The sequence below is a fragment of the Zea mays genome, chromosome 3 (genome assembly GCF_902167145.1).
Source record: "Zea mays cultivar B73 chromosome 3, Zm-B73-REFERENCE-NAM-5.0, whole genome shotgun sequence".
NCBI classification, from domain to species: domain Eukaryota; kingdom Viridiplantae; phylum Streptophyta; class Magnoliopsida; order Poales; family Poaceae; genus Zea; species Zea mays.
This window is the reverse complement of record NC_050098.1, coordinates 76,370,257-76,442,345: the sequence shown is the minus strand read 5'-3', so window position 1 is coordinate 76,442,345 and position 72,089 is coordinate 76,370,257.

Sequence of the window (72,089 nt, the reverse complement as noted above, 5' to 3'; positions counted from 1 at the left end):
ACTACAAATTTAATGATTCCAGTTCCTATGATCTTATTTTAATGTCTAGATTATTATTGTGTATTTTATTTACATGTTTGGTGTGATGTTAAGTTTTACTATACTATGTATGTATTGTATTGATGCGAGTAGACGAGCAAGCTATAGGAGATCCTGAGGTTTAGCTAGTAGAGATTGCTGAGCAGGAGCTCATTGAAGACAAGTTGTGTCCTTGATCACTTCCTTTTACCCATTCATTTTCTTATTATTCATAATGACCTACATAGGTTAATTTTGCTGGGACCCAATAGGTTACCCTAGATTTTGACTATCTTAAACCTTGTTTCACCACTGGTTTTACTACTAATTCTTTGGGTAGTACATGCTATTGCTTTTATGAGGTTTTGGGTATAGAGATATTCACTACTCATGATTACACTTTTTATTATCTGTTTATTATTTATTGTTCATGATAAGATCATTATGTTAATGGCAACATGAAGAACCACCCGGGAAAACTGTGCTACCACAAGGGTTTAATGGGACGCCCTTGGCTTATTAACTAGAAAAGCTAGTGGATGACAACCTTACCCGAAAGGGGCAAGGGCAATAGGGGAGTGGTCAGTGTAGGGAGGTCCTTGGGTTGATTTTGCTGCGATGGCGGTCAGGCGAGGGATTCCTGCACTGGAGCTTCCTATAAACTATAGCGGGTTTTCTGAAGCTAGTGGAACTTTGTAAAGGCCTCGTAGTGGTACCCTACCTCCCTTCCTTGGTAGAGGTGTATGAGGTCTGATCAACTCCGTGGCAAATGGGTAACACGACTTGTGGGTAAAGATGCGCAACCTCTGCAGAGTGTAAAACTGGTATACTAGCCATGCTCACGGTCATGAGAGGCTCGGACACTCACATGATTAATGTATGTGTTGGGGACTTGTTCTCAAATGCTATGAATTAAGAACAAGGCAACACAAAATGTTAAAGGTTAAGGCCCTTCGTCCTTTGAAGCATTATTTCCCTTAGGATCTAATGATCTTCAGACGAAGATCATGAAGGACATACCTTCATCATCGCAGTATACATTAATGAAAGAAGAAGCATGTAAAACATAAAAAACAATATGAATGATTATGTAACATTATTAACTCATCTTCTATTATATTATCATGAATTGAAAGTCGCCTAGAGGGGGGGTGAATAGGGCGAATCTGAAATTTACAAACTTAATCACAACTACAAGCCGGGTTAGCTTTAGAAATGTAAGCGAGTCCGAGAGAGGGCGTTGTGACACCCCAGTGTCACCTAGGGTTTCTCTCAAATGCCAAACCTAGAACCATTATTTTATGTGAACCAAAGTAAGCATGAGCACAAAAATAACTTAAGTAATAAAGAAGTCACCAAGTATATACTTAAAAGTGTCATGATCAAAACAATTGAGTCTTTGAAAAGGTAAGAATGTGCAACCCAAATTAAAAACCCTAAGTGAGCCCCATGAGCAAAATTCAAGAAAATAAGAGAAAGGGAATGAAAAGTTTAAAATGTTGACTTGAGCCAATTATATAAGTTAAAGTATATTTATTGAGCAACAAGAAAGGTTGAGAAAGCTTAGCCAAAATAACTCAAATAAATCCCCAAATCAGCCCTTGATCTATGAACCCTTAGAGAAATTCAGATTTCTGAATTTCAGACCTCTTCCCAAAGATCATCTGCGTTCTCTGCTTTTCGAAACTCAAAGCCAGGAGATCCAAATATCAAATTCGTGCCAAATTCCCTTGAACACATCCTGGAAAAGTTTGAACTCAAACCAAATTCATTTGGCATGGTTTTGGCGCAGCTTGACCTCGGGACCAGGCATTCTGACACTGGCACCTTGGTGATGCTACAACTCCCTGTCCCTAGCCTAAAACCGCGTGACGTCCATACACAAAAGACAAAGCTTGGTCAGGTGAACAAATCCTTCACAGCGATCTTGCCCAAATTCGCGAAGATTTGCTCCCAATCGGCGCTTGAACAGGGGCAGAGGCAACGGGAACACGTGTTCGACCGTGGCTGACACCCCCGGTTCACGCCCGTTCGCGCACCACGCCTCCCAGTGCACGCCCGCGCGCACTCGCCGGTCCACGACCGCCCGTGCACCGCGCCGCGCCTATAAAGCCTTCCCAGGCGCGCCCCACTTCGCCCCGCACTCACCCTCACCGGCCAGCCACTTTCCCTTAGCTCCGGCGAGCTCAATTCCGCCCGCCATTGCCGCTAGAGCTTCGGCCATCGTGGCCAGCCCACTCCAGCCATCCTCTAGGCAAGCCAGTGCTTCGGCTAGCTCCGCCAGTAGCCCGTGAAGCTTGCCAAGCCCTCGGACCCGACCGGACTTCACCGGAGGCCCGAGATCGACCTCACCGGACTTCGGTCTTCCGCCGCCGCGCGTGGACCGAGCTATCCAGTGAGTCTCCGCCCAATTCCTTGCGCTCATGTCTTCTCTGGCATCCCGTGGACCTCCCTGACCCTTCTAATTGAAATATCTCGCCGTGACCAGGCCGGTCTCCTCGCCGCCGACGAGCATCCCCGCCTGCGCGCGTGGACCGATCGACTCCGGCCATCTCCGACGGCGTCCCGCACACCGTTGTGATCCCCGAGACTTCCCCTTTGTCCTCGACCACTTCACCGGAGCCATCTCGCCGCCGGTAAGCCCCTCCGCCCTTTCTTCCGCCGCGGTTACTGTTTAAGGTAGAAGAAGGACCTCGGGTTAGGATTTGTAGAACCCGAGGGGTTTTCTGTAACGTCAGTGACTCATGTGAATAGTAGCTTAAGGACTGATCCGCGAAGAAAACTTAAAAACCCGCCAGGGACCCTAGTGCAAAGTGGATTTCCATTTAAACCAATTCTGTTACTCTTTTTAAATGACCAGAGAACTTAGAAAACCCATAACTTGATGAATTCTTCATAAAAAGTTGTCAAACCAATTTTGCTAGCTCCTGAATATTATGAACTATCATTTAAAAATAATAAACCCTATGCTTTCTGTTCTAAATTTTAGAGTTTGAATTTAAAAACAGAAACCCACCAAACCTTGTTTAATTAAGGAAAATTAGTTTTTCTTCTGTGCTGAACTTAAGAAAATTTGTAGATGTTCAAACCTTATTTAGACACTGTTTAAAAATAGTAGGAACCCCAGCATTAGAAATTATGATGTAGTTATTCATTTAAAGCTATTTTGTCCAAAACTTAGAGAAAATCAGAAGGGCATTAGAAATTAATGAACAGTGATTAAGATTATTTTTCCTAGTTTACTTATGTAACAGAGAACTTAGGAAAAATACAGAGACCATTAATTTGGACCAGTTTTTAATTAAAATGATTTAGTTAGCCTTATATAGACTGAAAATCAATTATTAGAGAGGCAAAACTATAACCAAAATGAATAATAAAAATCCAGTGGACTTACAACCACCACAGCCCCACTACAAAAATACAGAGCACCTCAGCCCAACTTTTTAAGTAAGGAAAATAAATACAAAGTGATAATAAGGCATTTTCCAAATAAATCATGAACAACCCCAAATAATATGATAATGGGCAACCAAAAATTAGCTAAGTCCATAATAAGATAAACCACCAGAGAAAAATGCCAACCCATGAAAAAGAAGCAAACTCATACCAATTGCTAAGGATTTAAGAGAAAGGCCACTTAATTCAAATAATGCATATCACCCATTCCCTTAAGCAAAAAGAGGCCAAACTTCAGAATGATTTCTCTTGCACAAAATAATAACTATGAAAAATAAGAACTCTGTTGTTTGATGTTTTTCAAATATAGTGGTAGTAGAAAGCACCCATTTGGCCAGAAACTTGAGAAAACCAAAGAAACATAATTAAAAGTTATTAATGATTAGAAATTTGTATCAAGTCATTTTATAACACCTAAAAGCCAGCAAAAATAAGTTTTGAAGAATTGCCCACTGTTAAATAGTAGTTGTAGTTCAAGCACCCCTTCTGCCCTAGAATTTAATAATTTTGTCCAGAGAAAACTATTCACTTTCTGATCCCCAAATTTTGAGACAGAGAAACATAGACCAGTAACAAGCCACTGTAATTTTTGTAGAGTTTTTAGAATTTTTTAAAAGCAACTTGTAGTTCAAACCTACTCCAAAACAATAAAGAGAATAAAAGAAAAGGGAAGAAGAAATAAACCCCACCTCAATAAATCTAACTTGAGTACTTATCAATTCTCACTAAGACTTAACAGGAACTCAGTGGAACCCCAAAATTTAATTTACTTACCTCAGCTAAGTTTAAACCAATTTACCAAGTGTACCACCCAAGGGTCTTACATAAGTAAAGTTAACCTTGTTTAACTCAAGAAAGATCATACACCTTTAAAGTTGTAATTTCTAAAAGCACATATCCTATCATGCATATATCTTACGCATTGCATTCATTAGATTGTAATCTTGCCGACGGAGAGTACGTGCTCATCCCCGAGCAAGGACCTGTCCAAGAGGAGGACCAGGAGCAGGCTTCAGAGGCTGCTATTGAGGATCTCCCCGCAGCCCCAGCAATTGAAGGCCAGCCCCGGTTTTATGCATAACCTGTTAATTATGCTATTTTACTACACTTAATGCTTGTAGGATTGCAATGTGCACTTAAGTGTAGGAGTTGCTTGAAACCTCTAGTTGCATGAACTTAGGATTCCTTTTGAGATGAACACTAGTATGCTAGGTCGAGTAGCTGCTTGCTAATCAGGATCTCGGTAGAAGTCGAGTGATTTTTCTAGCACTCGCGCGAGGTCAGGAATTGATTGTATTCATCTTGATAATGGGATATATGTTTGGGCTATGGACTTGGATCCAGGGAGGATGCCTTGTCCATGAGACGGTAAAAATGAATTAAGGATTAATGTGTGGATACCTGAGTCAAGCTTTTGAACGTACTAAGCACATGCCGGGAAAAATGGTAACCGGTAAACCTAGTACCTGATTGTTGCCGGGCGCGGACTTTATCCCTCATGCGACCTGAGACTGGGTCTCCCATGCTAGCTATGGTGGGTACAAGTGCGGTCACTGCACGGCGGCAGCCGGGGTCAGTGGAGCATTGTATGCCAAGGCGGTGAGGCCTGGACGCGAACGGGGAATCGATGGGGACGGTTGTCATGTGTGGGGTCGGAGTACCCTGACATGCCGTGTGTTTAGGTTTACCTTGCAAGGTTAAAACTCGATTCGAATCATCTGCTTCTCACAGCTAATGAGACTGCTTGATTCCTTGTACTGCATCGAGTAAGAAGTGAAATGTGGTTACATGAGATAACTTGTTGATTGAACTAAATGCTTGTTACCATGTCTGCTTAGAAGAAGCAAATCTAGCTAAGTTAATGATGGTAGAATTTGAAAAGCTAAAAAAAATGATTTTAGAAACAGTTAGTGCTTTTGGCAAACCAAACCCCTCAGCCAAACAGCTGCATAGTCTAGAGGTAGAGGAGTAGACTCCTCACACCGGTTAAGTCTAGCTGAGTATTAGTATACTCAGCCTTGCTTGTGGCACCATTTTTGCAGGTACCATTCAGGATATGGTTGATGGTGTGACTAGGCCTACCACCCTGCCACCGGGTTGGACGGTCGAGTGGGATGTTGCTCCGGCTGGAGAGGAGCATGAGGAGTAGTGGGCTAGGCCTTGCCCATTTCCTCGTTACCGACGACATCGATTATCCGCTGCACTTTATTTTGTGAACTTTATTTGCTACGCAAAAACCCCGATTTATGTAATAACTCCGTACTTAATTTGAGGTTTCCTGTTTTATTGTATTTCTTATGTGACTCACCTTCGAGTGAGATTGTGGAATTTGATCCTGGTTAAGTGGCTCTATCAGACTAGATCTGAAGGACTGACGGGTTATTCCGATTTAAGTGTGTTACGGCCCCTGAGGCGTGACTTAGGCACTTAAGCTGGAATAATTCGGGTGGTTCTGCCACAGCTGGTAACGGAGCAAATTCCACCACAGAGAAGGACAATAAACCATGAATACCAATTTTCAAAATCTAAAACTTGTCTAGAAACTACTACAGATCGTCAGGACTAGACCGCTAGACCTAGGACGAAAGGCCTTAGGCATAGAGGGAGAAATAGGTGGCTAATTAACTAGGCCCCGTGGGCCAGTACTTATATTTTAAGGATGCCCTAAAAAGCACCCTATTTCCTTTTGAGAGGCGACGTTTCTTCTAGCATGCATGCATTATAAAACATAAAGAGGAATTAAAATTTTGAGCTAACCCCCTTTCTTAAAATCATCCGGGCTCTCTTTTTCTTTTTCCTTCCACCATAATCTTTATCTTTTATTCCCTTCCGCAGATGAATTCACCCACCCCCGCCAGTGGAGGAGACTCCTGTTTCAGTTCTGACTTCCTTTCTCGCGATGGCTTTCCTTCCATCTTGTGGGAAGTGCTTAACTCCGCCGGTTACCCTACGCCCCCTTTGTACACGGTGCAGTTGTATGAGGAGCATCGGGTACCTCGTTGTCGGGTCTGGTTGACTTTGGAGGCTCATCCCCTTCAGCCGGGTTGGAGTTCTCTTGACTCTGAGACGATTGGACTCAGGACAGACGACACCGTTGAGGCAGCAGCCATGAAGACTCTGACGATTTTCTGTGGCTACCATCCCATGGAGATGGTGATGCACCCCTTGGGACTCTTCCCTGCTGAAAAGAAGGATGATCCCATGTGGTGTAACCGCGTGAGCCATGTGAAGGATGTGTGGGCAATGTATCCTGACTTGGTTGGGAGGGTCACTGTTCAGTGCATGAGTGCGTTGTACCGCCTTCAGGCCCTTCAGAGCGATGCTATGGCACTTCTTGCTAACACCGCTCAAACTGCCAAGCTCACTCTCGACAGTCGGGAAGATTTTGTGGTCGACCTATCCACAGAATTGGTGGAGAAGGATCTGCAGGTGGAAAGGCTGAGCCAGCGCATTGCCACCTTGGAGCAGCAGGTGGAGATCCGAGACAACACTATCGATGTCTTGGAGAACCAGCTTCACGATGTGCAGAGGGAAGCTCAACTTCACTACTCTGGAGGAAGTACCTGAAGGAGCTCCTATCATGACCGGTATCTTTTCAGTTTATAATCAACCTGCTTTAATTCTGTTTGATTCTGGTGCATCTCATAGTTTCATTAGCCAAAAGTTCAGTGCTAAATGCAAACTGCCATTCTCTCACTCAAAAGGGTCATTCATGATAGTCACACCTGGGGGTAAAATTGCAGCTAATCAATTAAACCAAAGTGTGCCTATTCAACTAGGAAGCCACATTGTCAAAACCACTCTTCTTGTGTTGGGATTGGAAAATGTGGACATTATTCTAGGAGCAAATTGGATGACCTTGCACCAAGTTGTGCTTGATGTAGCCAGCCGTACCGTGGAAGTTAATTCTCCATTCTGCGGGAATTTCACTTTAATTCTGCCTAGTCAGGGTTCTTCTCAGTCATGTGCCTTCTCTATGACGGAGTTACCCCTGAAGAAGATCCCAGTGGTCTGTGAGTATGCAGATGTCTTCCCTGATGAATTGCAAGGAATGCCACCGGACCGGGATATTGAATTCGCCGTCGAGTTGCAACCGGGAACGACCCCAATTTCCAAGAGGCCCTACCGAATGCCACCCGCTGAGTTGGCAGAGTTGAAGAAGCAGTTGCAAGAATTGCTGGATAAGGGTTTCATTCGCCCAAGCACTTCGCCTTGGGGATGTCCAGCACTGTTTGTGAAGAAGAAGGATGAAAGCTTGAAGTTGTGTATAGATTACCGCCCTCTTAATGCGGTAACTATCAAGAACAAGTATCCTTTGCCTCGTATTGATGTTCTCTTTGATCAGTTGGTCGGGGCCAAGGTGTTTTCCAAGATAGATCTTCGCTCTGGCTACCATCAGATCAAAATACGAGCAAGTGATATTCCAAAGACGGCATTCTCAACCAGATATGGGCTATATGAATTCTTGGTGATGTCATTCGGGCTAACAAATGCACCAGCATATTTCATGTATCTGATGAATTCAGTTTTCATGCCGGAATTGGACAAGTTCGTGGTGGTTTTCATCGATGATATTCTGGTGTACTCAAAGAACGAAGAAGAACATGCCGGGCATTTGCATGTAGTGCTTCAACGTCTGCGAGAGCACCACCTTTATGCCAAGTTATCCAAGTGTGATTTTTGGCTAAAGGAAATCAAATTCTTGGGTCACACTATCTCTTAGGCTGGAATAGCTGTTCATCCTGATAAGGTGCAAGAGGTGATGAACTGGAGGCCACCAACAACTGTTCGCCAGATTCGGAGTTTTCTGGGATTAGCTGGTTATTACCGAAGGTTTATTCCGGACTTCTCTCAAATTGCGAAGCCTATTACTGAGTTGCTGAAGAAAGAAGTCAAATTTGTGTGGAGTCAGAAGTGCGAAGATGCCTTCCATGCATTAAGGCAGCATCTGACCACAGCACCAGTATTGGCGCAACCCGACAGCAGCAAGCCTTTTGATGTGTATTGCGATGCCTCTGGCACCGGGCTAGGTTGTGTCTTGATGCAAGACAACCGAGTCATTGCTTATGCCTCAAGAGCACTCAGGCCTCATGAGCAAAACTACCCACTCATGACCTTGAGTTAGCAGCAGTGGTTCATGCATTGAAGATGTGGAGGCACTATCTAATGGGAACCCACTGCAACATCTTCACTGATCATAAGAGCCTTAAGTACATTTTTACTCAGGCTGATCTCAACATGAGGCAGAGAAGATGGCTAGAGCTGATCAAGGATTATGACCTGGAGGTACATTATCACCCAGGAAAAGCTAATGTGGTAGCAGATGCCTTGAGACGGAAGTTGCAATGCAATTGTATTCTAATGGATTCTCGCATTAACACCTTGTGTGATGAGTTGAGCAAGATGCAAATTGAAGTGATTCCTTCTGGTTCTTTGTCTCACATTTCTGTTGAGCCAGCTTTGCAAGACCAGATTATCATGGCCCAGCTCAGTGACAAGGGAGTGCAGGTTATCAAAAAGAATCTCCATCAGAAGGTTGAGAAGTATAATTGTTTCCGCCAGGATGAGAAGGGTGTGTTATGGTTCAAAAGCAGATTGGTGATTCCTAAGGACCAGGATCTCAAGAGGAAAATTTTGGATGAGGCTCATCTCTCCAAATTCTCTATGCACCCAGGAAGCACCAAGATGTACCATGATCTGAAGCCTTTGTACTGGTGGACCAGAATGAAGAGGGAGATAGCCCAATATGTATCAGAGTGTGACACCTGTCAGAGGATAAAGGCAAGCCACTTGAAGTCAGCTGGAGCATTGCAACCACTGTCCGTACCTTCGTGGAAGTGGGATGACATCAGCATGGATTTCATTGTGGGTCTGCCCAACACCTCTCGTCATCATGATTCAATTTGGGTTATTGTGGACCGATTGACGAAAGTGGCACATTTTCTTCCTGTGCACACCACTGATAAGGCTCAGAAATATGCAGAATTGTATATTGACCGGATCGTGTGTTTGCACGGCTTACCTCGGACCATTGTTTCTGACCGAGGAGCCCAATTTGTTGCCAGATTTTGGGAACAATTGCAAGAGTCTTTGGGAACCAAGCTAATCAGGAGTTCAGCTTACCACCCACAGACTGATGGTCAGACGGAAAGGGTAAACCAAATCCTGGAGGATATGCTGAGAGCTTGTGCGATCGATTGTGGCAAGAACTGGGATAAGCACCTCTCCTTGGTAGAGTTTGCTTATAACAATAGTTATCAATCCAGCCTAAAGATGGCACCTTTTGAAGCTCTCTATGGAAGAAGGTGCAGGACACCACTCAATTGGTCTCAACCTGGTGAAAGAGAAGTTTTTGGACCTGATTTAGTGACTGAAGCCGAAAGGAAGGTCAAGCTAATCAGGAAGAATCTAGAAGCTGCTGAGGCCAGGCAGAAGAGCTATCATGATAAAAGAAGGAAACCTCTCCAGTTCGAGGTGGGAAGTTTTGTATACCTCAAGGTATCACCCACCAAGGGAGTGCAGAGGTTTGGGATCAAAGGCAAGCTAGCCCCTCGTTACATTGGACCTTATGAGATCATAGAAGCATGTGGACCCGTGGCATACAAGCTGAAGTTACCTTCAAAGATGTCTGCCATTCACAGTGTATTCCATGTATCTCAGCTGAAGAAGTGTGTTCGATTGCCGACCGAGATCATAGCAGAACCAGAATTGGAGATAGAGCTAGATCTATCGTACCAAGAGTACCCCTCCAAGATTCTGGATTGCAAAGAAAGATCAACTCGGGCTAAATCGATCAAGATGTACAAGGTCGAGTGGAGTAATCACTCAGAGGAGGAAGCTACTTGGGAAACCGAGGAATTCTTAAGATCCAACTTCCCCGATTGCCTACCTAAGGAAGCTGGTACGTAATCACCCCCAACCCCTCCTCCAGCCTTTCGAACCTAATTTCCAAAAATATGATCTTAATTCAGAATGAAGTAACTATGAAGTAAAACATAAAAGGACTTCCTTCTGAAGTTGCAAAGAGAATGACATTCGAAGAGCAGTTTTACCCTAATAATAACAATAATCACCCATTTCCTATAAGTCTCACCCTTCGCTTCACCCTGGGAGAACTCTGGCCCGAATCTCGGGACGAGATTCCTTTAAGGGGGGAAGGCTGTGACACCCCAGTGTCACCTAGGGTTTCTCTCAAATGCCAAACCTAGAACCATTATTTTATGTGAACCAAAGTAAGCATGAGCATCAAAATAACTTAAGTAATAAAGAAGTCACCAAGTATATACTTAAAAGTGTCATGATCAAAACAATTGAGTCTTTGAAAAGGTAAGAATGTGCAACCCTAATTAAAAACCCTAAGTGAGCCCCATGAGCAAAATTTAAGAAAATAAGAGAAAGGGAATGAAAAGTTTAAAATGTTGACTTGAGCCAATTATATAAGTTAAAGTATATTTATTGAGCAACAAGAAAGGTTGAGAAAGCTTAGCCAAAATAACTCAAATAAATCCCAAATCAGCCCTTGATCTATGAACCCTTAGAGAAATTCAGATTTCTGAATTTCTCAATTTCAGACCTCTTCCCAAAGATCATCTGCGTTCTCTGCTTTTCGAAACTCAAAGCCAAGAGATCCAAATATCAAAGTCGTGCCAAATTCCCTTGAACACATCCTGGAAAAGTTTGAACTCAAACCAAATTCATTTGGCATGGTTTTGGCGCAGCTTGACCTCGGGACCAGGCATTCTGACACTGGCACCTTGGTGACGCTACAACTCCCTGTCCCTAGCCTAAAACCGCGCGACGTCCATACACAAAAGACAAAGCTTGGTCAGGTGAACAAATCCTTCACAGCGATCTTGCCCAAATTCGCGAAGATTTGCTCCCAATCGGCGCTTGAACAGGGGCAGAGGCAACGGGAACACGTGTTCGACCGTGGCTGACACCCCCGGTTCACGCCCGTTCGCGCACCGCGCCTCCCAGTGCACGCCCGCGCGCACTCGCCGGTCCACGACCGCCCGTGCACCGCGCCGCGCCTATAAAGCCTTCCCAGGCGCGCCCCGCACTCACCCTCACCGGCCAGCCACTTTCCCTTAGCTCCGGCGAGCTCAATTCCGCCCGCCATTGCCGCCAGAGCTTCGGCCATCGTGGCCATCCCACTCCAGCCATCCTCTGGGCAAGCCAGTGCTTCGGCTAGCTCCGTCAGTAGCCCGTGAAGCTTGCCAAGCCCTCGGACCCGACCAGACTTCACCGGAGGCCCGAGATCGACCTCACCGGACTTCGGTCTTCCGCCGCCACGCGTGGACCGAGCTATCCAGTGAGTCTCCGCCCAATTCCTTGCGCTCATGTCTTCTCTGGCATCCCGTGGACCTCCCTGACCCTTCTAATTGAACTATCTCGCCGTGACCAGGCCGGTCTCCTCGCCGCCGACGAGCATCCCCGCCTGCGCGCGTGGACCGACCGACTCCGGCCATCTCCGACGGCGTCCCGCACACCGTTGTGATCCCCGAGACTTCCCCTTCGTCCTCGACCACTTCACCGGAGCCATCTCGCCGTCGGTAAGCCCCTCCGCCCTTTCTTCCGTCGCGGTTACTGTTTAAGGTAGAAGAAGGACCTCGGGTTAGGATTTGTAGAACCCGAGGGGCTTTCTGTAACGTCAGTGACTCATGTGAATAGTAGCTTAAGGACTGATCCGCGAAGAAAACTTAAAAACCTGCCAGGGACCCCAGTGCAAAGTGGATTTCCATTTAAACCAATTCTGTTATTCTTTTTAAATGACCAGAGAACTTAGAAAACCCATAACTTGATGAATTCTTCATAAAAAGTTGTCAAACCAATTTTGCTAGCTCCTGAATATTATGAACTATCATTTAAAAATAATAAACCCTATGCTTTCTGTTCTAAATTTTAGAGTTTGAATTTAAAAACAGAAACCCACCAAACCTTGTTTAATTAAGGAAAATTAGTTTTTCTTCTGTGCTGAACTTAAGAAAATTTGTAGATGTTCAAACCTTATTTAGACACTGTTTAAAAATAGTAGGAACCCCAGCATTAGAAATTATGATGTAGTTATTCATTTAAAGCTATTTTGTCCAAAACTTAGAGAAAATCAGAAGGGCATTAGCAATTAATGAACAGTGATTAAGATTATTTTTCCTAGTTTACTTATGTAACAGAGAACTTAGGAAAAATACAGAGACCATTAATTTGGACCAGTTTTTAATTAAAATGATTTAGTTAGCCTTATATAGACTGAAAATCAATTATTAGAGAGGCAAAACTATAACCAAAATGAATAATAAAAATCCAGTGGACTTACAACCACCAGAGCCCCACTACAAAAATACAAAGCACCTCAGCCCAACTTTTTAAGTAAGGAAAATAAATACAAAGTGATAATAAGGCATTTTCCAAATAAATCATGAACAACCCCAAATAATATGATAATGGGCAACCAAAAATTAGCTAAGTCCATAATAAGATAAACCACCAGAGAAAAATGCCAACCCATGAAAAAGAAGCAAACTCATACCAATTGCTAAGGATTTAAGAGAAAGGCCACTTAATTCAAATAATGCATATCACCCCTTCCCTTAAGCAAAAAGAGGCCAAACTTCAGAATGATTGCTCTTGCACAAAATATAGTGGTAGTAGAAAGCACCCATTTGGCCAGAAACTTGAGAAAACCAAAGAAAAATAATTAAAAGGTATTAATGATTAGAAATTTGTATCAAGTCATGTTATAACACCTAAAAGCCAGCAAAAATAAGTTTTGAAGAATTGCCTACTGTTAAATAGTAGTTGTAGTTCAAGCACCCCTTCTGCCCTAGAATTTAATAATTTTGTCTAGAAGAATCTATTCACTTTCTGATCTCCAAATTTTGAGACAGAGAAACATACAGCAGTAACAAGCCACTGTAATTTTTGCAGAATTTTTAGAATTTTATAAAAGCAACTTGTAGTTCAAACCTACTCCAAAACAATAAAGAGAATAAAAGAAAAGGGAAGAAGAAATAAACCCCACCTCAATAAATCTAACTTGAGTACTTATCAATTCTCACTAAGACTTAACAGGAACTCAGTGGAACCCCAAAATTTAATTTACTTACCTCAGCTAAGTTTAAACCAATTTACCAAGTGTACCACCCAAGGGTCTTACATAAGTAAAGTTAACCTTGTTTAACTCAAGAAAGATCATACACCGTTAAAGTTGTAATTTCTAAAAGCACATATCCTATCATGCATATATCTTACGCATTGCATTCATTAGATTGTAATCTTGCCGACGGAGAGTACGTGGTCATCCCCGAGCAAGGACCTGTCCAAGAGGAGGACCAGGAGCAGGCTTCAGAGGCTGCTATTGAGGATCTCCCCGCAGCCCCAACAATTGAAGGCAAGCCCCGGTTTTATGCATAACCTGTTAATTATGCTATTTTACTACACTTAATGCTTGTAGGATTGCAATGTGCACTTAAGTGTAGGAGTTGCTTGAAACCTCTAGTTGCATGAACTTAGGATTCCTTTTGAGATGAACACTAGTATGCTAGGTCGAGTAGCTGCTTGCTAATCAGGATCTCGGTAGAAGTCGAGTGATTTTTCTAGCACTCGCGCGTGGTCAGGAATTGATTGTATTCATCTTGATAATGGGATATATGTTTGGTCTATGGACTTGGATCCAGGGAGGATGCCTTGTCCATGAGACGGGAAAAATGAATTAAGGATTAATGTGTGGATACCTGAGTCAAGCTTTTGAACGTACTAAGCACTTGCCGGGAAAAATGGTAACCGGTAAACCTAGTACCTGATTGAAGCCAGGCGCGGACTTTATCCCTGATGCGACCTGAGACTGGGTCTCCCATGCTAGCTATGCTGGGTACAAGTGCGGTCACTGCACAGCGGCAGCCGGGGTCAGTGGAGCATTGTATGCCAAGGCGGTGAGGCCTGGACGCGAACGGGGAATCGATGGGGACGGTTGTCATGTGTGGGGTCGGAGTACCCTGACATGCCGTGTGTTTAGGTTTACCTTGCAAGGTTAAAACTCGATTCGAATCGTCTGCTTCTCGCAGCTAAGGAGACTGCTTGATTCCTTGTACTGCATCAAGTAAGAAGTGAAATGTGGTTACATGAGATAACTTGTTGATTGAACTAAATGCTTGTTACCATGTCTGCTTAGAAGAAGCAAATCTAGCTAAGTTAATGATGGTAGAATTTGAAAAGCTAAAAAATGATTTTAGAAATAGCTAGTGCTTTTGGCAAACCAAACCCCTCAGCCAAACAGCTGCATAGTCTAGAGGTAGAGGAGTAGACTCCTCACACCGGTTAAGTCTAGCTGAGTATTAGTATACTCAGCCTTGCTTGTGGCACCATTTTTGCAGGTACCATTCAGGATATGGTTGATGGTGTGACTTGGCCTACCACCCTGCCACCGGGTTGGACGGTCGAGTGGGATGTTGCTCCGGCTGGAGAGGAGCATGAGGAGTAGTGGGCTAGGCCTTGCCCATTTCCTCATTACCGACGACATCAATTATCCGCTGCACTTTATTTTGTGAACTTTATTTGCTACGCAAAAACCCCGATTTATGTAATAACTCCGTACTTAATTTGAGGTTTCCTGTTTTATTGTATTTCTTCTGTGACTCACCTTCGAGTGAGATTGTGGAATTTGATCCTGGTTAAGTGGCTCTATCAGACTAGATCTGAAGGACTGACGGGTTATTCCGATTTAAGTGTGTTACGGCCCCTGAGGCGTGACTTAGGCACTTAAGCTGGAATAATTCGGGTGGTTATGCCACAGGCGTGAAAACAAATCACAAGCGAATGAAGAGTGAGACACAAGGATTTGTTTTACCGAGGTTCGGTTTTTGCAAACCTACTCCCCGTTGAGGTGGTCACAAAGACCGGGTCTCTTTCAACCCTTTCCCTCTCTCAAACGGTCCGTCGGACCGAGTGAGCTTCTCTTCTCAATCAATCGGAACACAAAGTTCCTGCAAGGACCACCACACAATTGGTGTCTCTTGCCTTGATTACAAATGAGATGATCACAATTAAGAATGAGAGAAAGAAGCAATCCAAGCGCAAGAGCTCAAATGAACACAACAAATCACTCTCTCTAATCACTAAAGCTTTGTGTGGAGTTGGGAGAGGATTTGATCTCTTTGGTGTGTCTTGTATTGAATGCTAGCTCTTGTAATGTAGTTGGAAGGTGGAAAGCTTGGATGACTTGAATGTGGGGTGGTTGGGGGTATTTATAACCCCAACCACCAAACTAGCCGTTTGGTGAAGGCTGCAGTCGACGGGCGCACCGGACAGTCCGGTGCGCCACCGGACACTGTCCGGTGCGCTAGCCACGTCACCTGGCCGTTGGGTTCCAACCGTTGGAGCTCTGTCTTGTGGGCCTGCCTGGCTGTCCGGTGGCGCACCGGACAAGTCCTGTAGACTGTCCGGTGTGCCACCCGCGCGTGCACTGCTCCTCTGCGCGCGCAGGCGTGCATTTAATGCGTTGCAGACGACCGTTGCGCGCGAAGTAGCCGTTGCTCCGCTGTCACAACGGACAGTCCGATGTGCTCCGGACACTGTTCGGTGACTCACCGGACAGTCCGGTGAATTATAGTGGAGCGGATTCCCGAAGCTGGCGAGTTCAGAGTCGCTCTCCCTTGGGGCACCGGACACTGTCCGGTGGTGCACCGGACAGTCCGGTGAATTATAGCGAAGCGCCTCTGAGAATTCCCGAAGGTGAGAAGTTCAGCTTGGAGCTCCCTGGTGCACTGGACACTGTCCGGTGGTGCACCGGACACTGTCCGGTGCGCCAGACCAGGGCACACTTCGGTTGTCCCTTGCTCTCTTTGTTTGAACCCTTTTCTTGGTCTTTTTATTGGCTTATTGTGAACATTTGGAACCTGTAGAACTTATAGACTAGCGCAAACTAGTTAGTCCAATTATTTGTGTTGGGCAATTCAACCACCAAAATCAATTAGGAAATAGGTGTAAGCCTAATTCCCTTTCATGAATAAATAGAAATAGTGCAAAATTACATTTGTACCTTTGGCTTGATAGAAGGAGATAGTACAAGCGTGATGCACGAGCGAGTACAAATCAGTGTGAACAGTACGAGGGTACTGTTCATCTATTTATAGGCACAGGGCGCAACCTGTGTGAAATTACATTTATACCCTTTACAATCGATTAGAATCATGACACAAACTATCATGGGTCAATCTGTCTTTTCATCTTTAAGTCAGTGCAACCCTTCGTCTTAGGCATGTCGTTATGCCGAAGTTCCTTATAAGGTAGCTCCTGCGTTATTTGCGTGCTGATCTTCCGAAGGTGTTTATTCTTACAGGACCTTCGGCTACGAAGCAGACCCCCGACAGTAGCCCCTTCATGGTGCTAGATCGTTTTTCGTAACGAGCTTGATCCGTGAAAATTTGTCGTAGGCTTCGGAATGCTGAAGGTCCGAAAAACACCTTCCCTAAGCTCGTTACCGAGAAACGATTAAAATAATCCAAGCGCGGGGTGATCTCGCCATGCAACGGGTATGCACGATCTGCCTATTCATCTTGCACGCACCGTGGTCCACCGTTCAGTGAGTGCGGGTGACTGTTGAGCAGGTACGGGCGACTTAACGATTCACCTGCACACCTGCAGCACTATATAAACAGATGGGTAGGTGTGAAGTTACCACAACATTCATTGCCATTGCACTGTTGTGCTGCTGAAAAATTTAACCATAGCCAAAGCTTTCCCATCGCATTCTTAAACAAAGCATCGTTTTGAACTAGCTTCGTCATAAGAGAGAGCTTCTTCACAACCACAAAAATCATCAACATTCTTAAGAAGTGCAAGGAATTCAACACCTGATGGCCAGAGTACGCTCAACAGCTAGGGTGACCCGGACGGAGAAGAGGCCGAAACTACAGAGACTGCTCCGATCTCTAAAGTGATAAAACAATCAGGAATGGTTGTGACAGAGGTAGCTACTGAGGAAGGTGCACCTGTTGCCAAAGCTGAATATGCTGACATTGAAGAAGATGTTGTTGATGAAGAACAGGAAGATTATAATACTCTCATGCCAGCCAAACCCAGTCACTTGGACTTTGGAAATTCTACCGTTTCTGAGGCTGATATGCCTATGATGGTGAAGCTAGGATACTTCGAAGAAGCTGAGAAGAAGCTGATTCATTTTGGTGGAGAAGAAACCACTCCGACACCGGAAAAAGATGAGGTGGTAGTTTTCAGGAGCTTCTTCAGAGCAGGATTGAGGTTTCCATTGAACGAAATGATTGGAGAAGTTTTGGAAAACTTCGAGATCTATCTTCATCAGCTGACTCCTAACGGTATCGTTAGGCTCAGCCTCTTCATCTGGGCTCTCTGAAGCTAGGGAATAGAGCCGAATGCCGAAGCCTTCTGCCGAGTGCACGAGCTCCATTATCAGACGAAGGCTAGAGAAGATGGTCTTCATGAAAACTTTGGTTGGTACAATTTCGCCTACCGCAAAGATATGAAGACTCTGGTGGTTAGCTATCGCACCAAGTGGCCAACTGGTTGGAAAAATGAGTGGTTTTATGTGAAGGCCGATGAGAAGAAGAGGGAGAAGCTCAAGACGCTAGTACTGAGCCCTCTGAGCTTAAGCTTCAGGCTTACTAGGACGCTGTGCCGTATGGAGCCGGGGTCACCATGCCAACAAGCTGTGGCAGAATTCCGGGGGGTAGCCGAGCAGATCGGGACCAGAGATCTAGTCCAAGAATATCTGGCCTATAGGGTGTTCCCGACGCTGAGTGAATGGAACATGCCGAAGCTAAAGGGGACAAAGGAGAAGAAAGAACTTGTGCGTCTACCTTATAAATTCAAATTTGAGAAACAGTTGAAAGGGCCATGTCAAGAATGGTTAGAAATGATAGAAACCATGTGCAATGAAATTTTGGGGAATTACACTAAAAAAGAAGATCAATTGATGACTGCAGCCTTCGGCACCCGACCGAAGCGAAGGTTGAATCGGGTGATGGATGCCCTGAACTTTGAATATCCTGATTATGAGCGATTGAACAAGGGTGCCGAAGGGCAAAAAAAGGATTGTTAGTGTTCTTAGCAGAAAAGCTGCCAGAATGGTAAAAGAAGATGAAGAAATTCTGAAGAGGAAAAAAATTGAGCCCTGAGCCGAAGGTAGCTGCTCCGAAGAAGAGGAAAGCTACGACTCCAAAGACAAAAACAACTAAAATAGAAGAAGAGACTCCTTCAACACCTTCAGCTGCCGATGTGAAATAAATTTTAAAGGTAATGACTGAATCCTTGCCTATCATGCTAAGTCCACTGGGGCCACATCTGATGAAGCTTTTACAGAAGAAGGAGGAGCTTTCGGCAGGCAAGAAGTCTGCTGGGCCAAAAAGGTGGAGGATCATTACTGTGATTGAAGCCATTGAAGAAACACCACCGCCGGCCTCGGCGTCAAAAACACCAGCTGCCGAAGACACTACAGCTACCGAAGCTACCCCCACCGAAGCTGCAACTGCCGAAGCTGCAACTGTCGAGGATACAAATCTGGAGGGCACATTTTGTGATATTGATAAAATGCTTTTGAATATGGCCGCGGAAGAAGCTGCTACAGCTGCCGAAGAGATCCTGGCCACAGTGCCAGGAAAAGAGAAGGAGATCGCCGAAGATACTTCGGAGGAAAAGGATTTCAATTTTCAAAACATAATTGGTCAAAAGCTGTCTAAGGCTGAGAAAGAAGAGCTGAGAGATTATGCAATATCATGCGGCTATCAACCAGGAGCATTGCTCTTCGCGCGGTATTGACGACGAAAGCTTAGGATGCCTCCGAGACCAAACTAGAGCGAAGGTTATCAGTACTCTCTCGAAGAGTATTGGTTTCTCGAAGCTTGAGGTTGACATCAGCCACTACCGACGACAGCATATCATTGGTAGTTTATTCTATTCTAATTTCAAGGTAAAAACTTTACTTCGACTTTTCATTTTTTTAACGACGAAGGTGTTTTCTGACGAAGGTTATTTTTGTGCAGAGCATGCTATTAAGTAAAGCCTTGAGAATGCAACAGGTCCTTGAAGATAAAAAAACATGAGGTTATAATTGAAGGCTTAGAGAGCAAAATAAAAGATCACGAAGCTGCTCTTGAGAAGAAGGATTTTGAACTTCAATCAATGGAAGGCTTAGTCATGGAAGCCCAAGCTAAAATTGCCAGATTGAATAGTGAACTCCTCGCAAAGACAGAAAGCTTCGAACAAGAAAAGCAGAAATTCGATGTGAAGTTTGAGGCTGAAGTTGAAAAAAGTTCGAATTTACAGAAATCATTGAAAGAGCTTCAAGATAAATGTCTAGACTTCGGCAACCGATGCGTGCAACGGCTGAAGCATGTCTTCAACTCAATTGGGGCCAGTTCTGAGAAGTTTGAACCTTTAGTTGAAGATCTGCCAGGGACCTTCGAACATATTGAGGGCGAAGTTGATGCTCTTGACGAAGTTATAGCTGGGCACGTCGATTTCTGTGCCCTGCTAGCTTCTCGGGGCACAACTGTTGCCTTCATGAAAACTGGTTGCACGCATGGGAAAATCGTCAATAGACCTAACTTCAGCTTATCACCAGCAGACTTAACTGATATCCCTAGCCTGGCCCGAAGCATAGGAAATAGATTTATAACACAAATCTGGACGAAGGGTGGGCGAAACTTAGCTGGTGATGAGCTTGAAGTCACCTCAAGCCGGTAATAAACTCATACCTGGTGCTTAGCTTTTTCTTGAAACTTGAGTTTACCTTATCACGTTTTGTTATGTACAGGACGACGAAGCCGAAGAGCAATCATTCGAAGCTTTTGGCGGATGGTGATGAAGTGACGAAGCTGAAGACACTACTATAAAAACCTTTTTAGAGAAATTCTTGAATTATCCTTGTAAAAAATATTATAATTTAGGAACCAGACACTACTCTGTAAATTTGTCCATACCTTGTAATATATTTTTACCTTTCTGTCCATGTATGAATTGCTTTGATGTGGACAAAACTTGTATTTTTTGAGTCGAAGGCGAAAAACACCTTCCCTTCTTTTTGTACACAACAAAGCATAAATCTGCTTCTTTTTTTCTCTTGCCGAAGCCTTGTCATTAGAGCCGAAGAAACTGTCTATACTTCTATGATATGTTGATGATCCTACGAATGTCTAAATGATTGTGTATGAATGCAATGAATGATGTAATGTATTGTGCAACTGAATGTCCAAATGCACGCTTATAAAGCCACATCAAAACTTTGCATTCCCTTAGGAATGACTGAAATCTCTTTGCCGTTTATTTTTCGGCTGCACCACTTATTTTTCGGTGTAAGTTCTGCATCCCCTTAGGAACATCTTTTGAACTTCTTCGCCTTCTATTTCGGCGGTATAAGTTCTGCATCCCCTTGCTCTTTCGACAAGTCCATTTGACTCTGGATGTCTGACTGACGCAAAATGAATCTTTGTGCCAATTTGATCACAGAATTCCTTGAAAGCTTCGGCACCAAACTGTGTTCCGTTGTCCACAGTTATAGCCTTTGGCACGCTGAAGCGACAAACAATGTTTTGCCAAAAAAATTTCTGGACTGTGACCGAATTATTATGGCCAAAGGCTTCGCTTCAATCCACTTGGAAAAATATTCTACAGCCACCACAACATATCTTAAATTGCCTTGTGCTGGTGGAAGTGGACCTAACAAATCCAGGCCCCATCTTTGCAATGGCCAGGTTGGCTGTATTAACTGGGTTAGCGACGAAGGTTGTTTCTGGTCTCTTGCACATTTTTGACAATTTTCGCACTTTTGAATCAGATCTGCTGCATCCGAAGCTGCCTTCGGCCAATAAAATCCTTGTCTGAAGACCTTCCCCAGCAAAGGTCTAGACCCAATGTGAGATCCACACAAACCTGCATGTATTTCCTTCATCAGCTCTATACCTTCGGTTCTGGATAAACACTTGAGAAGTGGAGAGCAGACTCCATGTTTATATAACTCCCCTTCTATTATCTCATATGGTCTTGTTCTTGCCTCCATTCTCTTATTATAAGCTTCGTCATCTGAAAGACAATTACCTTGGAGGAAAGATATAATTTCAGTCCTCCAATCTTCACTATGTATCGGAGAAATAGTAAGCAGTGCTCTCTCCATGAGTTCAACCGAAGGTGCCTTTATTGTTTCAAAAAATACTTCCGAAGGTAGAGGGAGCCCCTGGGCTGCCGATTTGGCTAGTAAATCTGTGTGCTCATTTTCACCTCTTGGGATATTCTTAACAGAAAAACCTTCAAAAGAAGCCTCCAACCTTCGAACTATATCCAGATATCTTTCAAGCTTCAGATCTCTTACCTTGCTACTTTTGTCCACATGGCCAGAAATAACTTGAGAATCAGTTTTCTGAATGACCCTTCTTATTCCCATTGCCCTTAACTTCCAAAATCCCAACAGAAGTCCTTCGTACTCAGAAATGTTATTTGTGCAACTAAAATTAAGCTTGGCTGCATAACATGTTTTGACTTTTGAAGGTGCCACTAGGACCGCAGCCGCTCCTGCATCGAAGGTTCCCCCAGAACCATCACAGAACACTGTCCAAGCTTTGGCATCTTTGTTTACTTCTTCTTTGTGAGCCCCTGGCGTCCAATCAGTGATGAAGTCTGCTAACGCGTGGGACTGGATTGAGGATCTATGCACATAATCAATGGTGAATTCAATAAGTTCTACAGCCCATTTCCCAATCCTTCCAGTAGCTTCTCTGTTTCTCATAATATCCTTTAGAGGCTGTGACGAAGGAACAATTATGTGATATGCTTGAAAATAATGCCGAAGCTTTCTAGAGGCCATTAACACAACATATAGCACCTTTTCCAATTCTGTGTAATTTTTCTTTGATGGACTCAAAACTTCGGAGACGAAGTACACATGAGCTTGCTTTTTGACTTGGCCATCTAGCTTCTCCTGTACAAGTGCCGCACTTACTGCAGAATGTGAAGCTATGACATATAAGAGCAATGGAGCCCTTGGCGAAGGTGGAGTTAACGTTGTTAAATCAATCAAATATTGCTTCAACTCTTCGAAGGCCTTTTGCTGAGCCGGACCCCATTGGAAGACTTTGGCTGACTTTAGTATTTCAAAGAAAGGCAGATTTCTTTCTGCTGATCTGGATATAAATCTGTTCAATGATGCTAATCTACCTGCCAGCCGTTGAGCTCCTTTCTTTGTGCTTGGCGGTTCCATACGAAGGATAGCTTCAATCTTGCTTGGGTTAGCTTCAATTCCCTTCGTTGATACTAGGCAGCCCAGGAACTTGCCCTTCTTTACCCCAAAAACACATTTTTCAGGATTTAACTTCAAACCAGCTTGTCTGAAATTGGCAAATGTCTCTTGCAAATCAGCAATGTGATTTTCTTGCTTCATGCCTTTAACTATGATAACATCAACATAAGTTAGCACATTCCTGCCTATTTGAGAATGAAGGACTCTAGCTGTCATTTTGCTGAAGCTTCCTCCAGGATTTTTAAGCCCCTCGGGCATCCGAAGATAGCAATATGTGCCACTGGGGGTTATGAAGCTAGTCTTCGGCTCATCTTCCTTTTTCATCCAGATTTGGTGGTAGCCTAAGTAACAATCTAGTATACTCATGAGCTCTGATGAAGCTGCTGCATCTACTAGAGAATCTATTCTTGGCATTGGGAACTCATCCTTTGGACAAGGCTTGTTAATATCTGTAAAATCAATGCACATTCTCCATTTACCATTGACCTTCTTCACCATAACAGTATTAGCTAGCCACTCTGGTTACTCGACCTCTCTGATAACGCCAGCGCTGAGAAGCCTCTTCACTTCGTTCCGAGCACCTTCAGCTTTGTCATCAGACATTTTCCGAAGCCTTTGCTTTCTTGGCCTGAAAGATGGATCCACATTGAGTGAATGCTCAATGACATCTCTGTAAACACCGCAAAGATCATTGGCTGACCAAGCAAAGACATCTTTATTGTTGAATAGAAATCTTAGCAAATTCTTTTCCTGCTCTTCAGATAACTGAGACCCCAGCAGTACCTTTTGCTCTGCTATATCTTCACATAAAAGCATAGGCTTCGGCTGATCCGCCGAAGCAGCCTTCTATCGTTTGTATCGATACTGCTCACAGGCTTTGGCTCCATCTATGTTATGGATTGCCTTTGAATCTGTCCAGTTTCCTTCAGCCTTCCTGGCAGCTTCTTGACTGCCATGAACAGCAATGGGCCCTTATTCCGAAGGTATCTTCATGCATAGATATGCTGGATGAAGTATCGCTTCGAAAGCATTAAGTGTTCCACGACCAATGATTGCATTATAGGGATACTCCATATCAACAATGTCAAAGACAACCTGTTCAGTCCTTGTGTTATGAACAAAGCCGAAGGTCACCGGCGTTGTGATTTTGCCGAGTGCTACAATCTGCCTTCCTCCAAAGCCACATAGAAGATGTGTAGCATCATGAATCTTATCTTCTGGCTCTTGCATCTGTCTGAAGGCCTTAGCAAATATGATATCCATTGTGCTGCCTATATCAACCAGAACATTGTGGACCAGAAATCCCTTAATGACACAAGATATGACCATAGCATCATTATGAGGGTAATCTTTGAGCTGAAGGTCCTCCTGGGAGAAGGTGATTGGGATGTGGGACCATTTTGACTTGATGAAGGGTCCCTGCAACCCAACATGCTGCACCCTTCTCTGTGCTTCCTTCTTCTGCTTCTTGTTAGCCGGCTCTGAACCTGAGCTGCCTGTTATCAGAAGCACCAGCTTTGTAGCCGAAGATGCTTCGGCTTGGTTGCTGAACGAAGCCATCAACTTAAGAGTGGAAGTGAGTTCACGGGAGGTGGGCGCTAATGTTGGGGACTTGTTCTCAAATGCTATGAATTAAGAACAAGGCAACACAAAATGTTAAAGGTTAAGGCCCTTCATCCTTCGAAGCATTATTTCTTTTAGGATATAATGATCTTCAGACGAAGGTCATGAAGGACATACCTTAATCATCGCAGTATACATTAATGAAAGAAGAAGCATGTAAAACATAAAAAACAATATGAATGATTATGTAACATTATTAACTCATCTTCTATTATATTATCATGAATAAACAGAAATAGTGCAAAATTACATTTGTACCTTCGGCTTGGCAGAAGGAGATAGTACAAGCGTGATGCACGAGCGAGTACAAATCAGTGTGAACAGTACGGGGGTACTGTTCAACTATTTATAGGCACAGGGCGCGGCCTGTGTGAAATTACATTTATACCCTTTACAATTGATTACAATCATGACACAAACTATCATGGGTCAATCTATCTTTTCATCTTTAAGTCAGTGCAACCCTTCGTCTTAGGCATGTCGTTCTGCCGAAGTTCTGTGTAAGGTAGCTTCTGCGTTATTTGAGTGTTGATCTTCCGAAGGTGTTTCTTCTTACAAGACCTTCGGCTACGAAGCAGACCCCCAACAGTATGGAACTTAAACTTAATTTGTCATTTCATTGCATTGGGATTATTTTGTTATTACTTTTACTTATTATTACTATGGTTTGGTATTTACTTACATTTAGTAACTGCTAATAAAATTTTGACCAATTTATAAAAGCAATGCTCAGCTTCAGCCTTTATTACATTGATTTACCTTACACTTCACACTACAGGAATTCTAAAGATTCCCGTCGGCCAAACTAACTCCCGTCGGCAAGGGACACCACACTCAGGTTAACCTTACATTGGGTTCTCTTTGCCGCCTTCACTACCTTGGTATAGTGAATGTGCCAAACGGTGATACCGAGGATGAGGTGCTCGTCAGTACCTGGGACGAGTACAAGTTTAAAAAGGAACGAAACCACACCGACAGACAGGGACTTGTGCGTAATGACTTTTGGGTATGAATTCTTTATTTTTTTTGTTATGTTTCTTAATATTGTAATTCTATGACTTATACCATTGTATTTGTATTCTTTATGTTGTAGCTTCGATATCGATTGCCTAACGGAGAGGATTACATGGGGCACACTGAACGTGTGTTCCAAAACAATGCAAAGAAGCTGGTGAAGGATGCCATATACTATGCGAGAATTCAGGCTACAAACCTGTATTTTCAAAAGCATCCGGAAGAAGCAGGCCCCTTGAATAAAAAGGAAGGGTCCTCAAAGATATATTTGACTGAGGATCAATATCGTGAGGTTAGTATTCAATTTGTTTTACCCTTTTTATTGATTGTTGTGATTGATATAATATGTAACATTGTGTGTGCGGGTGATGGTTCCATGGATGGCGCCCGTGCCTGATGCGTACTATGCTTGGTGTCGATATTGGGCTTCCGAAGGCTTCCAGAAAGCATCAGCGCATCACAGACAATGTCGAGGAACCAATCCTAACCACAAGTTTGGCGGTGACGACATGCTACGAAAAGCTAAAAGAATGGTAAGTTTGATCTAGCTATGTCGATTAGCAAATAGTATGATTCCTTATGAATGTTTTTTGTTTATACAGGAAGCTATGAGTGGCCAAAAGCCTAGTGACATTGAGGTCTACCAGGAGGGCCACAAAGGACTAGACCCTAACAACCCTGACCAGCTCTGCAGCCAGACAGCCACAGATCGGCTGGTGAGTTTTGGCACAAAAGTACAAACATTCAAAGTATAGAAATTCCTGCATTTGTAAGTGTTGGGACTATGCTTCGTCTCCGAAGGTCTTGTAGGAAGAAGCAGCTTCGGCTGAAGCTGTCCGCATGAGATGACCGAAGGATCCTCTTCATGAAGCTTCGGAATTACAAACCGACTTAAAAGTAGAATGACCTTTTAGTCCATAAATGTTTGGGTCGCTGTTGTAATCCCTTATAAAGGGGCATAATTGTAATTCCCCACAGGCTGTGTCCTGTGCCTATAAATAATGAACAATACTCCTTTACTGTTCATGGATTCCTGCATTTGCAATCGCATCATTCGGGAACCAATCTTTGCCAAGGCAGAGGTATAACTGTATTCAATGATTAAATATACTGAGTAGATATAATATGGTTCGTTCATGATTCATTTACCTTTGATACTCTATATTTTATGTTATCTTATACAATCTATTAAAATTCAATTACGAAGTTTTAACCTTCGTAATCGTATTGTCATCAACCTTCGTCCAAGGTCCATTAATCCCCAAGGGAATAATGCTTCGTTGGACGAAGGACATTAACATTTAACATTTTATGTTGCCTTGTTCTTAATTCATAGCATTTGAGAACAAGTCCCCAACATTGGCGCCCACCTCCGGTCAACTCACTTCCACTTTTTGAGCTGATGGCTTCGATTAACGATCAAGCTGGAGCTGTTTCGGCCCCGAAGCTGGTGTTCCCGATAACAGGTGGTTCGTGCTCAGAACCAGCCAACAAAAAGCAGAAGAAAGAGGCGCAGAGAAGGGTACAACATGTTGGAGTGCAGGGACCCTTCATCAAGTCAAGATGGTCACACATTCCAATCACCTTCTCCCAAGAGGATCTTCAGCTCAAGGATTTTCCTCATAACGATGCTATGGTTATTTCTTGCGTTATCAAAGGATTTCTGGTCCACAATGTTTTGGTTGATACAGGCAGTGCAGCTGATATTATATTTGCTAAGGCCTTCAGACAAATGCAAGAGCCAGAAGACAAGATTCATGATGCTACACACCCTCTCTGTGGCTTCGGAGGAAGACAGATTGTAGCACTGGGCAAGATCACCATGCCAGTGACCTTCGGCTTCATCAACAATACCAGAACCGAGCAAGTTGTGTTTGACATTGTTGACATGGAATACCCTTACAATGCAATTATTGGTCGTGGCACACTAAATGCTTTCGAAGCAATTCTTCATCCTGCTTACCTTTGCATGAAGATACCTTTGGATCAAGGACCCATTACTATTCATGGAAGCCAGGAAGCTGCCAGAAGGGCCGAGGGAAACTGGACTGACTCAAATGCAATCCATAACATAGATGGAGCTGAAGCTTGTGAACAGTACAAATTCAGAAGGGAGAAAGCAGCTTCAGCAGATCAGCCGAAGCCCATGCTCTTATGTGAGGACATAGCAGAGCAGAAGGTGCTGTTGGGCTCTCAATTATCCGAAGAACAGGAGAAAACCTTGATAAGGTTTTTGTTCAACAACAAAGATGTTTTTGCATGGTCAGCCAATGACCTTTGCGGAGTTAACAGGGATGTTATTGAACACTCGCTCAATGTTGACCCATCTTTCAGACCTAGAAAGTAGAGGCTTCGGAAAATGTCTGATGACAAGGCCGAAGGCGCTCGGAATGAAGTCAAAAGACTCCTCAGTGCAGGAGTTATCAGAGAAGTAAAGTACCCAGAATGGCTAGCTAACACTGTTATGGTAAAAAAGGCCAATGGCAAATGGCGAATGTGTATCGATTTTACGGATCTCAACAAGGCCTGTCCGAAGGACGAATTCCCATTGCCAAGGATAGACTCCTTAGTTGATGCAGCAGCTTCGTCAGAGCTTATGAGTCTTCTCGATTGTTATTCAGGCTATCATCAAATTTGGATGAAGAAGGAGGATGAGCCAAAGACCAGTTTCATAACCCCTAGTGGAACATATTGTTACCTTCGGATGCCTGAGGAGCTCAAGAACGCTGGAGGAAGTTTCAGCAGAATGACTGCGAAGGTTCTCCAGTCTCAGATAGGCAGAAATGTGCTAACTTATGTTGATGATATCATTATAAAAAGCACGAAACAGGAAAATCACATTGCTGATTTGCAGGAGACCTTCGCCAGTTTTAGACAAGCTGGTCTAAAGTTGAATCCAGAAAAATGTGTCTTCGGAGTAAAGAAGGGGAAATTTCTTGGATGCTTGGTTTCAACAAAGGGAATTGAAGCTAATCCATGTAAAATTGAAGCTATACTTCGAATGGAGCCACCAACTACAAAAAAGGGGGCCCAAAGATTGACAGGGAGGCTGGCATCTCTCAATAGATTCATATCCAGATCAGCAGAGAGAAATTTACCATTCTTCGAAGTGCTGAAATCAGCCGAAGTCTTTCAATGGGGACCAAGCCAACAAAAAGCCTTCGAGGAACTGAAGCAATATTTGATAGATTTAACAACATTAACTCCACCAACGCCAGGGGCTCTTTTGTTATTATATGTGGCAGCTTCGCATTCAGCGGTAAGTGCAGCACTTGTCCAGGAGAAGCTTGATGGCCAAGTCAAGAAGCAGGTCCCAGTGTATTTTGTATCTGAAGTTCTTAGTATATCAAAGAAAAACTATACAGAATTGGAGAAGGTGTTATATGCTGTTTTGATGGCATCCAGGAAGCTTCGGCATTACTTTCAAGCATACAATATTGTTGTTCCTTCTTCACAACCATTGAAGGATATTATGAGAAATAGAGAAGCTACTGGACGGATTGGAAAATGGGCTGTAGAGCTCAATGAATTTTGCATTGATTATGTGCATAGATCTTCGATCCAGTCTCAAGCGTTGGCAGATTTCATTGCTGACTGGACGCCAGGGGCTCAGGATGAAGAAACAAATAAAGATGCTGAAGTATGGACAGTGTTTTGCGATGGGTCTTGGGGAACCTTCGGAGCAGGAGCAGCCGCTGTGTTGGTCTCACCATCTAAAGTTAAAACTTGTTATGCAGCAAGACTCGATTTTAGTTGTACTAACAATATTACTGAGTACGAAGCCCTGCTTTTGGGCCTTCGGAAGTTAAAAGCAATGGGAATCAGAAGGGCCATTCTTAAAACTGATTCCCAGGTTGTTTCGGGTCATATCGACAAGAGTTGTAAGGCTAAAGATCCGAAGCTTGAAAAATATCTAGACACGGTCCGAAGGATTGAAGCTTCCTTCGAAGGATTTTCTGTCAAAAATATCCCTCGAGGACAAAATGAGCATGTTGATTTGCTTGCTAAGTCAGCAGCACAGGGGCTGCCCTTACCTTCGGATGTGTTCTTCGAAACAATAAAAGCACCTTCAGTGGAACTTCTTGAAAGAGGAGTCCTCAATATATCTCCTGTTTATAGTGAAGACTGGAGAACTGAGATTATCTCTTACCTTCAGGGTAATTTCCTTTGAGATGACGAAACTTACAACAGGAGGATAGAGGCAAGAGCTCGTCCATATGTCATGATAGAAGGGGAGTTGTACAAGCATGGAGTTTGTGATCCATTACTCAAGTGTTTATCTAGAGCCGAAGGCATAGTATTGATGAAAGAAATACATGCAGGCCTGTGTGGATCTCACATTGGATCTAGGCCGTTACTTGGAAAAGTTTTCCGTCAAGGGTTTTATTGGCCGAAGGCAGCTTCGGATGCAGCGGAATTAGTTCAAAAGTGCGAAGGTTGTCAGAAATGTGCAAGAGATCAAAAACAACATTCGTCCCTAACTCAGCTGATACAACCCATCTGGCCATTGCAAAGGTGGGGCCTTGACTTGTTAGGTCCGTTACCACCGGCCCAAGGAAACTTAAGATATGTTGTAGTGGCTATGGAATATTTTTCTAAATGGATTGAGGCAAAGCCTTTAGCCACAATAACTTCGGCCACCATTCAAAAGTTTTTCTGGCAGAATATTGTTTGTCATTTCGGAGTACCAAAGGCCATCACTGTAGATAATGGAACACAGTTCGACTCCGAAGCTTTCAGAGAATTCTGTGATCAAATTGGCACGAAGATCCATTTTGCATCAGTCAGGCATCCGGAGTCAAATGGACTCGTTGAAAGAGCCAATGGCATCATAATGACAGGAATAATGAAGTTAATCTTCAATCAACCTAGGGGAAAGTGGCCAGATCAATTAATCAAAGTGGTATGGAGCCACAACACAACAACATCAAGGTCAACAGGCTTTACTCCATTCAAATTATTGTTTGGTGACGAAGCAATAACCCCGGAAGAAGCTAAAACTGGATCAAGAAGAGTAGTAGCTTCGGCAGAATCAGATCCTGAAGCTGATCATTCTGTGGAAAAAGATGTTATAGAAGGGATCAGGCTTCAAGCTGTGGAGAACATCAATAAATATCAAGCCGAAACAATCAAATGGCGTGATAGAAAGGTTCGGCTAAAGAATATTGAGCCAGGACATTTGGTGCTTCGGAGAGTGGCTAACCTAGATACAGTGGGCAAGTTGCAGTTGAAATGGGAGGGACCTTTTTTGGTAGTATCTTCGTCAAGACCCGGTTCATACAGATTGAAGGATAGGGACGACAACGACATTCCTAGATCTTGGAATGCGGATGAGCTTCGGCGATATTATGTATAACTTGATGTAATTTTTTATATTTTATATTTTTTATTTTTTCTTTCATGGCACCCTTTTCCTTTCTGAAGGGGGAGAAAGGTTTTTAATGGGGCCATCACATGTAATTTCCTTTTTTTAGCTCTATAAGAGCAAAATCCCCCAAAGATGTAAATGTAAAAGCTGAGAACGCACCATCGAGTGCCGGAAAGAAACAGGGAAGAAGCTCCAAAGTCGTTCCTAAGGGAATGCAGAGCTTACAGCGAAAAATAAACGCTGATTCCGCCGAAAGTAAAAGGCGAAGAAGCTCCAAAGACGTTCCTAAGGGAATGCAGAGCTTACAGCGAAAAGTCAACGCTGATTCCGCTGAAGTAAAAGGCGAAGAAGCTCCTAAGGGAGGCTTACAGCGAAAAGTCAGCGCTGATATGTGATTGTTTCTAAGGAAATAACGGTTGTGATTATGGCTTTGGATATGTGTTTGGACATTCATTTGCACATCACATTACATCATAACATTTGCATTCATAAACATTCATCCAGGCATATGTAGGATAACCATCATCATAGCATAAGTGGTTGCTTCGGCAAAAAGGAAAAAACTGTCTTTTGTACTTCGTCGTGTACGAAAAGAAGAACTTCGGAAAAAAGGAAAAGTTGTTTTTTATGCTTCGCTGTGTACGAAAAGAAGGGAAGGTGTTTTTTCGCCTTCGGCTCAAAAAGATAATTTCGTCCACATCAAAGCGTCTCTCATACATTAATGGAAGGGTAAGAGCATATTACAAGGTATGAACAGAATTCATTAAGAACAGTTTAGTCATATTTACAAAAGTTATTTCAAAAGTTTCTTGAGTTTGTCTACAGTCTACTCCTACTGATCTTCATGAGGCCTCAGCTTCGGCGTCATACTCTTTAAGCATCGGTCTTGACTTCGTCATCCTACATGAATTAAGTTGTTGTGGGTCAAAACCAAGCTTGAAGGAAAAGGTAAGCACAAGGTATGATTTCTTACTGGTTCAAGATGACTCCGAGCTTCGTCTCCAGCCTTTTCTCGCCCGCCTTTTGTCCATATCATCTTTACAAATCTATTAGAAATGCTTCGGGCGAGGTCAGGAATATCATCTAAAATGGATGGTGATAGAGTGAAATTGGGCCTATTAACAATTTTTCCATGGTCGCAGCCAGCTTTCAGAAAAGCTGCAGCAGTGCCCCGAGAAGCTACCCAGGCACAGAAGTCACCGTGCCCGGCTATAACTTCGTCAAGTTCATCAATTTCACCCTCAATATGTTCGAAGGTCTTTGGTAAATCTTCAGTTGACGGGGTGAACTTCCCACTGCTGGCCCCAACTGAGTGGAAGATTTTTCTCAATCGTTGAATACATTTATTGCTAAACTCCAAACATTTGTCTTGAAGGCTTGCCAATAATTTTTTCAAATCTGAATTTTGTTGGACTTCGGCTTCAAGTTTCGTATTAAGTTCTTGCTTTTCTTTTTCAAACTGTTCAGATTGGCAGAGAAGCTTCGTATTCAATTCTGCTACTTTAGCTTCGGCTTCTACCAATAAGCTTTCAGTTGTCTGAAGCTCGAAGTTTTTCTTTTCAATAGTAGCTGATTGCTCTTTTATTTTGCTCTCTAAATTTTCAATTATAACCTCGTGTTTTTTGTCTTCTAGATCTTGCTGCATTTTCAAAGCCTTGCTCAACAGCATACTCTGCACGTAAACAACCTTCGTTAGACATGTCTTCATTATTAAAAACAATAAAAGTCAAGGGAAAAGTAGTTCACCTTGAAATTGGAATAAAATAAACTACCAACGATATGTTGTCGTCGGTAGCGGCTAATGTCCGTTTCCAGCTTCGGAAAACCGATACTCTTTGATAGAGTACCGATAACCTTAGCTCCAGTTTGATCCCGGATACAGTCTAATTTTTCATCGTCAATACCCCCGAAGAGGAGTGCTCCTGGTTTATATCCGCAAGATTTGGCATATTCTTTAAGCTCTTCTATTTCGGTTTTTGACAATTCTTGTCCAACTAAATTTTGAAACATGAAGGCTTCGTCCTCTGAAGCTTCGTCAGCAATTTCCTTTTCTTTCTCAGACACTGCGGCCATGGCCTCTTCGGCGGCAGTAGTGGTTTCTTCTGTGGCCATGTTTAGCAGCATTTTGTCGATGTGTTTGATTGTGCTTGCCAAATTCAAATCTTCAGTTGAGGTAGCTTCGGTAGCCGCGACCTCCGAAGGTGTGACTTCAATATTTGTTATTTCCTCAGCTGCTGGTATCTTCTGAGCTGAAGCTCTCGGTGGTGTCTTGTCAATGACTTCTGTCACTGCGATGATTCTTTGTCTCTTTGTTTTAGTTGTTTTCTTCGTTTTTTCGGGCTCCTTTTCCTTCTGAAAAAACTTTGTCAGTTGAGGCCCCAATGGACTTAGCTTCGCAGGCAGGGATTCAGTCATTACCTTCAAAATCTCTTCCACGTCAGTGGCAGAGCGTGATGCGGGAGTCTCCTCTTCGTCGGATACTTTTTGCTTCGGAGATGATACTTTCCTCTTCTTCGGAATATTCTTCTTTTTTGGTGGTTCTTTCTCATCTTCATTTAAAGCTTCGGCTACCCTTTTCCTTTTCCGGCCTTCGACACCTTTATTCAGATTTTCGTAGTCAGGGTATTCAAAACCCAGGGCGTCCAGCACTCGATTCAGTCTTCGTTTCGGACGGGTACCGAAGGCCGCAGTCATCAACTGATCCTCTTTCTTGGAGTAATTACCGAGTATTTCATTGCACATTATTTCAATTGTGTCCAGCCACTCTTGGCAAGGTGTTTTAAAATATTTCTTAAACTTGTAATAGTAAGGTAACCGCACAAGTTCCCCTTCTTTCTTCTCCCCCTCTAGCTTCGGCATTTCCCATTCTTTTAAGGTAGGAAAAACCCTGAAAGCCAAAAACTCTTGAACCAGGTCTCTTGTGCTGATATGCTCTGAAATAATTTTAAACTCAGCCAACGCTTTTTGGGTTGGACCTTCTGGTGTCATGTTGCAATGAGGTCGGGTTTCTCCGAAGATTAGTTCAAGCGGACTCTGCACAAGCTTCTCCTTGTCGTCATCAACCTTGACGTAGAACCATTCCGATTTCCAGCCTGCCGGCCACTTGCTTCGATAGCTGATGACAGGAAACTTTGTGGTTTTCCGATAGGCAAAATTATAGCAACCAAAGTTATCATGCAATCCATCTTTTCTAGCCTTCGTCTGATAATGCAGCTCATGAACTCGACAAAAGCTGTCGGCAAACGGCTCCACCGCCTGGCTTCGGAGGGCCAAGATATAGACGCTAAGCCTAACGATAGCATTAGGAGTCAGCTGATGAAAGTAGATCCCAAACCTCTTCAATACATCTGCAATAATCCCATGCAGGGGGAATCTCAACCCAGCCTTTAGAAAGCTCTTGAAAATGACTATTTCATCCTTCTCTGGCTTCGGGGTAGTTTCTTCCCCCCCGAAGCATAGTAGCTTCTTCTGACTTTCACTGAAATAACCCGACTTCACCATCTTGGAAAGATCAGCCTTCGAAACAGTCGACTTTCCGAAGTCCAAGTGGCTGGGCTTACTTGGCATGGCAATACGATAATCATCTTCGGAATCAGTTTCCTCAATGTTTCCTTCTTCCGCTTCGGCAGTCGCCTGTTCTGTCTCAGCAGTGGGGATTTCTTCCGGGGTTACCAGTCCGGATCGTTGCATCGCTTCGGAGATGGGAACAGTCTCCGATCCTTCAGCTTCGCCTCCCTCACGCTCAACCCTAGCGGTAGAACGCACTCTGGCCATTTAACTCTGAATTTTTTGGGAACTAAATGCTTTTTCTTCCGAAGCTTTTTCTTCTGACGAAGTAGGCTTCAAACTGGAGCTTCGTCTGATTCTGAGAGTCAAGCTTCGGCTATGGTTAAAAATTTTGGCAGCAAAACAGTGCAAATAGCAATGAATGCTGTGGTAACTTCACACCTACTCGTCTATTTATATAGTGATGCAGGTAAGAAGGTGAATCGCCAGGATTTTTACACCAGGTGGACAGCCGCTTGCACTCGCTGCGCGGTGGACCGCAGAGACCAAACAGTAGCTCTGCAAGGTGGGACCGCTACGCGCTCGGAAACTGAATCGTTTCTCGACAACGAGCTTAGGGAAGGTGTTTTTTGGACCTTCAGCTTCCCGAAGCTTAAGAGACTTTTTTCACGGATCAAGCTCGTTACGAAAAACGATCTAGCGCCGCGAAAGGGGCTACTGTTGGGACTATGCTTCGTCGCCGAAGGTCTTGTAGGAAGAAGCAGCTTCGGCTGAAGCTGTCCGCATGAGATAACCGAAGGATCCTCTTCATGAAGCTTCGGAATTACAAACCGACTTAAAAGTAGAATGACCTTTTAGTCCATAAATGTTTGGGTCGCTGTTGTAATCCCTTATAAGGGGCATAATTGTAATTCCCCACAGGCTGTGTCCTGTGCTTATAAATAGTGAACAGTACTCCTTTACTGTTCACGGATTCCTGTATTTGCAATCGCATCATTCGGGAACCAATCTTTGCCAAGGCAGAGGTATAACTGTATTCAATGATTAAATATACTGAGTAGATATAATATGGTTCGTTCATGATTCATTTACCTTTGATACTTTATATTTTATGTTATCTTATACAATCTATTAAAATTCAATTACGAAGATTTAACCTTCGTAATCGTATTGTCATCAACCTTGGTCCAAGGTCCATTAATCCCTAAGGGAATAATGCTTCGTTGGACGAAGGACATTAACATTTAACATTTTATGTTGCCTTGTTCTTAATTCATAGCATTTGAGAACAAGTCCCCAACAGTAAGGTTGTGAATGATGTATAGGCGACGTATGGGGAGGAGATGGTTCATCGCCATGGCCTTGACTTCGACTGGTGACATGAACCGGTGGATCCCTCGGTGGTGTACGCAAGTGGTGGTGACAAAGCGCATGGACGGTAATCTCTAACTTATGAAATTATATGGTTGACACTAAATTGATTATGTAGTAATCACAATTTTTTAATCACTTATAGATACGCACTCTTCGACGGATTCATTGACTCATCGTCGGTGAGATCTCAGAGGATGGGTTCGTCTTCCCGTAGCTCATCCTCTCGTCGACCGAACGAGCAGAAGTTGGAGATTATGAGGATGCATGAAGAGATGAGACAACAATGCGAATTTATTGAGGCTTGCAATGCACATACCAAAGCGATGTATCAAGTGAGTATACATAATCCGAACTCTAAATTATTATATTTCAATACAACATCTTCAATAGTAACACATATGTTTAACAGTTAATGCAGCAACAGGGCATGGCAACAAATATTCCACCGCCACCACAATGGAGCCAGTTTGCAAACACACCAGCTCCGCCACCACAGTTCAACACCCCTCCGACACATATACCTGCACCTAGAGATAGGGTACGTTTGATAACTCTCGATTAATTTATACACTTGTATATAGTTGATATTTGTATTAAAAATGTTGATATTTGCTAACATGCATAGGTACGCCCGAAGCCGGTGGTAGTGGGTCTGATCCCGCAGCAGGGACTGGATTTGTTGACTCCCTCTTCGCGTTCCCTCCTCCTGGTGGCGGCAGCGGTCAAAGCTCTAACCACCCAAGTGGTGGTTATCTCTAAACACTTGAACTCGTGCTCGTTATGTTTTTTAACTCGTGGACATTATGTTTGTGTAAACACTTGATCTTAACTCGTATCTGAAATGTTTGTGTAAACACTTGATCTTAAGTTTGTGATGTGTGAATCATATCAATGCGTTTGTGATGTGTATGATCATGTGATGATATATATGTTTTGTCATATGTTTGTGATGTGTATGTTCTATGTATGTTTTGTGTGCAATTGTGGAGAAATACCTAATTTGGTGTTGCTTTTGCAGAATTATAGGTTAACTCCCGTCGGCCCAGTTAATCCTCGTCGGTTTGATCATAGCCGACGGGAATTAACTATTAACTCCCGTCGGCCTAGTTAATCCTCGTCGGCTGCCCTGGCCGATAGGAGTTAATAGCTGATCCCCGTCGGCTGCCCTGGCCGAAGGGAGTTAATAGTTAATTCCTGTCGGCTGTCCTGGCCGACGGGAGTTAATAGCTTATTCCCGTCGGCTTGTACTTGGCCGACGGGGATTACAAATTCCTGTCAGCCGCCGACGGGAATAATGTTATCCCTGACACCTGACAGCCAATGGCTTGAGGCCGACTGGAGTTAGCCTATTACCAACGAGAATTAGTTATTCCCGTCGGTTTATAGGTTATTCTCGTCGGTTTTTAGCCGACAAAATTAACTGGATTCCTGTAGTGTCACATGAACTCCCACCTTTGGTGAGTTCATGCCACATTATTCCCCACAACTTGTTGAGCGATGAACATGGGTGAGCTCACCCTTGCTGTCTCACACCCCCCCACAGGATAAGAACGGGTGGTTCAAGTAGAGCCAAGTATCGAGGAGTTCGATTCGATCTAGGTGGCGTCTCCCAGTTGACTTTTTGGCGCCAAGGATGGATTTTAGATCCTGTTATGTTTATCTTTTATTTTGTAACACTTTCACTATGTAATAAATAATCTGATTATATTGTGACATTTATCTCTATACACTCTGTTAGTATATGTTGTCTTCTTTGGCGCATGTATGAGATGCACCCGGCTTTGTTCCTTAAATCTGGATGTGACAAAAGTGGTATCAGAGGAAATGTTGACTGTAGGACGAAACCTAGATAGAAATGGACAAAACCCTTACCTACTTACCTTACTTTGATTCTTTCTACATTTATCTTGATCTTGTCTCACCTTCTACTGTTCTACTCTGATCATTCTTATCTTTTCTACTCTAAGGCAAGATGGATTTCACACCTCGGAATCCTACATTTATGACCTTTTAAGGGATAGGAGACCTAAGACAAAAAAAATAAAAATTATTTTCTCTATTAAAAATGTTGGTTGATTGTTCTGATGATCAATGCCTGATTTGCTTCTTTGATTGATTGAAATAGTACAGACGGGCATATTAGCATGTACCACTATAAGGTAATGAATTAGCTTTAGTAGGCGACACACTTAGCTAATAAATCCCCCAAAGTAACATGCTTCGTAATTACATGCCTTGTCTACAATCCTATCTTTCGTACCATGTGTTTCTAACCTAGATGGGCTACCCCTATAGTGTTAGAAGAGAGCACTATAGACGTGATCCTTGGTATGTCATGGTTAAGAAAGGCAAAGGCAGTTTATACACTATGCTAAAGGAACCATAGAACTCACCAGTTCCAAAGGAGAAAGATTTGAAGTTGGAATTGCAGTAACTACCGCCACTAGACTAGTGGCATTCTTAGTAGATGGGAAGTTTGTTGGTGACAACATCCGTGTGGTTAGGGATTTTCCGGATGTCTTTCTAGAGGAGTTACCAGGGATGCCACCAGATAGGGATGTTGAGTTTGTTATTGATCTCTTACCTAGGACTGCTCCTATTTCTAAATGGCCATACAGGATGTCTATAGAAAAATTAAAGGAACTTAAGAAACAGTTAACGAAGTTGCAAGAGGTTGTACATTCGTCCGAGTTCCTCTCCTTGGGGAGCATCGTTTCTGTTTGTACAGAAGAAGGATGGATCGCAACGGATGTGTGTGGACTATAGATCACTTAATGATGTTACTGTAAAGAACAAGTATCCGTTACCCCGCATTGAGGATTTATTTGATTAGATGAGAGGTGCCAGCGTATTCTCGAAGATTGACCTCCGATCGGGTTACCATCAAATGAAGATTAGGCCATCGGATATTCCCAAGACGATTTTCTCAACCCGATACGGTTTATATGAGTTCATAGTATGTCATTTGGACTAACCAATGCACCAGTCTATTTTATGAGTCTGAAGAATAAGGTGTTCGAGATCTAGACAGATTCGTCGTGGTTTTCATCGATGACATTTTTATTTATTCCAAGAGAGATAGTGATCATGAGGAACGTCTGAGATTGGTGCTACAGAAGCTACGAGATAATCAACTCTACTCCAAGTTCAGTAAATGCGAGTTCTGGATTGACAACATGCATTTCTAGAACATATCATTTCTAATGGAGGGATATCAGTGGATCCTGCTAAAGTCAAGGAGATAATGGCATGGAGCATACCCACTATAGTTATGGAGATCTGGAGTTTCTTGGGACTTGCAGGATATTATCGGAGATTTATTGAAGGATTTTCTAAGATTGCTAAGCCTATGACCTCGCTTCTAGAGAAAGGGAGAGAGTTTAAGTGGGATGAGAAATGTCAAGATAGCTTTGATCAATTAAAGAAGAGATTGATGTCACCACCAGTGTTGGTTATGCCAGATCTATTGAAGGGGTTTGACATTTATTGTGATGCATGTGGCCAAGGATTGGGATGTGTGATCATGCAAGAAGGACATGTGATTGCCTATGCATCTCGTCAGTTATGGAAACATGAATTGAATTACCCCACTCATGACTTAGAACTGGCAGCTGTTGTGCACGCGCTTAAGATTTGGAGACATTACATTATGGGAACTAAGTACCAAGTATACCGGATCATAAGAGTTTGAAGTATATATTCACTCAGAAGGATCTCAACCTTAGGCAACGCCATTGGTTGGAGCTTATTAAGGATTATGATTTGGAGATTAACTATCACCCAGGCAAGGCAAATTTGGTTGCAGATGCCTTGAGTCAAAAGGAGCACGTTCATTTAGCTGTTGTTGCCCAGCTACCCGATGAGATTGTTGAGGATTTCAGGAGACTTAACCTGGGGATAGTTGCTCACACTGAAGGAGTCACCATTGAAGTGGAATCTACCTTGGAGCAAGAAATTCATAAGGGCCAGATTGGTGATGCTAAAATTCAAGAGATTCAGGATCTGATTACTGAAGGTAGAGGTCCAGAATTCACGGAGGATGAGCAAGGCACTGTATGGTTCAAGAATCGGATATGTGTTCCTAAGATTGATAGCCTCCGTGAGACTATATTGAAGGAAGCCCATGATTCTGATTACTCTATCCACCCTGGTAGCACTAAGATGTATCAGGATTTGAAACAGAAATACTGGTGGTATGGATTGAAAAGGGATGTTGCTGCACATGTGGCTAAGTGTGATGTGTGTCAAAGGGTTAAGGCCGAACATCAAAGACCAGCTGGACTATTGCACCCATTGAAGATACCCGAGTGGAAATGGGAAAAATTGGTATCGACTTCATTGTTGGACTACCCCGCACTACGGCAAGATATGACTCTATTTGGGTAATTGTGGACAGATTGGCAAAAGTGGCTCATTTCATACCAGTGAGGACTAATTACACGGGAGCCAAGTTAGCAGAATTGTATATGACTCAGATAGTTTGTCTACATGGAGTGCCTAAGAAGATCGTGTCTGACCGAGGATCAGAGTTTACTTCTCGGTTTTGGAAGAAGTTGCATGAGAGCTTGGATACACAGTTGAATTCCAGTTCAGCCTTCCCTCCCCAAACTGATGGGCAGACCGAGAGGACTAACCAGGTGCTGGAGGATATGTTAAGAGCTTGTGCTCTTAAACATGGTGGAAGTTGGGATAAGAGCTTGCCATATGCGGAGTTCTCTTATAATAATAGCTACCAGGCCAGTTTGAAGATGTCACCATTTGAGGCTCTATATGGCAGAAAATGCAGGACTCCTCTATATTGGGATCAAATTGGAGAAATACAGTTCTTTGGGCCTAAACTTATACAAGAGGCAGAAGAACAAGTTCGAATGATAAGGAAAAATTTGAGAATTGCATAATCAAGGCAGAAGAGCTATGCTGATACTCGGAGAAGACTACTGGAGTTTAAGGAGGGTGATCACGTGTATCTGAAGGTGTCACCAATCCGGGGTATGAGGAGATTTAAAGTTAAAGGAAAGTTGTCCCCTCGCTTCATTGGACCTTTCTTGAGCTTAAAGCGAGTGGGAGAAGTTGCATATCAACTAAAATTACCCAATCATCTTGCGGATGTACATGATGTATTCCACGTGTCACAACTGAAGAAGTGCCTCAGGGTACCTGAGGAGCAGCTATGGCAGAACCACCTGAATTATTCCAGTTTAAGTGCCTAAGTCACGCCTCAGGGGCCGTAACACACTTAATTCAGAATAACCCGTCAGTCCCTCAGATCTCGTCTGATAAAGCCACTTAACCAGGATCAAATACCACAAACTCACTCGAAGGTGAGTCACAGAAGAAATACAATAAAACAGGAAAACCTCAAATTAAAGTACTAGAGTTATTACATAAATCGGAGTTTCCCAAGTAGCTAGTATAAGTTCACAAAATAAAATGCAGTGGATAATTGATATCGTCAGTAGCGAGGCATCGGGCAAGGCCTAGCCCACTACTCCTCTTGCTCCTCTCCTGCGGGAGCAGCATCCCACTCGACCGTCCAACCGGGTGGCAAGGTGGTAGGCCAAGTCACACCATCAACCATATCCTGGAGCATACCTGCAAAAATTATGCCACAAGCAAGGCTGGGTATACCAATACTCAGCTAGACTTACCCGGTGTGAGGAAACTAGTCCTCTACCTCTAGACCATGCAGCTGTTTGGCTGAGGGGTTTGGTTTGCCAAAAGCACTAGCTGAGTCTAAAAACAAGTTTTAGCTCTTCAATTTCTAGCATCATTATCTTAGCTAAGTTTGCTCCTTCTAAGCATACTGGTAACAAGCATTTAGTACAAACAACAAGTTATCTCATGTAAACCTCATTTCACTTCTTACTCAATGTAGTACAAGGGCTCAAACAGTCTCATTAGCTGTGAGAAGCAGACGATTCGAATCGAGTTTTAAAACCTTGGAAGGTAAACCTAAACACACGACATGTAGGAGCACTCCGTCCCCACACATATCAACCGTCCCCATCGACCCCCCATTCGCGGCCAGGGCTCGGTGGCGGAACCGCCCGAATTATTCCAACTTGAGTGCCTAAGTCCTGCCTTAGAGGCTAGACCACACTTAAATGGGAATAACACGTCAGTCCCTCAGATCTAGTCCGACGAGGCCACTAACTGGATCAAGTACCACGTACTCACTCGATGGTGAGGCACAGAGCAAATACAATAAAGCATAAAACCATACATTAAGGAGTATCAAATTTGTTACATCATCATCTGAGTTTTAGCAAAAGTAGTCATCATTGTTCGGAATGCAGCAGAATAAAACTAATGATAAAAAGACAGAGAGATGGGGAAGCCTGTCCCATCACTCCTCATGCTCCTCCTCTGCCGAGGTAGGGTCCCACTCGATTATCCAACCCGGTGGCAAGATGGACGGCCAAGTCACTCCAGCAACCATGTCCTCCAGAGAACCTGTAAAATTATGCCACAAGCAAGGCTGAGTATACTAATACTCAGCTAAACTTACCCGGTGTGAGGAGTCTACTCCTCTACCTCTAGACATGCAGCTATTTGGTTGAGGGGTTTGGTTGCCAAAAGCACTAGCTGAGTCTAAAAATCAAGTTTTAGCTTTGTCAAGTTTTAGTGTGACTCTCTTAAGACTAAATGTGTACTATCTAATCATTCATGGTATCAAGCAATTTAGCAATCAACATCTTTTGCCAACTCATCATATTTCCACTTGTTACTCAATGCAGTACAATGGATCAAGCAGTCTAATTAGCTGTGAGAAGCAGACGATTCGAATCAAGTTTTTAAACCTTGCAAGGTAGACCTAAACACATGACGTGGCGAGCCACTTCGTCCCCACACACATCAACAGTCCCCATCGATTCCTCGTCAGCAGATCAGGGCTCACCGCCTTGGCGCACAATGCCTCACTGAGCCCGACTGCCGTTGTGCAGTGACCACACTTGTACCCACCATAACCGGAATGGGAGACCACATCTCAGGTCGCGTGAGGAGTAAAGTCTGCTGCCAGGTTCAATCAGGTACTAGGCTTACCGATTTACCATATTTCTCGGCATGTGCTTAGTACGTTCAAACGCTTGACACAGGTATCCGCACGTTAATCCTTATTCCAATTCCATCTCGTAGACTACGCATCCCCATGGATCCGTGTCCACAAACCAACATCAGTATGATATGAAAGTGGATACAACCAATTTCCTGACCTCGCGCGAGTGCTAGAAAAATCACTCGACTTCTACCGAGATCCCTAATTAGCAAGCAACTACTCGACCTAGCATACTAGTATCCATTTCAAAGGAAATCCTAATGTAATGCAACTAGGGTTTCAGGCAACTCCTACACTTAAGTGCACAATACAAGCCTACAATCATTAAGTGCAGTAAAATAATATATAGAACTGGTTATGCATAAACTGGGGCTTGCCTTCCAAAGCTGGGGCAGGTAGATCCTCTGGGGCAGGCTCTGGTGCTGGATCCGGGGCTACCTCCTCAGCAACTCCTTGCTCCGACATGAGGATGTATTCTCCATCCGCGAGGTTACAATCTATCGAATGCAACGAATAAGATATATGTATGCTATGATATGTAGAATTTAGTAACAATTATGCCTAGTGCAGAAAAACTAAGTTAGTTAATAACTTAGGGTTTCTTTGTTATAAGAGGTTCTCAGTGGTTTATGCTTATCAATTTAGGTTTGGGTTTTTTTCCTAAGCATAATGGATTAAGACTTGGATTGCCCCTTAAATGTTTCAGTAGGCACTCAAGGGGTTTTGCTGGTTTGGTTAGGGTAACATTAGTCTCCTCTATTAATTCCCCTTTTTATTTTCTATTTATGATTTTAGGGTGGGTTTGAACTACAACAGTGAATTAACTCTTTCCAAAACTTCTGTAAAAATTACAGTGGTTTATTATTGGTCACTGTAGTCCGTCCTATAAATTTGAGGTCCAGAATAATTAGAATATGCCCTGGACAAAAATAACAAAAGTTGGGGCAAAGGGGTCACTTGCACTACAACTCTTATCTAGGTGTGGGTTCTGCACTAAGGGTCATTTTTGCTGGTATCTATAGGTAATAACATGCTTCTATGCAAAAAATCACAGAGGGCTACTTAGTGGTTATTTAGTTATGATTTTCTAAAGTTTAATGCTAAAAAGACACTTACAACTAACTTGTTATTTGAAAAATGTCAAACAACAGAACTCATAAATTTCTATGTTTATAATAACAAAACATTAGTTATCCTAAGGTTTGGGGTGTTTTCTTCTCAGGGTTATTTTTCTAGGGTTTTTCTAAGTTTTCCTTGTTTTCTTAAAATAAAAGATATCTCATTTCTTTTGTACTAAACAAGGGTTTAACAAAATTTTCTAGTGAACTATATTGAGTAAGGGAGCTAACAAAAATGTGGGTACTCCCTGGTTCTTATATTAAGCTACCTTTTATATTTTATTTAACTTTCATCTAGAAATGATTTAAATGGAAAATTCTACCTTAATTTGGTGTACAGAGGGGTTTATTATTTTTAAACAGGTTAAGAAGTAATTAAGTGCTTCTCTGAATTTTCTTAATCCCAGTCTAATATTATAGCTATTTTTCCCTATTTCATTTAGCTTTTGACCATTTAAACATTTAAATCAAAACTTTGCAATTTTCTGCCCCACTTAGGGGTTTTATATTTTTCCTAAGTAGTTTACATTATTTAGGATCTGGCAAAATTTGTTTGACTCGATTTGGATGAACCAAACTGAAGTTATGAATTTTTCAGGTTCTGTTTGTATTTAAATCAGAATATTTAATAAGGTTTTCTGGAAAACCACTTTGCATCGAAGACCCTGGGTTCTTTCTAAAACAATCCCCTCAGTTATACCCCTGCGCCACTATTCCCTTGAGTCGCTGACAATGCACAAAACCCCCTGGCCTTTACTTCTTCTCCCCCGAGGTCCCTCCCCTTATTTAAACAGTAACCACGGAAATAAATAGGGCGGCACGGCTTACCGGCGGCGAGGGAGGTCCAGCGAGGGGCGGGGTTGGCTCCGGGAGGTTCTTGCGGTCACAGCGAGGTACGACTCGACGGCGGTGGTGGCCGAAATCGGCCGGTCCACGTGCGCAGGCGGGTGAACTCGTCGGTGGCGAGTGCTCCGACCTAACCACGGCGACATATGTCAATCCAAGGGCACAGGGAGCTTCACGGGGTGTTGATGAGTCGACTCGTGCAAGGAATTGAAGAACAACTCACCGTGGAGCTCAGTCTATGTTCACCAGCGGTCGGGTGAAGTCCGGCGACCGTGAACTGGCTTCTCCGGCGAGGCAAAGTTTGATTCCTCGCTCGGGTAGCTTCACCGAGGCATGCATGGTCTACTCCAAGGGTCGGACGCGGCTGGGAGAGGCTCTGCTGGCCGGTCTACGGTGGCGGGTGTTCGGGTGGCCGGGGGCACGCCGTGCGCGGGGCAACGCCGGTGATCTGGTGCTCCGGTGAGGTCGAGCGCGCGCGGGGGAGTACGGTCGAAGTCCCTGGGGGCTTTATAGGCGCGGGCGCGGACAACGGCGCCGGCTCGGCTTTGGCGCGACGCGGGGCACGCGGGGGTGGGCGTAGGGTGTGCTCTGGCTAGCCCAGGGCGCGTCGAACACGTGTAGGTTTGTTTCTGCTCTTGTTCTTCCCCTTGCTGAGCAGCCAAACGTGCGAATCTTGCCCTAAGACCTTTGAGAGATCTCTTCCCTGCACCTAGGGCTACATAGTTCATGTGAGTTCCAAGGGGAGATGTGGTCGGGTTAGAGAGATATGGGGTGGGAAGTCGGCTTTGTCAGAGCTGTCCACACCGTGACAAAACTTGTGCCAAGTCGTGTCAAACGACTTAGGGTTGGGTTTAAACTTTTCCAGAATGTTTTGGAGGTCTTTAGGCGCCACTTTGTCCATTGGGCCAAGTGGTTTTGAAGTTTGAAAGAGGGTGAACATGTTTGATCTTTGGAAAAGGGTTGGTTTTGGACTTAGAAGAAATCTGATTTTTCTCTTAGGTTTCTCCCTTTGGTGACCCTTTTAGGGTTATTCTGAAACCTTTTTGGGGTCACATTCTTACTATTTTAGTAGGGTATTAGGTGTACTACAATTGTTATAATTGGCCCAAGTCATGATCATGTGGTTTTTATAGCCTTTTGGTCATACTCACTTATAGTGCTCCAATTGTCCAAAGGGGTTTGCATTAGGGTTTGGGCAATTCTCCCCACTATATGTGCATGATAAGCCAAGCCATGACATTTAATATGGGTTGCACTTACTTAGGGTCTTGATTTCCAAGTTTGGAGTCCTTTGCCCAATTTAAATCACATGTGATGATGGGTTTATTAGTGTAGCCTTGAGTGAAAACTCTAAGTAACACTTGGGGTGTTACAGGCTTACCGCCTTGGCATACAATGCTCCACTGACCCCGGCTGCCGCCGTGCAATGACCGCACTTGTACCCACCATAGCTAGCATGGGAGACCCAGTCTCAGGTTGCGTGAGGAGAAAAGTCTGCGCCCGGCTTCACTCAGGTACTAGGTTTACTGGTTACCATATTTCCCGACATGTGTTTAGTACATTCAAACGCTTGACTCAGGTATCCACACATGAATCCTTAATCCCTTTTCCCGTCTCATGGTCAAGGCATCCTCACTGGATCCAAGTCCATGGACCATCATAGATCACGTTATCAAGATGAATACAATCAATTCCTGACCTCGCGCGAGTGCTAGAAAAATCACTCGACTTCTACCGAGATCCTGATTAGCATAGCAGCTACTCGACCTAGCATACTAGTATCCATCTCAAAGGAACCCTGAGTTCATGCAACTAAGGGTTTCAAGCAACTCCTACACTTAAGTGCACATTACAAACCTACAAACAATAAGTGTAGTAAAGTTAGCATATATATAAACGGTTATGCATAAACCGGGGCTTGCCTTCAATAGCTGGGGCTGCGGGGAGATCCTCGATGGTAGTCTCAGGAGCTTGCTCCTGGTCTTCTTCGTGGACAGCTCCTTGCTCGGGGATGAGCAAGTACTCTCCGTCAGGAGATTGCAATCTAATGAATGCAATAAGTAAGATACATGTACGGCATGCTATGCAATTTTGCAATTAAAATTTGATGGGGGGAGATTAATTTAATAAGGTAGTGCTCAATCTTGCTGCTGAAGATTTTTGTGGTACACTTAGCAAAATTAGGGTCAAGCTTGATTAAGCTAATTGGTAAGTTCATTTTGGTGTTCCACTGATTTCTTTGAATGTCTTAGTGAGAGTTTATGAAGGTTTCTAGCTGAAGTCATTGGAGTGAGATTTATTGTTCCCTCTCTTCTTTTCTATTTCTTTTATTCTTTTAAGGTGGGTTTGAACTACAAGATAGCTTAATAAATTTCTAAAAATTCTGCAAAAATTACAGTGCTTCTTACTGGTGTATAAGTCTCTGTCTCAAAATTTGGGGCTTAAAAAGTCTCTGTATAAAATTATCAAATATTAGGCAGAGGGGGTGTTTTGAACTACAACCTTCTTTTAACAAGGGGTTATTTTCTAAGACTTATTTTTGCTAGCATCTAGATGTTATAACGTGACTTTGTGTAGATTTTTAGCCACTAATACTTATTAGTTATTTTATTATGATTTTCTAAAGTTTCTAGCCAAAGGGGTGCTTTCTACTACCGCTATATTTGAAAAATATCAAACGACAAATTTCTAATTTTTCCTATCTTCTTCTTTGTGCAACAGCAATCATTCAGAAATTTGGTAGCTCTTTTCTTAAGGAAAAGGTGGTAGGAATTTTTTTGAACTAAATGGTCTTTTTCATGGAGTATTGGCAATGGGTATTATTTGTAGCTTTCAATTGGGTTTTGCATTTTTCTCTGGTGGCCTACTTTATTATTAATCTGGTAAAAATCTATTTGCCCACTAATGCACAATTTTGGCTTGCTTATGATTTATTTGAAATATGGCTTAATATCAAGCTTTATTTGTTTACCCTACTTAAAATGATATGTTGAGGTGTTTATCATTTTTGTAGTGAGGTCCTGGTGGTTACAAGTCCACTAAATTTTTATTAACAATTTTGAAATGGTTTTCATAATTCTAATAATTGTTTTTCTAGTTTTATTAGTGTTTAATAAAACATTTCACCTTGAATATGTTCTGGACTAGGGGTCCCTTTATTTTTCCTAGGTTCTCTATTACTTATGTGGTCTAGGAAAAATATTTGCATTCACTGTTCATTATTTTCTAATACCTTTCTTATTTTCTTAAGTTTCGGGCAAAATGGCTTTTAATAGATAACCCTACTTAAATCTTCAATACTGGGATGCTCACTATTTTAAACAGTGTCTCAGTGGGGTTTGAACTTCTACAAATTTTCTTAAGTTCGGCACAGAAGCATAACTAATTTTTCTTATTTTATTATGGTTTGGTCAGTTTCCTTAATTAATCTCAAACTCTAAAATTTAAAACAGAAAGCATAGGTTTTAGTATTTTTAGGTGACAATTCATAATATTTTGAATCCAGCAAAATTGGTTTGGTTAAATTTGGTTGAATATAACTCAAGATATAAATTTTCTAAGTTCTCTACTGAATTTTAAAAGATTAATTAGAAATAGTTAAAGGAAAAACGGTTTTGCACTGGGGTCCCTGGCGAAAGGTTTTAAGTGTATTACAGACAGGTCCTCGATTCACTATTCATCTGAGTCTATGGCTCTACAGAAAACCCCCTAGGGTTTCACGAACTTGAACCCGCAATCCTTCACCTAATGGAACTGTGACCGCGGCGGAAGAAAAGGGCGGAGGGGCTTACCGGCGGCGAGGCTGCTCTGGTGAGGGGTCGAGTGAGGTCCGGGAGTCTCTGGAGATCACGTCGAGGTACGGATCATCGGCTGCGGTGGTCGGAGTAGGTCGGTCCGCGTGCGCAGGCGGGGGAGCTCGTCAGCGGCGAGGAATCCGGCCTGCTCACTGCGCCATATTCCGATTGAATGGGTCAGGGAGCTTCACCAGAGGTCAAGGAAGATGTGTGCGTGAGGAATTTGAGAATGGCTTACTGGATTGCTCGGTCTACACGCGCAGGCGGGCGATCGAAGTCCGGCGAGCACGATCTCAGGTCTCCTGTGAAGTTCTGTCGGGTCCGAGGACTTGGAAAGCTTCACGGGCTATTGGCGAAGCTAACCGAGTGGCTGGCGCGGCTTGGAAGTGACTGGAAAGAGCTGGCCATGGTGGCTGAGGCTCGGGTGGTGATGGGGGGCGTTGGTGCGGCGTGCTCGAGGCGAAGTCCGGTGAACTTGGCTCGGGCTGGACTTGAGAGCGCATGGGAAGGATTTGTTCCCATGACTGAGCTTTGTCGTTTGTGTGTGGACGTCGCACGGTTTTAGGCTAGGGACAGAGAGTTGTAGCGTCATCAAGGTGCCAGTGTCAGATAGTCGGGTCCCGAGGTCAAACGGTGCCAAAAGCGTGCTAAACGATTTTGGTTTGAGTTCAAATTTTTCCAGAGCATGTTCAAGGAAATTTGGCACCACTTTGATATTTGGACCTTTTGGTTTTGAGTTTTGGAAAACAGGGAACACATTTGATCTTGAAAAAGGGTTCTGAAATTCAGAAATTTTGAATTCTGAATTTCCCCATGGGACCTTGGTTCAAGGCTGATTTGGGGATTTTGGAAAAACCAAATGGCAAAACTTTCTTACTATATCTTGTTGATCATTTAGTGTAGTAAAACTTTGTTATTTGGTTCTTACCAAAATTTTGTATTTTTCCCAAGCCTTTTCCTAAATTCCCTTTTATGTGCTTAATGGTTCACTTAGGATTAATTAGGGTTTGAGAGTTCTTCTTACCTTGAGGTTAATGACATGATTAAGGAGAGTTTCTTAAGATGAAAAAGACTCACTTTAAACCTTTGTTATTAATTTTTGATGTCCATGACTCTATTTGGTTCACATGTGATAAGAGTTCAAGTTAGCTTAAAGAAGAAACCCTAGGTGACACTGGGGTGTCATAGCCTTCCCCCCTTCAAGGAATCTCGTCCCGAGATTCGGGTTGGAGTCCTCCCGAGGTGAAGTGAAGGGTTAAGGCTTCCTGGAAATGGGTGCTTTATTTATTAAGGCAACTGCTCTTCGAATGTCATTCTCTTTGGAACTTCAGAAGGAAGTCCTTTTAATTCTTAACTTACAATTAACTCTTTTTATATTAAGATTATTTTTCTGAAATTTAGATTCAAAGGGCAGGAGGAGGGGTTGGGCATGATTACTTGCCAATTTCCTTAAGTAGGCAATCGGGGAAGTTGGAACGCTAGATTTCCTCAGTCTCCTAAGGAGCCTCTTCTTCTGAGTGATTACTTTATTGGATCTTATACATTTTGATCGATTTAGCCCGAGTTGATCTTTCCTTGCAATCCAGAACCTTGGAAGGGTACTCTTGGTACGATAGATCTGGCTCTATCTCCAATTCTGGTTCTGCTATGATCTCAGTCGGCAATCGAACACACTTCTTCAGTTGGGATACATGAAATACATTGTGGATGGCAGACATTTTTGGAGGTAACTTCAATTTGTATGCCACGGGTCCACATGCTTCTATGATCTCATAAGGTCCAATGTAACGAGGGGCTAACTTGCCTTTGATCCCAAATCTCTTCATTCCCTTGGTGGGTGAGACCTTGAGATATACGAAATCTCCCACCTCGAACTAGAGAGGTTTCCTTCTCTTATCATGGTAACTCTTCTGCCTGGCCTGAGCAGCTTCTAGATTCTTCCTGATTACTTTGACCTTCCTTTCAGCTTCAGTCACTAAGTCAGGTCCGAAAACTTCTCTTTCTCCAGGCTGAGACCAATTGAGGGGTGTTCGACACCTTCTCCCATGGAGAGCTTCGAAGGGTGCCATCTTTAGGCTAGATTGATAACTGTTATTATAAGCAAACTCTGTCAAGGAGAGGCGCTTATCCCTGTTCTTGCCACAATCGATCGCACAAGCTCTCAGCATATCTTCAAGAATTTGGTTTACCCTCTCGGTCTGACCATCAGTCTGTAGGTGGTAAGCTGAACTTCTGATTAGCTTGGTTCCCAAAGACTCTTGCAGCTGTTCCCAAAATCTAGCAACAAATTGGGCTCCTCGGTCAGAGACAATGGTCTGGGGCAATCCGTGCAAACACACGATTCGGTCAATGTACAACTCTGCATACTTTTGAGCCTTATCAGTGGTGTGCACTTGGAGAAAATGTGTCACTTTTGTTAGTCGGTCCACAATAACCCAAATCGAATCATGATGATGAGAGGTGTTGGGCAGACCCACAATGAAATCCATAATGATGTCATCCCATTTCCACGAAGGTATAGATAGGGGTTGCAAAGCTCCAGCTGATTTCAAGTGGCTTGCCTTTATCCTCTGATAGGTGTCACATTCTGATACATATTGGGCTATCTCCCTCTTCATTCTGGTCCACCAATACAAGGGCTTCAAATCATGGTACATTTTGGTGCTCCCTGGATGCATGGAGAATTTGGAGAGATGGGCCTCATCCAAGATTTTCTTCTTGAGATCTTTATCTTTAGGAACTACCAATCTGCTTTCAAACCACAATATACCCTTTCCATCTTGGCGGAAACATTTATACTTTTCTGTCTTCTGATGGAGGTTCTCCTTAATAATTTGCACTCCCTTATCACTGAGCTGGGCCATGATGATCTGGTCTTGCAAAGCTGGCTCAACGGAAATGTGAGACAAAGCACCAGAAGGAATCGCTTCAATCTTCATTTTGCTCAGCTCATCACACAGGGTGTCAATGCGAGAATCCATCCTGACACAGTTGCATTGCAACTTCCGACTCAAGGCATCTGCCACTACATTGGCTTTTCCTGGGTGATAATGTACCTCCAGGTCATAGTCCTTGATCATCTCTAGCCATCTTCTCTGCCTCATGTTGAGATCATCCTGAGTAAAGATATACTTAAGGCCCTTATGATCAGTGAAGATGTTGCAGTGGGTTCCCATCAAATAGTGTCTCCACATTTTCAATGCATGGACCACAGCTGCCAACTCCAAGTCATGAGTGGGATAATTTTTCTCATGAGGCCTGAGTGCTCTTGATGTGTAAGCAATGACTCGGTTTTCTTGCATCAGGACAGAACCTAGTCCAGTGCCAGAGGCATCACAGTACACATCAAACGGCCTACTGCTGTCGGGTTGCGCTAACACCGGTGCTGTGGTTAGATGTTGCCTCAATGTATGGAAGGCATCTTCGCACTTCTAACCCCAAACAAACTTGGCTTCTTTCTTCAACAATTCAGTTATGGGCTTCACAATTCGAGAGAAATCTGGAATGAACCTTTGGTAATAACCAGCCAATTCCAGAAACCTTCGAATTTGGCGGACAGTCGTCGGTGGCTTCCAGTTCATCACCTCTTACACCTTATCAGGATCAATAGCTATGCCTGCCTAAGAGATAGTGTGACCGAAGAATTTGATTTCCTTCAACCAAAAATCACATTTTGACAATTTGGCATAAAGACGGTGCTCTCGCGGACGTTGAAGCACTATATGCAAATGACCGGCATGCTCTTCTTCGTTCTTCGAGTACACCAAGATATCATCAATGAAAACCACTACGAACTTGTCCAATTCAGGCATGAAAACAGAATTCATCAGATACATGAAATATGCTGGTGCATTGGTCAGCCCAAGTGACATCACCAGAAATTCATATAGCCCATATCTGGTCGAGAAGGCAGTCTTCAGAATATCGCTTGCTCGTATCTTGATCTGATGATAGCCGGAGCGAAGGTCTATCTTGGAAAACACTTTGGCTCCGACCAACTAATCGAAAAGAACATCAATACGAGGCAATGGATACTTGTTCTTGATAGTTACCGCATTAAGTGGGCGGTAATCTATGCACAGCCTCAAGCTTTCATTCTTCTTCTTTACAAACAAGGCTGGACATCCCCAAGGCGAAGTACTTGGGCGAATAAAACCTTTGTCCAGTAATTCTTGCAATTGCTTCTTCAATTCTGCCAACTCAGCGGGTGGCATCCGGTAAGGCCTCATGGAAATAGGTGACGTTCCCGGTTGCAACTCGATGGCGAATTCGATATCCCGGTCTGGGGCATTCCTAGCAATTCATCAGGAAAAACATCTACATACTCGTAGACCACTGGAATCTTCTTCACAGGTGACTCCATCATAGCAAAAGCACATGATTGAGTAGAATCTTGGCAGGGTAGATACAACACAAGGTCTTCGAATGTAGGGGAACGAATCTCTAGAGCTCTGGCAGCTACATCCAACACTACTCGGTGTTGTGTCATCCAGTTAGCTCCGAGAATGATGTCCATACCCTCTAATCCCAAAATCAGGAGTGTGGTTTTGAAGATTCTACTTCCCATCGAGATAGGCACATTTCGGTTTAATTGGTTGGTTGCAATTTTACCCCCAGGTGTGGCTATCATGAATGATCCTTTTGTATGATAGAAAGGCAATTGACATTTAGCACTGAACTTCTGGCTAATGAAACTATGAGATGCACCAGAATCAAACAGAATTAATGCAGGTTGATTAAAAACTAAAAAGATACTACTCATGATGGGGGCTCCCTTAGGTAACTCCTCTAGAGTAGTGAAGTTGATCTTCCCTTGCCTGACTTGCACCTTCTGCTTTCTTCCCTTGTCTTGATTTGGTGCTGGCATCTTCCTCTACTGATTTCTTGGGCAATTCTTAGCATAGTGGCCCACATTGCCACAAGTGAAGCACTTGTTTCCATTTCCCTGGCGGAATTGCTGCTGTTGCGGAGGCTGATTGTTCCTTGGAGCGGGGGCTGGAAAACGGGTGGGTGCCGGCTGCTGCTGCTGAGGGGGCCTGATCACCCATTTGCCTGCCTCCTGCTGAAATCCCCTGCTCTGATTGTGAGAAACAATCTTGAACCTCTGGGCCTGAGCGGATGGTGCTGCCATTGGTGCCTTTCTCTTCTTCTTTGCCCGGTGAGCTACAATACATTCCTCCTGGGAGATGGCCAGGTTGACCAACTTATTGAAGCTATCAGCCCAGACAGTGTTGAGATGTTCCCGCAGCTTGGTGTTGAGACCCCTGCAGAAGCGGTCTCTCTTCTTCTCATCGGAATCAGCATGATATCCTGCGTACTGGCACAGGTCGTTGAAGGCCTGAGCATACTGCAATACCGTGCGGGTTCCTTGATTGAGTGCCATAAATTCATTCAACTTGCGATCAAGAATTCTAGCTGGGATATGGTGCCCTCTGAAAGCAGCCTTGAATTCCTCCCAAGACACTTCACGATCATCAGGTAGCATAGCACGGAAGTGGTCCCACCAAGTCCGAGCAGGGCCACGAAGCTGCTGCGCGGCGAAGCGTGCCTTGGTATCATCAGGGTAGTCTCCCATGAGGAGGGGAAACTTGGACTCCACGACGTGTAACCACACGTCGGTGTCCAACGGATCCTCTGCCTTTGTGAACAAAGGCGGCTGCGTGCTTAGGAACTCCTGGTAGGTTTCCGCTGCCGGAGGTTGCTGCGGCTGGCCTCCACCATACTGCTGAGGGTTGGGCTGGCGCTGCAAGAGCTGTTGCAGAATCTCGTTCTACTGAGCCATCAGCTCCTGCACTGTGGGAGCTGGAGGAGGCGGCGGGGGAACTTGCTCGTTCTGCCTGCGACGCTGCCTAGCTGCCATCTAAAAACAGAGATTGCCGCCATTGTTATCTCAATTCACAATTTCGAACGACATGCTATTATCTCTTATGGAAAGAAAATTGCCATAATCATAATATTAGGTTCAAATGAAGATAACATGGTTAGAAACATCCCACAGATCTTAAAAGTTCACAGGGGTTACATCAATTAGGGGAAAGTACCCGTAAGCCTAGTCCAAAATCTACCATTACTAAGCTTGCGTAGGTTTCTATCCGCCTAAAGCGTCAAAACGACTGATCAACCCTGAGCAGTAGAAGCGACACTGGATGTGGGTGAAGGGGGGCATCACGGAGGTAGTCCCATTGGCACCAGGGGCTGGTCCTAACTCCTCAGGAGCCTCTTCTCCCTCGCTTCCGGCCTCATTGGCCTCCATCTCTAAGTGGTGCATGTCCAGGTGGTCATTAGCTTCTTCAAGTTCCCGCTGCACATCATGGTGCTTGTTCTCCAAGATATCAATAGTGTTGTCTGGGATCTCCACCTGCTGCTCCAAGGTGGAGATGCGCTGGCTCAGCCTTTCCACCTATAGGTCCTTCTCCACCAACTCGGAGGACAAGTCGACCACAAAGTCTTCTCGGCTGTCGATGGTAAGCTTGGTGATTTGAGCGAGGTTAGCAAGATGTGTCATAGCGTCGCTCTGCAGGGCCTGAAGGCGGTACAACGCAGTCATGCACTGAATAGTGACTCTCCCAACCAAGTCAGGATACATCGCCCATACGTCCTTCACATGGCTCACACGGTTGCACCACATGGGTCATCCTTCTTCTCAGCAGGGAAGAGTCCCAAGGGGTGCATCACCATCTCCAGGGGATGGTAGCCACAGAAAGTCATCAGAGTCTTCATGGTTGCTGCTTCAGTGGTGTCGTCCATCCTGAATCCAATCGTCTCGGAGTCAAGAGAACGCCAACCCGGCTGAAGGGGATGAGCCTCCAGAGTCAGCAAGACTCGACAACGTGGTACCCGCTGCTCCTCGTACAGCTGCACCATGTACAAAGGGGGCGTAGGATAACCGGCGGAGTTAAGCACTTCCCACAAGATGAAGGAAAGCAATCGTGAGAAAGGAAGTCAGAGCTGAAACGTGTGTCTGCTCCATTGGCGGGGGTGGGTGAAGTCATCAGCGCAAGGGTATCAGATGTAAAGATTATGTGGAAGAGGAAAATAAAAAGAACTTGGGTGGTTAAAAGGAGGCGGGTTAGCTCAAATTTTTACTTCTTTAGTGTCCAATCCCTTTTAGTTTTTATAATGCATGCATGCTGAGAATAACGTCTCCTCTCCGAATAAAGGGTGCTTTTAGGGCTTCCTTAAAAACTAAGGACTGGCCCATAGGGCCTACTTAATTAGCCACCTCTTTCTCCCTCTATTTCTAAGGCCTTTCGTCCTAGGTCTAGCGTTCTAGTCCAGACGATTCAAATACTGGTTTCCAAGCAAGTTTTAGATTTTTGAAAGTTGGTATTCATGGTTTATTGTGCTTCTCTATGGTGGTATTTGCTCTGATACCAGCTGTGGCAAAACCGCCCGAATTATTCCAGTTTAAGTGCCTAAGTCACGCCTCAGGGGCCGTAACACACTTAATTTGGAATAACCCGTCAGTCCCTCAGATCTCGTCTGATAAAGCCACTTAACCAGGATCAAATACCACAAACTCACTCGAAGGTGAGTCACAGAAGAAATACAATAAAATAGGAAAACCTCAAATTAAAGTACTAGAGTTATTACATAAATCGGAGTTTCCCAACTAGCTGGTATAAGTTCACAAAATAAAATGCAGCGGATAATCGATATCGTCGGTAGCGAGGCATCGGGCAAGGCCTAGCCCACTACTCCTCTTGCTCCTCTCCTACCGGAGCAGCATCCCACTCGACCGTCCAACCCAGTGGCATGGTGGTAGGCCAAGTCACACCATCAACCATATCCTGGAGCGTACCTGCAAAAAATATGCCACAAGCAAGGCTGAGTATACCAATACTCAGCTAGACTTACCCGATGTGAGGAAACTACTCCTCTACCTCTAGACCATGTAGTTGTTTGTCTGAGGGGTTTGGTTTGCCAAAAGCACTAGCTGAGTCTAAAAACAAGTTTTAGCTCTTCAATTTCTAGCATCATTATCTTAGCTAAGTTTGCTCCTTCTAAGCATACATGGTAACAAGCATTTAGTACAAACAACAAGTTATCTCATGTAAACCTCATTTCCCTTCTTACTCAATGTAGTACAAGGGGTCAAGCAGTCTCATTAGCTGCGAGAAGCAGACGATTCGAATCGAGTTTTAAAACCTTGCAAGGTAAACCTAAACACACGACATGTAGGGGCACTCCGTCCCCACACATATCAACCATCCCCATTGATCCCCTGTTCGCGGCCAGGGCTCACCACCTTGGCATACAATGCTCCACTGACCCCATCTGCCGCTGTGCAATGACCGCACTTGTACCCACCATAGCCTTGAGTCGAAAGGAGTACGTTCATTTAGCTATTGTTGCCCAACTACCCGATGAGATTGTTGACGATTTCATGAGACTTAACCTGGGGATAATTGCTCACACTGAAGGAGTCACCATTGAAGTGGAATCTACCTTGGAGCAAGAAATTCGTAAGGGCCAGATTGGTGATGCTAAAATTTAAGAGATTAAGGATCTGATTACTGAAGGTAGAGGTCCAGAATTCACGGAGGATGAGCAAGGCGCTATATGGTTCAAGGATCGGATATGTGTTCCTGAGATTGATAGCCTCCGTGAGACTATATTGAAGGAAGCCCATGATTCTGATTACTCTATCCACCCTGGTAGCACTAAGATGTATCAGGATTTGAAACAGAAATACTGGTGGTATGGATTGAAAAGGGATGTTGCTGCACATGTGGCTAAGTGTGATGTGTGTCAAAGGGTTAAGGCCGAACATCAAAGACCAGCTGGACTATTGCACCCATTGAAGATACCCGAGTGGAAATGGGAAGAAATTGGTATCGACTTCATTGTTGGACTACCCCGCACTCCGGCAGGATGTGACTCTATTTGGGTAATTGTGGATAGATTGGAAAAAGTGGCTCATTTCATACAAGTGAGGACTAATTACACGGGAGCCAAGTTAGCCGAATTGTATATGACTTGGATAGTTTGTCTACATGGAGTGCCTAAGAAGATCGTGTGTGACCGAGGATCACAGTTTACTTCTCAGTTTTGGAAGAATTTGCATGAGAGCTTGGATACACAATTGAATTTCAGTTCAGACTACCATCCCCAAACTGATGGGCAGACCAAGAGGACTAACCAGGTGCTGGAGGATATGTTAAGAGCTTGTGCTCTTAAACATGGTGGAAGTTGGGATAAGAGCTTGCCATATGCGGAGTTCTCTTATAATAATAGCTACCAGGCCAGTTTGAAGATGTCACCATTTGAGGCTCTATATGGCAGAAAATGCAGGACTCCTCTATATTGGGATCAAACTAGAGAAAGACAGTTCTTTGGGCGTAAACTTATACAAGAGGCAGAAGAACAAGTTCGAATGATAAGGAAAATTTTGAGAATTGCACAATCAAGGCAGAAGAGCTATGTTGATACCCGGAGAAGACTACTGGAGTTTAAGGAGGGTGATCACGTGTATCTGAAGGTGTCACCAATCCGGGGCATGAGGAGATTTAAAGTTAAAGGAAAGTTGTCCCCTCGCTTCATTCGACCTTTCTTGATCTTAAAGCGAGTGGGAGAAGTTGCATATCAAGTAAAACTACCCAATCATCTTGCGAATGTGCAAGATGTATTCCACGTGTCACAACTGAAGAAGTGCCTCAGGGTACCTGAGGAGCAGCTGTGGCAGAACCACCCGAATTATTCCAGTTTAAGTGCCTAAGTCACGCCTCAGGGGCCGTAACACACTTAATTCTGAATAACCCGTCAGTCCCTTAGATCTCGTCTGATAAAGCCACTTAACCAGGATCAAATACCACAAACTCACTCAAAGGTGAGTCACAGAAGAAATACAATAAAACAAGAAAACCTCAAATTAAAGTACTAGAGTTATTACATAAATCGGAGTTTCCCAAGTAGCTGGTATAAGTTCACAAAATAAAATGCAGCGGATAATCGATATCGTCGGTAGCGAGGCATCGGGTAAGGCCTAGCCCACTACTCCTCTTGCTCCTCTCCTGCCGGAGCAGAATCCCACTCGACCGTCCAACCCTATGGCAGGGTGGTAGGCCAAGTCACACCATCAACCATATCCTGGAGCGTACCTGCAAAAATTATGCTATAAGCAAGGCTGAGTATACCAATACTCAGCTAGACATACCCGGTGTGAGGAAACTACTCCTCTACCTATAGACCATGCAGCTGTTTGGCTGAGGGGTTTGGTTTGCCAAAAGCACTAGCTGAGTATAAAAACAAGTTTTAGCTCTTCAATTTCTAGCATCATTATCTTAGCTAAGTTTGCTCCTTCTAAGCATACATGGTAACAAGCATTTAGTACAAACAACAAGTTATCTCATGTAAACCTTATTTCACTTCTTACTCAATGTAGTACAAGGGGTCAAGCAGTCTCGTTAGCTGCGAGAAGCAGACGATTTGAATCGAGTTTTAAAACCTTGCAAGGTAAACCTAAACACACGATAGGGGCACTCCGTCCCCACACATATCAACCGTCCCCATCGATCCCCCATTCGCGGCAAGGGCTCACCGCCTTGGCATACAATGCTCCACTGACCCCGGCTATCGCCGTGCAATGACCGCACTTGTACCCATCATAGCTAGCATGGGAGACCCAGTCTCAAGTCGCGTGAGGAGAAAAGTCCGCCTCTGGCTTCACTCAGGTACTAGGTTTATCGGTTACCATATTTCCTGCATGTGTTTAGTACGTTCAAACTCTTGACTCAGGTATCCACACATTAATCCTTAATTCCTTTTCCCGTCTCATGGACAAGGCATCCTCCATGGATCCAAGTCCATGGACCATCATAGATCCCGTTATCAAGATGAATACAATCAATTTCTGACCTCGCGCGAGTGCTAGAAAAATCACTCGATTTCTACCGAGATCCTGATTAGCATAGCAGCTACTCGACCAAGCATACTAGTATCCATCTCAAAGGAATCCTGAGTTCATGCAACTAAGGGTTTCAAGCAACTCCTACACTTAAGTGCACATTACAAACCTACAAACAATAAGTGTAGTAAAGTAGCATATATATATAAACGGTTATGCATAAATCAGGGGCTTGCCTTCAATAGCTGGGGTTGCGGGGAGATCCTCGATGCCAGTCTCGGGAGCTTGCTCCTGGTCTTCTTTGTGGACAGCTCCTTGCTCGGGGATGAGCACGTACTCTCCGTCAACGAGATTGCAATCTAATGAATGCAATAAGTAAGATACATGCATGGCATGCTATGCAATTTTGCAATTAAAATTTGATGGGGGAGGATCAATTTAATAAGGTAGAGCTTAATCTTGCTACTGAAGATTTTTGTGGTACACTTAGCAAAATTAGGGTCAAGCTTGATTAAGGTAATTGGTAAGTTCATTTTGGTGTTCCACTGATTTCTTTGAATGTCTTAGTGAGAGTTTATGAAGGTTTCTAGCTGAAGTCATTGGAGTCAAATTTATTATTCCCTCTCTTCTTTTCTATTTCTTTTATGCTTTTATGGTGGGTTTGGACTACAAGACAGCTTAATAAATTTCTAAAAATTCTGCAAAACTTACAGTGGCTTCTTACTGGTGTATAAGTCTCTGTCTCAAAATTTGGGGCTTAAAAAGTGATTGGTTCTCTCTGTATAAAATTATCAAATATTAGAGCAGAGGGGGTGTTTTGAACTATAACCTTCTTTTAACAGGGGGTTATTTTCCAAAACTTATTTTTGCTAGCATCTAGACGTTATAACGTGACTTTGTGCAGATTTTCAGCCACTAATACTTATTAGTTATTTTATTATGATTTTCTAAAGTTTCTAGCCAAAGGGGTGCTTTCTACTACCACTATATTTGAAAAATATTAAACAACAGATTTCTAATTTTTCCTATCTTCTTCTTTGTGCAAGAGCAATCATTCTGAAATTTGGTAGCTTTTTGCTTAAGGAAAAGGTGGTAAGAATTTTTTTGAACTAAATGGTCTTTTTCATGAAGTATTGGCAATGGATATTATTTGTAGCTTTCAATTGGGGTTTGCATTTTTCTCTGGTGGCCTACTTCATTATTAATCTGGTAAAAATTTATTTGCCCACTATTGCACACTTTTGGCTTGCTTATGATTTATTTGAAATATGGCTTAATATCAAGCTTTATTTGTTTACCCTACTTAAAATGATGGGCTGATGTGTTTATCATTTTTGTAATGGGGTCCTAGTAGTTACAAGTCCACTGAATTTTTATTAACAATTTTGAAATATTTTCATAATTCTAATAATTGTTTTTCTAATTTGATTAGTGTTTAATAAAATATTTCACCTTGAATCTGTTCTGGACTAGGGGTCCCTTTATTTTTCCTAGGTTCTCTATTACTTAAGTGGTCTAGGAAAAATATTTGCATTCACTGTTCATTATTTTCTAATACCTTTCTTATTTTCTTAAGTTTTGGGCAAAATGGCTTTTAATAGATAACCCTACTTAAATCTTCAATACTGGGGTTCTCTATTTTTAAACAGTGTCTATGTGGGGTTTGAAATTCTACAAATTTTCTTAAGTTCAGCACAGAAGCATAACTAATTTTTCTTATTTTAATATGGTTTGGTCAGTTTCCTTAATTAATCTCAAACTCTAAAATATAAAACAGAAAGCATAGGGTTTAGTATTTTTAGGTGACAGTTCATAATATTTTGAATCCAGCAAAATTGGTTTGGTTAAATTTAGTTGAATATAACTCAAGATATAAATTTTCTAAGTTCTCTGCTGAATTTAAAAAGATTAATTAGAAATGGTTAAAGGAAAAACGGTTTTGCACTGGTGTCCTGGCGAAAGGTTTTAAGTGTATTACAGACAGGTCCTCGGTTCACTATTCATCTGAGTCTATGGCTCTGCAGAAAACCCCCTAGGGTTTCACAAAATTGAACCCGCGATCCTTCCCCTAATGGAATAGTGACCGCAGCGGAAGAAAAGGGCGGAGGGGCTTACCGGTAGCGAGGCTGCTTCGGTGAGGGGTCGAGTGAGGTCTAGGAGTCTCTGGCAATCATGTCGAGGTACGGATCATCGGCTGCGGTGGTCGGAGTAGGTCGGTCCGCGTGCGCAGGGGGGAGCTCGTCGGCGGCGAGGAATCCGGCCTGCTCACGGCACCATATTCCGATTGAATGGGTCAGGGAGCTTCACCAGAGGTCAAGGAAGAAGTGTGCGCGAGGAATTTGAGAATGTCTTACCGGATTGCTCGGTCTACGCGCGCAGGCGGGCGACCGAAGTCCAATGAGGACGATCTCGGGTCTCCGGTGAAGTTCTGTCGGGTCCGAGGACTTGGAAAGCTTCACGGGCTATTAGCGAAGCTAACCGAGTGGCTGGCGTGGCTTGGAAGTGACTGGAGGGAGCTGGCCACGGTGGCCGAGGCTAGGGTGGTGATGGCGGGCGGTGGCGCGGCGTGCTCGAGGCGAAGTCCGGTGAACTTGGCTCGGGCAGGACTTGAGAGCGCACGGGGAGGTACGGCCGAGGCCTGGGGCTGCTTTATAGGCATGGCGCGGTGCACGAGCGGTCGTGGACCGGCGAGCGGTCGTGGGCGTGCACTGCGGAGCGAGGGTGCGCGAACGGGCATGAACCGGGCGTGTCAGCCACAGTCGAACACGTGGAACTGTTGCTTCTGCCCGAGTTCTAACGCCGATTGGGCGCAAATCTTCGCGAATTTGGGCAAGATTGCTGTGAAGGATTTGTTCCCCTGACTGAGCTTTGTCGTTTGTATGTGGATGTCGCACGGTTTTAGGCTAGGGACAGAGAGTTGTAGCGTCACCAAGGTGCCAGTGTCAGATAGTCGGGTCCTGAGGTCAAACGGTGCCAAAACCGTGCTAAAGGATTTTGGTTTGAGTTCAAATTTTTCCAGAGCATGTTCAAGGAAATTTGGCACCACTTTGATATTTGGACCTTTTGGTTTCGATTTTGGAAAACAGGGAACGCATTTGATCTTGAAAAAGGGTTCTGAAATTCAGAAATTCAGAATTATGAATTTCCCCATGGGACCTTGGTTCAAGGCTGATTTGGGGATTTTGGAAAAACTAAATGGCAAAACTTTCTTACTATATTTTGTTGATCATTTAGTGTAGTAAAACTTTGTTATTTGGTTCTTACCAAAATTTTGTATTTTCCCAAGCCTTTTCCCAAATTCCCTTTTATGTTCTTAATGGTTCACTTAGGATTAATTAGGGTTTGAGAGTTCTTCTTACCTTGAGGTTCATGACATGATTAAGGAGAGTTTCTTAAGATGAAAAAGACTCACTTTAAACCTTTGTTATTAATTTTTAATGTTCATGCCTCTATTTGGTTCACATGTGATAAGGGTTCAAGTTAGCTTAAAGAAGAAACCCTAGGTGACACTGGGGTGTCACAGCAGCTACCAATGGAAGATCTTAGCGTTCAAGATGATCTGACATATACAGAATACCCTATCAAGACTCTTGACACTTTGACTCGGGTTACAAGAAATAAAGTTATTAAGATGTGCAAAGTACAATGGAGCCATCATGGAGAAGATGAAGCTACTTGGGAGAGAGAAGAAGAGCTTCGCATAGATTTTCGCCATCTTTTCCCTAGATCTTCGTAAATCTCGAGGAAAAGATTCTTTGTAAGGGGGGTAGGATTTGTAATACCCAAAATGTATACAGGAATACTATATTGGATTTCCTTATTTTATGTGCCCTATTTGCATCATAAAAAGAGCACACATATAATTAAGAGTGATTAATTAAAAACAAATGATACAAAAATAAAAGAAAGTGCATCTTGTTGGAGTTTTATGTGTTTATGCATTACATAAAGTAATAAGGATAATAATAATAAGATAATAATTACTAGAAGTTGAATTAAACCCTAAATTTGAAAGTAGGGGTTTCAAAATAAGAAGAAGAAAAATGATATAAGAATATAAATAATATAATTATATTTCCAAAGTTGGTATTTTTAATTTCACAATATGATTTGAGAATAAATTTGGCACAAATTTGAATTTAAAATTTGAATTCAAATTAAACTTAGAAAGAGAGAAGAAAAGGAATAGAAAAGAAAAGAATAAAACAAAACTAACCTAGCTGGGTCACTAGGCGCTATTCGGCCCACTTCTGATTTCCCTACCGCGCGGCCCAACCTTCCCCTGTGCGCACGACACTGGCAGGCGGGCCTGGATCAACAGACGCTGCACGCGCGAGCTAGTTCTGTGTTGCGGGGTCCGGTCGTCAGTGGCCGAGTGTTCTCCCCGCGCCTGGCGCTAAGTCACTATGTCATGGGCCCCTGTCGTCAACCCAATCCACGCCCAAATGCAGCCTTTTCCATGAATGACAGGCGGACCCCACCGGCGCCGGCTCCTCCGCCATTGTCGCGCGCATGGGCTAACCAACAACGTCTGGCGCGAGGATTCTGGGCGCCGTGCCGACTCTTGCGGACTTTCTTCGTCGTTGGGGCAATAAAAAGAACTGCCACGCTCGGTTCCTATCGTTTCGACCATAGCTCTGCGCCATCGCTTGCTCTGTGGTCGTCGAGAGAGAGAGAAAGGTGAGAGGAGCGAACTAGCGCGTGTGCTAGGGACCCTGGGTGGCGATCTTTAGGCAGAACCCATCTGCGTTCGGCCGAGACGGACATATTGGCTAGTCTACGGCGCAGTCCTGGTGAAGCTCGCATCATGTGGCGAAAGCTTCGCGTCGTCTTCGTCCGGCCTCGTCTGAGCCTCTGCGTTATTTTGGTGCGCACCGGGAGTTTGTGTGCGGGTGTGGCGGTCATGGTCGGGGGGCCAGTGTTCGGCCATAGGGTACCTCTATCGGGTCTTGGCCAGCGCCGATGGATCAACGGGAGAGAGAGAGTGTACTGGGGAGGCCACGGCGTATGTGCCTGGGAGGCTTGAGGTTGAAGAAGGATGGCGAACCGTTGATCTTTTACGCAACAGTCGCGATTAGAATGGAGGATACCGGTTGGGTTGGATCAGCCTACGCCATTTGATCAAGATCCAACAAGTGTAGGCTGGTCTAGGTGTTTTAAATCTGGGCTATTGGCCAGCCAATGGGTGGCACGGATCCAAGCGAGTACAATCCTGCGCGCGATGTAATCGTGTCCGCTCATTTTGATCCGACGGCTTAGATCTAAGAGTACCCCTTCGGCTCGGTAATCTTACTAAAGAGTCCCTAGGGTTTTGTGTTATGAACCCGCCGTCCAAAGGGCAGTGCAATGGGTCTTGGGAATTCGTTCACGTTAACCCCAGCACTTCTCGGTATTTGAGGCCCGATCCAGAGACTTGGGAAAATAGTAAATAATCATAGAAATAGATTTTTAATGCATAAATAAATGTTAAAACTTGTTTAATTTGTAGAAAATCCATATGAGCTCCAAATTGGTCCATTCCAGTTCCTAAATTTTTGCAATATTATTGTCTATCCATTAGTGCCACTATTTTGGCATGAAAGACACACTAAAATTTATCTATTGCTTAATCTTGTATTAAGCACATAAAACCTTGGAAAATTCATAACATAAAATCTATAACTCCAAATTTAATGATTCCAGTTCCTATGATCTTATTTTAATGTATATATTATTATTGTGTATTTTATTTACATGTTTGGTGTGATGTTAATTTTTGCTATACTATATATATTGTATTGATGCGAGTAGACGAGCAAGCTACAGGGGATCCTGAGGTTCAGCTGGTAGAGATTGCTGAGCAGGAGCTCATTGAAGGCAAGTTGTGCTCTTGATCACTTCCTTTTACCCATTCATGTTCTTATTATTCATAATGATCTGCATAGGTTAATTTTGCTGGGACCCAATAGGTTACCCTAGATTTTGACTATCTTTATACCTTGTTTCACCAGTGGTTTTACTACATAATTTTTGGGTAGTACATGATTTTGCTTTATGAGGTTTTGGGTATAGAGATATTCACTACTCATGATTACACTTCTTATTATCTGTTTATTATTTACTGTTCATGATAAGATCATTATGTTAATGGGAACATGGAGAACCACCCGGGAGAAAAGTGCTACCACAAGGGTTTAATGGGACGCCCTTGGCTGATTAACTAGGAAAGCTAGTGGATGACTACCTTACCCGAAAGGGGCAAGGGCAGTAGGGGAGTGGTCAGTGTAGGGAGGTCCTTGGGTTGATTTTGCTGCGATGGCGGTCCGGCGAGGGATTCCTGCACTGGAGCTTCCTATAACTGTAGCGGGTTTTCTGAAGCTAGTGGAACTTTGTAAATGCCTCGTAGTGGTACCCTGCCTCACTTCCTTGGTAGAGGTGTATGGGGTCTGATCAACTCTGTGGCAAATGGGTAACATGACTTGTGGGTAAAGATGCGCAACCTCTGCAGAGTGTAAAACTGGTATACTAGTCGTGCTCACGGTCATGAGCGGCTCGGACACTCACATGATTAATGTATGGAACATAAACTTAATTTGTCATTTCATTGCATTAGGATTATTTTTTTATTACTTTTACTTATTATTACTATAGTTTGGTATTTACTTACATTTAGTAACTGCTAATAAAATTTTGACCAACTTATAAAAGCAATGCTCAGCTTCAGCCTTTATTACATTGATTTGCCTTACACTTCACATGAACTCCCACCTTTGGTGAGTTCATGCCACATTATTCCCCACAACTTGTTGAGCGATGAACATGTGTGAGCTTACCCTTGCTGTCTCACACCCCCCACAGGAGAAGAACAGGTGGTTCAAGTGGAGCCAAGTATCGAGGAGTTCGATTCGATCTAGGTGGCATCTCCTAGTTGACTTTCTGGCGCCAAGAATGGATTTTAGATCCTGTTATGTTTATCTTTTATTTTGTAAGACTTCCACTATGTAATATATACTCTGATTATATTATGACATTTATCTCTATACACTCTGTTACTATATATGTTGTTTTCTTTGGCACATGTATGAGATGCACCCAGCTTTGTTCCTTAAATCCGGGTGTGACACCAACTCCCTTCAGCCCTCTTGGCAGCTTCTTGACTTCCATGAACAGCAATGGGCCCTTGTTCCAAAGGTATCTTCATGCATAAGTACGCTGGATGGAGTATAGCTTCAAAGGCATTAAGCATCCCTCGACCAATGATTGCATTGTATGGGTATTCCATGTCAGCGATGTCAAAGACAACTTGTTTAGACCTTGTGTTGTGGACGTAACCGAAGGTAACTGACATTGTAATTTTACCAAGTGCCACAATTTGTCTTCCTCCGAAGCCGCAAAGAGGGTGTGTTGCATCATGTATTTTGTCTTCTGGCTCTTGCATCTGTCTGAAGGCCTTTGCAAAGATGATGTCCGCTGCACTGCCTGTATCAACCAGAACATTGTGGACCAAAAATCCCTTGGTGACACAAGATATAACCACAACATCATTGTGAGGATAGTCTTTAAGCTGAAGGTCTTCCTAGGAGAAGGTAATTGGGATGTGAGACCACTTGGATCTGATGAAGGGTCCTTGTACCCCAACATGCTGCACTCTTCTCTGTGCATCCTTCTTCTGCTTCTTGTTAGCTGGCTCTGAGCTTGAACCGCCTGTGATTGGGAGCACCAACTTCGTAATCGAAGGTACTACCGCTTGGTTGTTGTACGAAGCCATTGCCACAATCAGTGGAAGTGAGTTCACCGGAGGTGGGTGCCAATGTTGGTCACTTGTTCTCAAAAGCTACGAATCAAGAACAAGGCAACACAAATGTTAATGGTTAAAGACCTTTGTCCTTCATCACATTATCTCCCTTAGGATATAAAGATCTTCGAACGAAGGTAAAGAAGGATATACCTTCTTCATTGCAATGTACAAATATAAAAACATGATTGTATGAAACATAGAGAAAACATGAATAATCATTCTAAATCATGAGATTATTCATAATATCGTCATATCATTTATTTGTAAACAAACATCAATGATAATGAATTACATTTGTACCTTTGGCTTGACAGAAGGTAAAGGTCCAAGAGTGACGTGCAAGTGATTACAAGTCAGCGTGAACAGTACGGAGGGTACTGTTCATCTATTTATAGGCACGGGACATAGCCCAGACAAAATTACATTCATGCCCTTGATAACTAATCATGACTATGACACAAACTATCATGGACTATGCAGTCTTTTCCTCTTTAGGTCGGTGCCACCCTTCGTCTCAAGCGTGTCATCATGTCGAAGCTCTTTCAATTGTAGCTTCGGCATACATCTTCATGTCACACCTGCTTTCTTGTGTGTTTTTGCTTAGAGGACCTTCGGCGGAGAAGAAGGCCCCCAACAGCTGCCAATGGAAGAGCTCAGTGTTCAGGGTGACTTGACTTATACAGAATATCCTACCAAGATTCTTAACACGTTGACTCGAGTTACAAGAAATAAGGTGATAAAGATGTGCAAAGTGCAATGGAGTCACCATGGAGAAGATGAAGCTACTTGGGAGACAGAAGAAGAGCTTCGCATAGATTTTCCCCAACTTTTCCCTAGGCCTTCCTAAATCTCGAGGACGAGATTGTTGTTAAGGGGGGTAGGATTTGTAATACCCAATTTGTAAGGAAATATAAAAGGAGAAATTAATTTCTTTATCTATACGTTACTCACCATCACATGTGAACACCTCACTTAAACAAATAAATAATTAACAAAAGACACTCAAATAAATCATGCATCATGCTGGGTTTCATTTTGTGTGCATTATGTGACAATATAAAAATACTGTAAAAAGAAATATCTTAAAGTCCAAAGTGGAATTTAAGATCTAAAATAAAATCTAGAATTCAGGAAAGAGAAGAAAGCACTATACAAATAGGATAAAATAAAAAATATAAATGAATTAAAATTTAGCTCATATGGTTATGTAAATGTAGACATAACCTGAGTTTGAACTTCACACACATAGATTTAAATGTGAAATTTAGATTTGTAATAGAAGAGAAGAGAGAAGAAAAGAAAATACAAAAGAAAAGAAAAAAAATTAAGAAAGGGGGGGAAAACTCACTAGGACCGAATTCAGTCCACTCGGCCCACTAACTGTCCCCTGCGCGGCCCACTGCTTAATCACACGTGACCGCGCCACACTCATTGCGCCCTCTCTAGCAGGTGGTCCCCGCTGGACTACGTCACACCTGACTAGGGCCCGTTCGTTAGGGTCGTACCGGTCTCTCCGCATGGACTGCGCCCACCTCGCGCTGGAGCTCGCCGGAGATCTCGGCCTCCGTGAACAACCCCATTACCCGGCCTAGGTGGCATAAAACTCTCGACCGACTTCCCTTTCTCTTTGCCCAGCTGAAACAATTCTCTCTTTCCACCTCCTTCCAGACGCCACAAGAGAGAAACACGGTAGTTCACCGCCGTCGTCGTCGAACCGCGTCATCACCGCCGATCCATCCCGATAGCCACGTCCTAGACGTTCGTGTGGTTGCACGGATCACACTCGAGGCAGGAGCCGGGAGAACGCGACATCAACCGGGCAGGAATTCCTCGCCGTAGTCGAGTCTTCCCCGCGAACCCGCACCGTTGCGTGGCCAGCATCGCCGGGGCTTCGATCGTCGGTACGTGTTTGTTCATCTGATTCCTGTAGGCGCCAGCATAGAGTAGGACCCTTTCGGGGGTTGAATTAGGGCATAATGGATGCGATTGCCACACGCCGGGGACACACCACCGTAGCGGATGGGCGGCACCGCTAGAGTTAAGACCGGAGCTAGAAGACATGTTGTGAGCCATGGATCCGTTAGTGGACGACTAAGATTAGACGATCACATACCCTTTCGCGGCGAGCAGTCTAGTCCGTTGTTCTGGAACAGACAGATATAAACAAATATAGAATAATAAAATCCTTCCCGTTGTATTTGCATCCAACGGTTCTCGTCGTGTACTGTTTCCCTACCGCGCCGATCTAATCTAGACCCTAGATCTGAGAACGGACGACCAACATCCCACGATACCACTTCGCAGGCGCACTTTTCCTTATGGATCCCTCTATTATTTTAGAATCAACCCGCCATCCATTTTGGACTGTAGGCTGAGTCTGATAACTTTTGCTCTAGAGACCCTGGCCTTCCTGGTAATTGATGCGCAGTCTAGGGAGTTTGTAAATAAGAGGAATGGAGTTAAAAATAGATTTTTAATACAAAAATAAATGCTAGAACTTGTTTAAATCATAGAAAATTCATACTTAGTCCAAGTTAATCCATTCTTGTTCCTATAATTTTGTAATGATATTGTTTATCAACTAGTATCTCTGTTTTAACATGAAAACAGTAATACAATTTATTTCTTAGTTAATCTTGTATCAAATACATAAAAGCTTTGCAAATTCATAACTTAAAATCAATAACTCCAAAATTAATGATTCCTGTTCCAATGATCTTATTTTAATGTGTAGATTATTATTATGTATTTTGTTTACATGTTTGGTGTGATGTTAATTTCTCCTTTATACTATGCTTGTTTGTATTGTGGCTGAGGATCCCGGTGCCCAGCAGATACAAGTTGCTGAGCAGGAGCTCATTGAAGGCAAGTTGTGCCCTTGACCACTTTTTACCCAATAATGTTCTTTAATATCACTTATTCATGCATAGGTTTAATTTTGATGGGACCCAATAGGTCACCCTAGTCTGTTTATCCTTTTTACCTTGTTTACTCCTGAATCATTTGGGTAGTTATGCTTTTGCTTTACATGGTTTTGGATTAATATTTCATTATATCCATGTTCCAATTATTTTGTTATTTTATTTATGTTCATATCAAGATTATCATTATCTTTAATTGGAACATGGAGCTTAACTTGAGAAACACGTGCCACCACAAGGGTGGAATGGGATGCCCTTGGCTGACTAATTAGGAAAGCTAGTGGAAGACTACCTTACTCGAAAGGGGCAAGGGCAGTAGGGGAGTTGCATGCTGGGAGGTTCTCGGGTTGATTTTGCTGCGATGGCGGTCAGACGAGAGATTCTTGCAAGTGCTCTTCCCATAAACTGTAGCGGGTTTTCGGAAGCTAGTGGAACTTTGTAAAGGCCTCGTAGTAGATCCCTAGCCATTCACCTCGGTAGAGTCTACGGGCCTTGGAAACCCTGGCGACATGGGATACACAACTTGTGGGTACAGGGTACAACCTCTACAGAGTGTAAAACTGGTATACTAGCCGAGCTCACGGTCAAGGGCAGCTCAGGACTCTCACATGATTAAATTATTAAACTAAATCATTTTGTCATATGCATTGCATGGAATTATTATTAATTTTGTTCTATTATTCTTATTATGGTTTGGTATTCACTTACATTTAGTAACTGCTTATAAAATTTGACCAACTTATTAAAAGCAATGCTTAGCTTTAACCCTTATTGTTGATCGGCTTTACACATCACATGAACTCCCACCTTTGGTGAGTTCATGCCACATTATTCCCCACAACTTGTTGAGCGATGAACATGTGTGAGCTCACCCTTGCTGTCTCACACCCTCCAACAGGAGAAGAACAGGTGGTTCAAGAGGAGCCACACAACGAGGAGTTTAATCTGATCTTGGTGGCGTCTCCCAGTTGACTTTATGGCGCCAAGGATGGACTTTAGTTCGTTTTATATTTATATTTTATTTTGTAAGACTTCCGCAATGTAATAAGTACTCTGACGTTATCGTGACATTTATCTCTATACACTCGGTTATTATATATGTTGTCTTCTTTGGCGCATGTATGAGATGCACGTGGCTTTGTCCCTTAAATCCTGGTGTGACAGCGATGCACCTACAACTAACTAGTTTATCTTTATATGCTTCTCAACTATATGTATAGGAAGCTACAAGTGGTGTAGTGCCTAGTGATATTCATGTCTACCTCAGGGGGCATAGAGGACTAGATCCTTCAAACACAAATGTGTTGTGCAACCAGGTGGCATCAGATGACCTAGTGAAATTTTTGCACAACTTGGTATATTTTGTTTCTATGAAACTTTTATAAATGATTGAATGGTTCTTTTGTATTCAGACGGCATATGGTGAGACAATGCTAGACATCACAAACCAGACTACGAGTAGAGGACCCAACCTATTGATTCTTAGGCTATGTATTTTAGTGGTGGAAAACCTCATGGATGGTTCGGATTCTATATATCTTTTTTGTTTCATAGACACAAGTATAAAACATGTACTCTAAATCTATCATATTGTTACTTGTTTGTTGGTACTCGATGTTTGATAACGTGATTGAGTCGAGTCAGGTGACAGCTCAGACGGGAGGGTCATCGAGGTCTGCTACTCATAGCTCATGTTGCTCCACTCAGGATACAATTAAAGTTGAGTGACTATGTGCAGAACTAAGCTAGCAATAGGAGTGGCAAAGGTGAAGGAGGAAAACTATTGGGGGTGTGCCTTTGCCGAAGGTACTTGTTGGGGGTCTTCCTCTTCCGAAGGTCCTCAAAAACATGACTAACCATATGTTTTTAGAATGACATGGATTATTATAGGGAGCTTCGTCTTTAGGATGGATGTATTTCCTCCATGATGAAGGCGTATGAGACGCAGATATGATCTTAGGATGATAATAATAAACGACGAAGCTATTTCTAAGAGTGACAGCTTCGACTCATAATGGTGATGAAGACAGATGATGATGTTGACTTAAAGGAAAAAAGATTTCATAGTACTTAATAATTTATGTTAGTGTCACGGAACCTCCCACGGTA